At 35.1% G+C, this 72,089-nt stretch overlaps 1 protein-coding gene across 13 annotated transcripts; it reads left to right on the forward strand.

Annotated features, from left to right (window-relative positions):
- The first annotated feature begins 977 nt into the window (after positions 1 to 977).
- LOC106665711 (homeobox protein cut) lies at positions 978 to 29,686 on the forward strand. 13 transcript variants are annotated; one of them, XM_014392354.2, is made up of 14 exons: positions 978 to 1,833; positions 1,909 to 2,097; positions 17,364 to 17,525; positions 22,482 to 22,663; positions 22,742 to 22,854; positions 22,921 to 23,073; positions 23,186 to 23,597; positions 23,690 to 23,961; positions 25,061 to 25,227; positions 25,346 to 25,500; positions 25,577 to 25,866; positions 25,984 to 26,219; positions 26,299 to 26,943; positions 27,053 to 29,686. In XM_014392354.2, the coding sequence occupies exons 2-14, from the start codon at positions 2,050 to 2,052 to the stop codon at positions 28,070 to 28,072; spliced, it is 3,855 nt and encodes a 1,284-aa protein (XP_014247840.1). In that variant the 5' UTR covers positions 978 to 1,833; positions 1,909 to 2,049; the 3' UTR covers positions 28,073 to 29,686. The 13 variants fall into 13 exon arrangements, with proteins under 13 accessions (XP_014247840.1, XP_014247841.1, XP_014247845.1 ...); XM_014392355.2 differs by having other exon boundaries at positions 978 to 1,428; XM_014392359.2 differs by lacking the exon at positions 1,909 to 2,097 and having other exon boundaries at positions 978 to 1,247; positions 26,299 to 26,557; positions 26,618 to 26,943.
- Positions 29,687 to 72,089: the final 42,403 nt, after the last annotated feature.

Raw genomic sequence — 72,089 nt, forward strand, 5'->3', positions numbered from 1 at the left:
TCTACTACTGTATTACTAATCTCAAATTGGATTAGTGGTTATTATGAAGAATTGAAATTAGGGCTTTATTATATAATAAGTAATATATAAATCTGATCTGGTTTGTAAAGTGTTAAAGTGTTAGATTGTCTTCTTGTGCTTTCTGGGTGAAGAACCTGTGGTTTGGTCGTTAACGATCATTTTGGTCACTCAGACGCCATCCTACAATATTATAAAGAATCATTATTTCTTGATCGTTATATTATTGTTTTTTTTTCTCCTCGTCCTTGCTCGTCTTTTAATATAAAATTACGATTTAAAAAGGCTGACTATTGTATATCGGGGAGTTAGCATTGATCAAAATTTGTTTTATAAATGTTTGAAGTATACAGACTACTTACTACAAACTGATTTATAGGACTTTCGTGATTTTGTCTTTAATCAAGGAAGGATGAAGATTGAAAGGGGATTGTTGCCTCTTGTTTCGACCGTTTGCAGTGTATGAATTGACGTTCACCCTTCATCTAGATGTCGCTCAGAATTGGATTGACCATTGGTTTGAGTTGATTTCTTTTCTAAGGTATATCATGCTAATAGGGACGTAATCGTTTCCCTGTCAGGTCCGGCGTACTTCTTCGGTCGTTCAAAGGAAACGACAAAATAAAAAGCCAGGGGTTTGAAAGTCGCGATGTGTGTTTGCGTGCATATGCGTGTGTGTGTGTGTGTGTGTGTGTGTACGTATGTGTGTGTGAGGGAGAGAAAAAAGTGGGCGGGTGATTGAAGGGTATCGAAGAAGAGTGACCAGGGAGAGCTGCGCGAACAGGCAGGCGGACCAGAGACCAGAAGAAGAAAGAAGGGGAGAAGAAAGGGTAAAAAAGATGTGGGGGGAAGGGTTGGGCGGTCGCAGTGCGCGTGGAGTAAGCGCGTGGGATTAGTTGGGTGAGCGGCCGTGCGAGTGCGCCAACGACCGACAGGACTCATCCCCCTACCGGAAAGGCTGGATTCCCTTCAGTCGGTAGCCAGCCTCGGTCTGTCGAGGATGTGACAGAATCCTCTCCGAATTGGGCCGCAGAACACGTTCGTCCGTTGGTAGACGTTGACCGTTTGAGACTTGTCGAACGCGACTGACGACCGACATGGCATAAGTATCGCCTGGGATAAAGGGGGGTTTCGCGCCGGGTACAGTTATGGATATTCATGGTATGCACTCAATGGACTGGCTTTTCAAGAAAGAAAGAATCTATCTTTTGGCTCAGTTCTGGCAGCAGGTGAGTTCATCCCCATACACGTAGTTGTAAACGTAACGTGGGGGGTCGTCGGCTATTAAGGAATGTCGACCAGTGGACACCGATACCGGAAGTGTGAACAGTGATGTGATGACACTCGAGAGTTTCTGCCCTCCAGTGCATGTGATTTTTTCATTTTATCAACGAGTTCGTATTTTCCGAGGTACTGTCTTTTATTTACTTTTTGTTTTATTTTTTCGCGAGCTTTAAACTTGGTTCTGCCTCACTTCCTTTGACTCTCAAGTGATTTTTGAGTGATGTTACTGCTAAACGACTTATGACAACCGCACAAACGCCTAGCACCAATCTTTCTGCAGCTGGTTCTCGTTTGGCGCGTTCCACCTGCCGGGATTGGTTTATCGATACGTGTGTACAGTAAAATTTTTCATTTCGACCCTATAAATATTTCGGATTTGGGCTGAAATCGCGATCCGCAATCTTTTATCACATCGTCGTTTTACAATTTGAAAAACAAAAAACAAAATAAAAACAAGAACGAACGCGGCAATTCAAAGAAAAAACGCGTTAGAAGAGAGACTGTGTTTGAATTTTATCTTCTAAACTTAGTGTCTGTTTCTTATTGTAGCGTGTTCCAAAACACAAAAAATCGACTAACGCCAAATCGATGTTGTCACGTTTCTAGTTGGGAAGCCGAGACAACACCGCAGATTCGCTGAGACTCAGTTAACGACGAAAGTGCCTTAAAAATTAGTGAACGCCCAAACGATACGAGGATTAACTCAAAGAAAAAGAAGCCTCAAGAAATACCAAGAAGCTGAACAAAATGAAGATGAGCGGCTACCCGGCTTACATCTGTTTGTTCGGGCGTGATGTTTGTATACTTTGTGTTTTCACTTAAAATTAATTTAGTTTTTAGATATTTTAAGAACAATAGACGTTTATAATTTCTGCTAGGGTTGTTCATATTTGTACGAGATTGCTTACGCTTTTTGCCCGTACAAAATGGTTATTGTAACTAACATGTGTGCGTTTGCGATTGTCCCCTGAAGTGCGATTAATATAAATATTTTGCCCGCACTTCTTAACTTACAAACAAACAAATACACTTTCAATGGTAAATTTTAATGCCACATTAGTATCGTTTAGCGATGACATTTCGCGAGTCGGCGTTGACATTTTCCGCACTTTATCGAACAAAACCAACCAAACTTAAAATTTATGAAGAAAAAAAGTTTTAAAATAAATTGACAGTTTCCGATCCGAACTGAATATGGAAAAATGCAGTTAATCAAAGTTTGACGTTGTCAGTAATCCGGTGCGATTAGTACAAAAATAGAAATTCGTAATATTATTGGACAGTTTTCTTTTGATGTGGCTTGATTTCGCGAGATCTTGTTTGGACGAGTAACGTTCTTTCACCCGGCAAAAAATTGATTTTAAGTCCCGTTTTCTGCATTCCTCGCAAGCTTAACTAACGCTTATTGCATGATAGAATAGTTGGAGACTAACTTCACATTGCAATCTCCTCTTTAGAAAACAAATCCTACTTTTTTCGATTTTCGCATAAATTGTTCAAAGCCTTCGCGCGACCGGCCGGCATATTGCGTTAATAAACAAGAAAAGTTGGAAGAAAGCCATTGATGTTTTTCTAAAACGTATACACTTGCAATTCTGTTTTTTTTTTTTTTTTTACTTTTTTTTGTTGTTTTAAAGTTGAACTTTTCCTGAAATGATTCCCTACTGGGCACGATTTAATGTTGAAGGTTATGAGGAATATTAACACTGCAAGTGTTTATTAAGGGCATGCTCTTTGTGCAGCGTGTAACCCATTCATAGTTGTTTGGATCCACTGACTGGCACATTACCCTCCGCGACGTACTATTACTACATCAACAATATTCCCTTTGTTGATACCTCAGCCCTATTTAACTCATGCCAAATGTTTTTATGTCGTGCGCCACATTGTCTTTTTTATTTTTGTTTCATTTTATTTTTCCTCGCATCGATAATCATTAGATAAATTAGAGAAAATGCAGATAGTTTAAGTATTGAAAAACTAAAAACTGCTGCGATAGAAGAACATTTTTAACCGGTAAACACATTGGGAATACTCGATTTGATTTATGATAAAGTCTTAAATCCACGACACTCCTTGTCACTTGGCAAGAGCAATTGTATGTTAATCAGAAATAGTTTTATACCTCGTCAAGTGTACTCTGGCTCGGTGTCCGAGAGTGGAACGGCTGTAGGTTATTCCCAATCGCAAATAACTCGTGACTCAAATCCAACATTCGGATATATTTAATAACAATTGTTTTCACAATATACCACGAGTATCTCTCGAGTCGAGAAGTTTTTAGACTGATGTTCCGCTATTTCCCTAAGCGACGGTCGGTAGAAAGGGGACCACAGCTGTTATATATTTCAAATGTGTTTTAGTTGGCAAAGACCCTTCGGCAGATACCTCGCTCATTCTAATTAACAACGCAGAACCGATAGCTCAATTGGCGAGAAGGCGAGGCAAAGGCCTCAACCCCTATACCCGGGTGTTTTTACAAATATTGGCACTTGGCGAGTGTTTGTCTCTCTCAAACACACACAAACACTCGCACACAGGTGATCATCTGCCCCTTTCAAAAAACTGTGTAAAGTATCGCCTGCTAATTGAGCTCTTGAAACCTCTTTCATTACAACCACCTGCCGAGAAAAACCGTTCCGATTAATTTATTTCTACCCACTCTGTCTCTACCGAATTCAAATTTTCCACTGGAAAGTATTTTTAATTGTATTCCCTTTTACTTACTTTTCTCGTCTCTTTGAAGGAAAAAACAACAGAAATATCATATTTCGATACGAATATTTTGAAAACTTTTGTTTTTAAAGTAAAACAAAAAAAATCATTTCGCACTGAGTAACAGTCAAAAATCTTTTTAATAAGCGACACAATTTTATCCGTTAATATATGCATTAATCTGCACTATTTTTGTTTTAACGCGCCAATAAACATATATTTATTTACGGCAAATAGAAAAGTGGCATTAAAATGACAACTGCAATATATCTGCTAAATTATGACTCTAATGTTGAGCCGTTGCAATCGTGCCACTCAGGGCACTAAAGACATACAAATTTATAACATTTGCAAGCAACACTCATTTCTTTCGGGGACACCAAGAGAAAATGTCATTCTAGCGATTCATAAGCGGGTTTTGAGGTAGATCATTAAAAATAAATGGACCAAAGCCAAATAAGTGACATTGTGTAATTTTAGAAACCTAATAATAGTAACAATTGTATGCCGTATTTACATTATACCATATACATATTTTTTCGCCTAATCTTTGAGAAAATCGAAAATAAACAGTAAAAAAACAACATAGAATCTAGTTCGATTTTTGTGAGGACAAATACGATTATATCAATCAATATATTGTGGCAAAAATTTGTGGCCAATACTGAAATAGTAAGGCCAAAAAAAAAAAAAAATCAAAATGAAAGTTTATTCGTTCAGTGTACATTTACTTTATACAGTAATACTTCAAAAAGTGTTCCTCAATTTAGGTGACTTTTTATGTTAATTTGTAGTTCTTTCTCCTTTTACATTTCAATGAAAGTAAAATTAGTAACTTTGACAATTTCCTTAAACGTTATAAAGCCAAAAACGTTCAAGTTTCGACATATTTGCCATCCAAAACATCAATAGTCGATAATTTTGTAAGTTACGTTTAAATATAAAAAAGTTCGGTTGAGATTAAAATTTGAAAGAATGGCATTTGTTGTGAATCTGACCTTAACAATATGATCGGGGTTCTTGTCGGGTCATCAAAATCACATTAATAGCCCAAGGGGACCAAGGTTCTTAAAGGTTCCCTTCCTCCTTCCCTAATTTTACTCTTACAAAATTACTAAAATTACTTATCAATTAAGGAATCGAGGCCGCTTACCGATTTTTTTTTCGTTTTGACTCAAGGAGGCGGAGGAAAGTTATTCATATGAATATCCCCATTGACTTTGTGTCCTGATTAGTATCAAAGCTTCTGATGATTTTTTAAAAGGGAAAATCCGAGAAAGATAGTGAATTCCCTCCAGATTTGATGAATTGTCGATGTGTTAGAACGCCGACCCCCTCTCGCCCTCAGTCCGACCCTCTAAAATATGAAGTCTCGGTGTGTGTGGCTAGAGGGTATGTGTGTGCGAAGGGTTGAATGGGGGAGGAGAAGACCCCTTAGAAAATAAGGCTTGATGAGAAATATCAGGCTGAATACAAGGGGGAAAGAGGGACAGACAGTGAGAATAAGGTAATCAATATGCGAACTATAGAAATAAGACCGGTGTTTGTAATATATATACATACAATGTGGCAGTTTTTGTGGGTTTTTCAGTGACATCTTGGGTGAACATGGCTTATCGATTCGTAATGTAGAGATTAATTAAGACAAGGAGTAAGCGTTATGTGTTAAGCAATCCGAGTAATCCGACCGAGTCGGTTAGTTAGGTAAGAGACATTGTTTCATTTCGTAATGGGTAAGGATGAAAAGGAATCGCGGATCGCCGGCGATCGAGGAAGATCGCGTAGCTCGCTCGTTTTCGATTGAAAAGCCTGGATTTCGGCTGACAAATTATTAACGGCAGATGGACACGTGCGCCGAGCACAGATCAGTCATTACGAACCTTCCACCCACAAGTAAAAATAGTTCCCTTTCCTTCACCTCTGTTTTTATAATAATAATTCCCAGAGACTCGGTTGTATGGGCGGTCGCTCGGATCGAAAATACATCGTTAGTGGTGTAAGGTTGTGGGAAGGCATGACGTTAATTTACTAAAGTGTCAACCGTGTGTCTTGAAATAGCATCCAACGGCTCGGTCGCCGATAATGCCGATCTTTTAGTTTTCGGCCGCTATCGGCACCGTCTTGCGTACCGAGAGCCTGAGGCAGTGACTTGCACACTAACACCCACACACATGCGTGTACGGTCTCGCTTTTTGTCGCCCGATCCCCTTAATGTCTCCCAGCTAATGACAAGCATATGTCTCTTCTATATTCTTTACCCAGCTGTTCCGAATCATAAGACGACAAAAAAAAGCCTCGCTTCTCGTCCTTAATTACCCTCATACAAACGCACAGTTTTTTCCGTTTGTCTTATCTTGTCGACGCGTGAAAATAAAAATCGCTTTTAATTAAATTCGTCCCGTTGTCGATCTTTGCCGATTGATAGGAGCGCGGGGCAATTTGTTCGGGCTTATCCAGAAAGGGAGCTGGTTGACGGGAAGAGATATCGGAGTGCAGCTGATATCCAATTGATAACCGGTCCAAATCTAAGGTGAGGTAGTGAGACTGGTTCTCCCCACTTGGTAACATTTTAATATCGCGTAAAGGGGAGGCGGAGCATCTTTCTCCCACTAGCCTACCTCCACAGCCAATAATCTACCGGGCTTCCAACATTTTTATACATCCGATAAAAAGCACTCCCATTCTTACAGATATCTTTTCTTTGGTCTCCCTCGGCCAACTTTTATCGTCCGTTTTCATCCCTTCCACTCTTTCTGGCCATTCGCATTCGGCAGAAACCGGTTGTGATTACTTCAAAGGAGATGTTTTATTGGGGGAGGTGGACAATGCTCTGAGCCCGCGGTAGCTTCCGCACACCTTTGTCCCGTCGACCGCATGCAAATGGATTTTTAATACAACATCTGGTCTGACAGACCCGCGGTAACTTGAAACCCCTACGACTTCTTGACAAAAACCTCTATTATCGGTTGACGAGACGGCCCGCTTCCCTTCTTGGCCCACTCACTCCCCCGATTCTCTCACTCCTCCGAACCATAATGTATATCAATCAATCTATTTTATTGTTTATAATCCATTGTTCTGTCTTTTTTTTTCATTTTTTACATTCTATAATAGACGCAAATTTTCAAAACATGTGCCTGGAGGTAGAGATTTTTCATAATCACTTTATCACAACTATTATTACAAACATAATGTCTCAAACTTCGAGCCCTTTTGTTATATTTTATAACTATTTAATTTAGTTACAAATCACTAGAGTAAGAGGCATAAAACCGTCTACTAATTCACAGAGAGAAAAAACTATTTACACGTAGGAAATATTTGCAAAAATTTATTATTATAACGTGCTATCTCTTACGAAAACATTATACACTACACCGCATATCAAGCATGTTAATTTTTCTTCTTAATTTTTATCCATTAACAATTGGTGAGTACATATAAATGTTTTGATCGTATAATTATAAACAATTAAAAAATAAATCCAACTTGTAACATTAAAAGACTGAAATTGGTCTGGGAGAGCAATAGCTATAGAATCAAGTACAAAATGCACCATTGTTGCCAAATTTAAATAATCTCTACGAAAATTTCAAAAGTGTCTGATAAATTCTAGAATAACTTGGGCTAATGTTTATGTCATCGCGGTTCAACAGGTATGCCTTGTTTGATACTTTACTCCCTGAGGATGCCGGGGTGGTCCCGCAGAAACGGCGAGCCCGATTTTACCCTTTTAAACTTTAATTAATTTAATGACATTTCAGGAAAAAGTTTGATTCCTTTCAGTACACGTTCGTGGATAAAAGGACCAAAAGTAAAATAACGTCGCCTCTTCTTAATTAATTAATAGATGCGAGTTTTGTAATTTCGATTCACGTTGCTTCGTTCCCGATCGAGATTTCCCTTAACTCTCTTTCATTACCAAATTAAATCTCCCTCGATTTTTATCCATGGTAGAGATTTTTTTTGTTTAAACAAATTTAATTGGCCTGCAAGTAAACCATGGAAACAATTCACCAGGGGTTTTTAGATTCTGCAACTCCCCCTTTTTCGTTACCATAGCGGTTTCGAAAAATAAAAAAACAGGCGGAAAAAAAATTACGAAAAATAGAAAACAGGCGGGAAAAAATCACTCTTAAAACTGAAATGTGGATTGAAATGCCCAAACAAATAGCCAATTTTGGGAAAATTTGAACAGGATATGGCTAAAAATTTGGCAAATCTTCCATACCCGATAAAATTGTATACTTACGTTTAATACAGTCGCGTAAATAGAAACTTAATAATATTTATTTTTATTATAGGTGGTTTTTAATAACGGAAATTTTTTAAAAACCTTTTTTTAATTTTTTGGTTTTTGTTAAAAAAAATTATATGTGGTTCAAAAAAATTCATTACTTGGTTAAACATTTATTTGGACATTTCAGGAATTTACACCCATCATCAGCATCTTTAAAAAAAATTTGATGATGGGTATAAATTCCCGAAATGTCCAAATAATTGTTTAAATAAGTAACGAATTTGCTTTTTTAAAAAAACACATGGAATTGTATTTTTTTTAAACAAAAACAAAAAAAAAATATTTTTAATAAACATCAGGTTATATTCCAAGAAATATATTTTTTATTTTCCTGGTCCTGTGGTCTATGCGACGATGAACCTATAATTTGCTCCTTACCGATCTCCTTGGTCTGCAGACACACTGATGTTGGCGAAATAACGAACGCGTTTGACATACCTAGCAATGATTGGCAGACTACGAGGTATTTTTGTGCCAATTTTTGACAATAAGTTCAATGCAGATTGGTGGACATATGTCAGTGCATCCCTGGTTGCACATCTTTTTTTAACAATAACCCCCCCCCACGCCGTGGAATTTTTATTTTTATTTTAAATAAACCGAGAGAGAATAAAAAACGTGTCCATAGATTAATTCTACCGTTCACCATTTTTTTGGCCTGTCAAATAGAAGAATAGGAATCAGCCGTAATTGCCTGAGGAGGATGTTAATCTAAGCGCCTAAGTCGCTTCTCAACTCTATAATTGATCCTGCGGGCGATCATAATCTCGATTAACCCAAACGGGCCATTCGGCATGAAATTTAAGCACGTTTAGTCGATCTCTCCTCGGTTTTGAAAAAAGAGAGTGTGTGTGTGTGTGTGTGTGTGTGAGAGAGGGAAAAATTGATTAACGTTCGAGGGCGCTTTGATTTTCCAATTCCCACGCAAGATGGACAATGCATGCATGTCTAAGACAAATTCTTTTGTGCTATCTTGACTCTTGTCAGCATATTTGTTTCATCTACGCTTAAGGACGACAAACCCGGCAACAGGCGTATTTGTGGAGAGCAGTGAGCTTTGTGACGTATTCTCTACCAAAATTTAGCTAATTTGCTAATGTGTTTAAAAAATAGTGAAAAAAGGGAAAAACGCGAGGAATGCTAAATTGTTGGTGCCGTTGTTGCGCCGGTGTGAAATTGGTGGGGGTTCGTGGTGGGGAGTTAGAAAGGGAGAGGGTGAATGGGAAACAGAAACAGTAAACTTGAAGGGAATTTGGTTTAGTGCGCGACTGACCGCATAGAATGCGCCACCTGTTAGACTCGTCTCTCCCGCTCGCGCCCTCGTCTCGAATTTGTGCCAAAATTGAATTTTGAATTTTTGAATTTGCATTTGGTCGTGTTCGCCTGGTGCGATGGTGAGGCGAATACGCCCGTTTGCCGAGGTTGTCACTCGCGGGCAGCTTGTCGCCCAGTCGTCGTGATTCACTCCGGTGCGTGTGGAACGCGGTATGGATTTTTGTCAAAAGAAAAAGGTAAAAATTTACAATTTGTAAATGTCAGTGTTGTGCTGTGATGACGGTGAAAAGTCAGTGCCTGTGCGAAAACGCGAGATGACACCCGGCCGGCGTGAGCGTCCTTGATCCAGGGCCTTTTTCTTCGATATGTCGTACCGAAGGCTGAGAAGTACAGGGTGAATTGCTTTACACGGTCTTGTCTGCCGTTTAGGAAATTTCAGAATGTTCGTGGCCGAGGAATGCGGTGAGGGAAACTGGCGGATGATTGTAAGTTTTCAGTGGAAATCTTTTCGTGTTAAAATAAGTCAACAGAGGATTACAGAGATTTATTTACGACAAGCTGGGGCTCCTTGAAATCTAGCGACGCCAACGACAATCCAGGCAAAACTATCTCCTTAAAAACATTTGAAGATCTTCTATCCCCGGCCAAAAATCGTCTTCAAAAATAAAAATAGAAAATTGATAATTTGTAACAGTTGTCTGTGAGCCTTAAAAGCCATTGGATGGGTTTGTGAAAATATGTTCTGTAGAAAGATTTAATGGAATACAAAAGGCGAGGAGGGTATATGGAAAGGGAGGAACGCAAATGAGTCTATGTCTAATTACTTATCAAAGGGTGGAAACCATAAGGGGGAATCAAAAGGGGAAAGGGTGATTTTTCTCGACCCTTTCCGCTGTTTTTCCAAATCGAGATGATGCCGCTGTGCAAAGCGGCGGAAGTGCGGAATTTATTTCTTGAATTTAATAAGGGCGAAGGACAACGTTTCGGGGATCACGAATAAGATGGGGAAGAGCTGATATATTATTTATACTTTAACGAACAGGTGCCGGCCTTATATATGTAGCTTGTTTGGAACAAAAGGGGCTCCTTTCCTCTCTAATAAATACCCACGACATTTCAGCGAGATTATAATATAGAAGTTTTTCGGGTCGGCCGTGTATATGTATATAAATAGGGCATCCTCGGCTAAACCTGCAATATCCCCCCGCCCCGTTATGGGGTAATATTTTTGCATCGCAAATTCTTCCCGGTACGGAACCTTTTCTCACTTTACCTTTACAGGCATTAATATCAGGGCCTACGCAAAAGTTTCCCTTATTTATTATTACGATCGAAAAAGCTTCATATATCAATTCGGCGTCTCCCCTTCTCCCGACTCTCTCACTGTATTTCCCAACTGGATTGCCAATTTCATCGCAGCCGTATTCCATTCATCAATGTGAAAATCTGCATAAAAGAACAAAGTCTCCACATTATCAACTCCAATAATCCGCCCCTTGCCACCCCTTTTGTTTTCCTTCCTCCTTCCTTCTTTTTTTTACTCTTGTCAAACACTTTCATTACTCCTTTTTTTCCACCGCACTCCCCTCGCTGCATCAACGGCTCGTTAACCTTGCGGGTGTACAATTTTATTTAAAATTTTCCCTCCGATTTCTGTCTTAATACACATGTATTCGTGTTTTTCGAGACAATCTTATCAGGAGAGACAGCCGTGATTTTATAATCGGGGATTAAAAATGAGATTGCTCAATGTTTATTGCGTTGAATATTGATAATCATGGTCATTAAGTGTTAAGCCCTCAGATATTTATACCATCCCGAAATTAAGAACGTTGGCAAATAAAAGCGGTTGGAGACAATTATCTCGGTCAATATTGGTTTGTATTATAATATTTGACATAAAATGCTAAAGCAATTCCCCTTTATGACTACCCCAACTGTGAAAATGAGATCATTTGTTAGAACCGTCAATTTTGTTTTTCATTTAAGTGCGTATTTCCACATTGAATAACACGTAATTAAATACAAACAACTCATAAAATAAGCCTGCAGTATAATGCTGTTTTTGTCGATTTGTTAACACAATATGTTGGTTAAATCGACGTCCGTAGCTGCGTACACCTGGTAATATTGATGAACTAAGACGTAAATTATATTGGTCTCATCTGAATAAAATATTGGCGCAAAACTCGCATGCTAAGTTTTGTTTGTGAATTTTTATTATTGCACAAAAAAAACACTACTAAACTAAATGCGTCAATATGTAGCGTCAAGACATATTTTGATGACATTAGCAAAATTAATTTTTCGTAATAAACGTAACGTAAAGGGAAAATGAGGGCAGGGGGAGAGAACTGCATGTTATCAAAAAATATTAGAATGAGATATGGGAGAATCTAATGGTGAGAGAGGCGAGGAGCGGCTCATATTTGTTGCACGTTAGGGATTAGGGCATTGTTTTTAAGATGACTAGGTTGTAATGGGCTCCGCTCCCTAGTTGGTTTTTATATGTATATTGTTCAAAGAGGGGAAGAGATCCATAACTCTACTCTGATTCGTTTTATCAAAATACTAAATAACTTACGCGACTGGGAAAAGAAAAGAGGTTCCTGCTTCTTCTAAGATATTAATTTCCCCTTTGCAAGCTTTACTTTTTCTCTTTAAAGATTTATCAACGATTTTTGAAAAAAGCCGGAGGAGAACCACATATATATAATTCATATTGGAAATTGTAATCGAACCAACACTAATAAACGATCACCTGTCGGATCGGTCCCCCTCTCTTCCACTACGGAGGGTAGGCAAGTATAGAGTTGCAATTTAAAAGATCTCGTAAAGGAGGGTCGATTACTATCTACCGAAGAGACTGGTCGCTGTTTCTCTCTCCATTTAAGTTCTACAATACTCTTGAGTACCGAAAATTCGTTATCCCTTACGCCTCTACGTCTATTATTCTAAGATAGAATAATTAACGACCGGCGCACTCTGCTTATTGGCCGGACTTCAGCCAGAAGAAGTTGGGCTTGTAGATCCTCCTGAGAGGAACCGCTGGGTGCTTCGAGACTACAACTCCTCCAGGAAGTAAGGAGCAAGCTGACACCTGGTAGCAGAGCGTGGTTTCCTCGACACTTGCCGCAAAGCGTGATAAGGGGACAAAAGCAAAACCTGAAAATTAAGTTGCTGCCCTGTTAGAAATCTGCAGGAATCAAACGTTCTTCATCAAGGATAACTATTTCGTCTCCATTTTAACTCCTCCTAACTGATAATTATTTCGTCTCCGTTTTAACTCCTCCTAACACATTACAATTGGGTACCAGTGATTCCTGGTAGCAGAGATTTTATAAAATAAAAAAATTTGCTTAACCAGATTGTGACTGGTAATATTTTCTTTCAGAGCCTCAACTAAACATCACAGACTCCGGTATTCTCAGTAGAGAACCTAGACTGCCCATAGATAAATTGTTCAATGAAAAGTATTATAAAAAAATGCCGCAATTAACTGTCTCCCGCCTAAACAATTAAAATCCGTAAATATATAGGGGAGTTGTTCGCCTCTGTCCCCACCTTGTCAACGGATAGCCCATGGGAGATTCTAAATTTTATCGAAAAAAGTATATTGATATAAACCGAACTGCCCCCCGAATGGTTCAGCGAATTATTGAGAAAAGTTGCCGACAAACAAAATAATCCAGTACTTTTACAATTCCTGAACGATATAGAAGCTCGTGATTTCACATTCTCCGAATTAAATGATATAATATTGCGTACTAAGAAATAAAAAGCAAGACTAGTCTTTGAGGGCGTATTCTTCGTCAATTATCAAGGCCGCAAACATCCTATCAGATTACATAGAAAGCGATGTACATAGTCGACAATGATTCAAGGAGTTAACACAGAGGGCACATTTCTTTTGTACAATTATGGTCTAGTTGTATCAAGTACTTTCGGAAGTAGAAAGATTTGAAATCTCGGCGAAGTCCGAAAATCTGGGCGAAAAATCATGTTTAAAGTGGGGCAATACAATTTTTCTAAGTGGCGAAATTAAGTATATCGCCAATAATTATTACGAGCTCGAGATTCGAATAAAAAATACAATGACGGTAATTATTATGGGACAATTTTTTTTTTAAAAAGGAAATAATTTTAATTGCAGGAATAATCCTGGAGATCAGAAACATTGCGAAAGTCCAAACAATCTAAGGCCGGATTTACAGGGACAAAAGGCAACGTGATTACCGCCCCACGACCAAAAACATTGTGGACGGCAGGATTACCTGGATAAATTACGGACAAAATAGGAATCAAGTCCTAGAACCAAGCGTGACAGACCAATTACCCTCAGTAGAAATTACAAACTAATAAAAATATACCCAAACTAAAGCCAACGGAGCGAGTCCCCTCCAAAAAATTGTCACGAAAAACCGCCACCATACAGTTCCCATTAAGGACAAAATCAGTGGCGAAATCGCACACGACTCCCTGCCAAAATAGCAAATTAAAAAACTAATCAAGAGGGTCTATAACAATAATTCCGCCACGCCTGAGCATTTAAAAGCCCACCAAATAAAGAAATTGGTAGGAACAATAAATTATGTCACTATATATTTTTTTTAATCGGTCATTTTCAGCCCTTACTGTCACCGGATCATCAATTTCTTGCATATGTTCCAGAATCCATAAAAACCTGTCCACAAATAGAATCGCTCAAACCGAAAGAAAGTTCAATAAATTCATCGTCGCAAACGCGTGAAATGAAGCGTTTTCGCGTAAAATTCATTACGGATTAGGATAAATTACGGACAAAATAGGAATCAAGTCCCCACCCGGCCCAGAATCAAGCGTGACCGACCAATTACCCTCAGTAGAAATTACAAACTAATAAAAATATACCCAAACGAAAGCCAACGGAGCGAGTCCCCTCCAAAAAATTGTCACGAAAAACTGCCACCATACAGTTCCCATTAAGGACAAAATCAGTCGCGAAATCCACACGACTCCCTGCCAAAATAGCAAATTAAAAAACTAATCAAGAGGGTCTATAACAATAAATCCGCCACGCCTGAGCATTTAAAAGCCCACCAAATAAAGAAATTGGTAGCAACAATAAATTATGTCACTATATATATTTTTTTTAATCGGTCATTTTCAGCCCTTATTGTCACCGGATCATCAATTTCTTGCATATGTTCCAGAATCCATAAAAACCTGTCCACAAATAGAATCGCTCAAACCGAAAGAAAATTCAATAAATTCATCGTCGCAAACGCGTAAAATGAAGCGTTTTCCCGCAAAATTCATTTGAACATCAAAATTAATAAGTTAACATGGCCACAACAATTTTGTGTCCTTAAAAATCTAACGTGGGACGTAATATTAGGCCTGGACTTTGTATCTAAATCACAAATGGTAATAGACCCCACAAGCAGCTCGATACATTTTAAATTTGATCTCGACAAGAGCATTACTCTCTCAACCCACGAGAACATTGTTCCTCAATTCGGTTGATGGGTTAAAATGTAGATTCAAAAACACCCTCATCGATAAACTCGGCTTAAGCAATTTGATGGCGTATAACCTTAAGTTAGCTGCCGTTACTAATGACGACGCGCGAACACTCCAGAGTATGTTACAGAATAGGTCCATTTAGTTATGCAATTCTTAAAAAATAGAAAAATTATTAAACGATAATGTCATTGAGAGGGTAGAGACGCACTTCATGTCCCCCTGTTTTCTAGTCCCGAGACACACGAATAATGGGGATCCCAAAGAATTCAATAGATTATCGAGAAATAAACAAAAAAAACTTATTTCTCCCATCATATCCAGGGGGCAAATTTTAACAAAAAAAATAGTCAAAAAGTGACAGCAAGTTTTCATGTTCCGTGGGGAACATATGCTTTTAAAACAATCCACTTTGGACTTGCCATAGGAGGGAAAGTTTTATCACATTTAATGGAGAAGATTTTGGACGATCTTCTATTTAAGTTCGTATTTTTCTATTTTAACGATATGGTAATTTACTCCCCAAATGTTGAGGACCACATAAAACATTTAAATGTCGTTTTTAACAGACTGTCCAAAGCAGGTTTGACCATTAACCCTGCAAAACTCCGACTAGCAACAACGCGGATAGAATTTTTGGGACAATTTCTCAGGGCAAAGTAAAGATCTCCCCGACGCTTATCCAACCGGTTCTCGATATCCCCCGGTGAAAAACACCCGTCAGGTAGCCCGTTTATAGGAACGATAAATTTCTTTAGTAAATTCATCCCTGATTTCGGCCGAATTTCCGACCCACTTAATGTGCTTAGGAAGAAACACCCTAAATTTAATTGGACGGAAGAACACGAAAAATCATGGTGTGCCCTTCGTCGCGCTATCATTTCCCCACCTATCCTGAAAACGCCCGACTTTACCACCATTGGCCATAACATTTGCATTCGAGAAGTACCGAATATACTTTGAAGCCGATGAACTTGATCTTTATACGGATAACATTGCCCTAAAAAATGTTATTAAAATACGGGATAAAAATTTCAGATATGCCCGATTTACAATTAAAATCGTTGGGTTTAAATTCAAAAGATTTCATATACTGAGGAAATGTAACACTATCATAGACTATTTATTTCATAATCCTCCCGAGACAATCGGCAACAGCAATAACATAACGCCTTTAAGGCGGTCATCAAGGGATATATATATAACTTTTCATAAAATCGCGTCGTTATTCTATAAATTAAACTTATCTAAAGGCGATGAAACAATCAGTTATAGAATGCTCAAATTGCCAAGGAACAAAAATATGTCATCAAAACCAAACGGCGAGATGTCGCGTTATATGGCACAAAAACCTCGCGAAACAGTTTACATTGATATAGCGGGACCCCTTCCACCGAATAACGGCCATAAGTGCATCTTAACTACTGTAGACAGAATGTCGCGTTACTCATTCATCTTTCCCATCCTCGAGTATACATAAATTATATTGGGAATATAATTTTTCGTTCGACCTAAAATGCGAATTTTAACGGGGATAAATATAAGACCTAGAGGATTTGAATTGAAACAGTTTATCGATTTGTAATTGCAAGAGAGCGATAATATTGTGAAGTGGGTGTCACGGGTAGTGCAAATGACCGCCCGGAGTTGTAACAGGTCTCCTGACAGTTTCAGGAATACGGGCCGAAATATTGACGCCGGTTATGGGAATGTTGAAAAACGGAATGGACGGAACCGTGTGTCCTGCGAGGACCAACGGACCTACTCCCATGGAAAGATCTCTCTTCAATTTTCCTAATTAAACGATATGATACAGCGATAAAGCCGTTGCTTCGGTGAACAAATAATATAAAATCACGGTTCGGGTAAAGAAATAAATCGGTAGAAGGTCTTAGTGCCGGTCCGATACACGCCAACCTTGGATTAACATCATTGCTATATTTCTGAATATAAAAGAAGCCAATAAACCCATGTGCCATGAGGTACCCCTTGCATTCGGACGGGCATCACTTTCGATCACCAATACCTCTCGTCAACCCTCCTGCCCTCCATCCCCTTATCTTTTCTAACAACCAGGTTGTGGGCTTTTAACAATCGGATGGGCATATTGTTCATAATTGTCCGTCATTCGCTTGTCACACACAATACTGTAAAAAATTAAACTGTTCGAGTTCTGGCCGGCGAAATATTGCATAACCAGGATATATAGAAATTTATCATATTTACATATTTCGGAATTTAATTGTAAGTTTTTTCAAATTTGTTTCAGAGGGCGACACTCGCTGAAAAAGAAGTTTCCGCTTTAAAAGAACAATTAGCTGTAGCGAATCAAAACCAAAGCGATACAAAGATGGCGACTGTCACCCAAGGAACCGAAGAAATAATGAGCCGTTCTAATATTGAGCTAGAACTCTCGGCTAAAGATAAAGAGGTAAGCCCAACTTATTACGTTGTCACGTTAATGGTTAAACCCTATGCACCCGGGGCTAATCCTGCGTTTTCCTCAACAACTCCCAAATAACACCTGAGGGAGAATTTCTTCTTACTAATACACATGGTTAATTTGTCAAAGTTCAGCGCTCTTTTGATTATATGAATCGATTATTATACCTAGAAAAATGTTATATTTATATTTGTATCGCCTTTTTAAAGACTGACAAGCCGGCTGTTCGATTTCTTTCTGGGATTCTTATCGGAGATGGTGTCTCTTTCTAGCGTGTTCCCAATTGCGTGATCTGCACATAACCTCACCTTAATTTATGCCCGGCCACTTCTTATATTTACATAATACTACTCCGTGACTCCCCTAATGTAGCCAATTGGTAACTTTATCGAATCTCAGTCGAATCACCGACGGGGTACTAACAATCGATATCCTACAAGCTTCGTCTGGTGGATTTTTCACACGAAAACGATTAGGGTTCAGGGGGAAAAACGAAAATCTCTTTTGGATAAGGCCCGGTTCTTTATTGGGGCGCGCACTTCCGACCAAAGGCGCCTTCCCGATAACGATCGTCACTTTTATGCTCCTAGATTTTTGTAGGAGCCGTATTACCGGTTTTTATGATAGACAAATATTTAACCAGCCTGTATTTTTTTAAAGGTTTTAAATTCGGTTCCACTATCTGACATCTTCTGCATTAGGTGCTACATTCTTTCTCTCTTTCTTTCAGTAGGAGAATAACAGTTAAGAAATCCGTCTGGCCCCGCGACCGAAGCTCGTGAAATCTCTTTGTAAGTATGAGGGTCAAGTTGTCGGGTTAGGATTTTTTTGGTCCGGAGTGAAATAAGATTCGATTCAATTTCATGTCAAGTGTAAGTGGTATCAAAGTCGATATGCCTGATCCCCCTCACACGTACGTTGCGTAATAAAGATTCTCGACTGAGATCAATATGGAAATTTTAATGGGGTTGGCTTTGTTTCATTGACCACCCCACCTCCTTGGCACACCCTCGCCCTTTTTAACCCTTCCCGAGCCTTATGAATATATCCTCACCACTCGTTCTTTCCCACTGTATAAATGTAAAATGCGTCTGGCTTTTTCTCCAGACGAAGGAGGACGACGTTTTTCCTTTTTTTTTTGGCACGATGCAATCCCATAGGAACAGTGCGAGGCGGTGGTGGGTCGGAGGTGGATGTCCTTTATTCGAACTGTATAATGAAGGGGACATTAAGTTGAAGGATACGCTTCAATGTCCGTCCGACTATGAGAAAGAATGGGAACAATTGAAGCTGGCAAGACATACGTGGCCGGCCGAGCGGACACTGTTCCAAACGTTGCTCTCCAGTTTTAGGCAAAGAATCGACATAATTTATACACATTACTCTCGCGGGAACAATTGAACGATGACACATAGCTAACAATTGAACCAAGAACACAACGAGTCGAAATTATTAGGCAATGGCCGAACGGAAGTCTATAGTTTAGGGCTCAATTAGTGTTTTTCCGAGTGGCGGACAATAGAAGAGCAAGTGAGATGTGACGCGACCGGTTCTTCTCTGAAATTCGATCTTGTCCTTTCCGACGTGTAATTATATTTCCAATATGCCAGACGGACATTTTACTTAGATTGTTTCCACCGCTTATTAACTCGTTTGCACCCGTTTCGAGGGTATAAATTATGCGCAATAAAACTGTAATTAGCTATAACGAATCGGTACCCGATTTTCTAACTGGATCTCGGATTAAATCCGGACCCCCCTTCACTCCGCTCACTCTCTCTCTCTCTCTCTCTCTCTCTCTCTCTCTCTCTCTCTCTCTCTCTCTCNCACACACACACACACACACACACACACACACACACACACACGCACACACACACGCACGCACGCACGCACGCATAGGCATGCAACACCACATTCTACACCATTTTCACAAAACAACGATATGACGGGGCAATCTCGGTGGCCTGATAAGACGTGTCGTATAATATAAGGATTAGATGCCATTCTAATGTCGATTTACGACAGGTTAAGAACATACAGGCGCCCCTTGTGTACCTAACAACTATACAATTGATAAGAACCATACGGATCACAATAAACTCAGTATCGTTATCAACAATTTAAATTTATTCGCCTCGATAAAACCTGTTTGCTTTACACAAAATAGGCGTCACTCCGTTCTCGATTCTTCCGGCGGTCCTCACGCATCTAACAATTTATTTCGATGGTAGGGGAAGTATTACATTTAACACGAAAATAGAACACAGAGGAGAGCAGATTTTAAAACTAAACACTCTTACAATTTCTTATGTGTCAACAGGGCAAAATCACATAGGAGTTTTAGTTGCATTTCATCTGATATTTAAACTAATTGTAAGAGTTAAATTATGATATACTTTATTAAAGGTGCCTATGGCCACTGTTCATCATGACTTGCAGAGGATCTCGATAATTACAAAAAAGAGATATTTGTAGAGAAAAATACAATAAGTTAGTGTGATATCTATCAAACAGTAACAACATCGATAACCCCATTCGAATTTGACCAGAAAAATTTACATTTCATAAATCAGTACACAAATAGATGGATAATAAACATATAAATAATTGTAAAATAACAATATTATTAAGTTAAAATATACATCTGTCTATGATTCCAGTTTGTGCAGGTGTTTCATGTTTTAATACAATCTGCGCAATTTGTTAAGATTTTTTTTATATTCTTCATGTGGTTAAAACAACCTCTGGCCAGTTTATTGTAGTTCATAGATTGTCTGAATTTTAAATATAGCGAGAAACGAATTTGCATCTAATATATATAATTTTATTAATTTCAAATCCTATTTCCAAGTTAAGAGTTCGATGCAAAAGGGGTTGTTAGTATTCCTCCGATGGCGAGCGAGCCCCTTCCTTGATGGGAAGCGAGGGAGACAACCATGACTAATGGAAAATGTATCTAATCAGTCCTATTGTCTATTTTACGTTTTACTTGAATGAAGGGGGGGGATATGCAAAACGTGGAAGCACAAATGCCACAAGGCGGCCCAAGTTCAAATCGATATCTCTTAATCCGCATCCTTCAATTATTTCCGTGTGCCCGGTCTAGACGGATGTCTTGGGCGTTTTATCCGATTAATTGAAGCCAATATGCGACTTCTTTTTTTTTTCACTTGACTCGACTACGAGTTACGTGCCAAGTAAGCGTGAGGAGGTGTCAGACGCCAAACACGAATATGTACATTTTCTCATCCACTATCTCTTAAACCATATAAGAAATCGATTATCAGACTATTGTGAAAAAGGTTTTACAGACAGGTTTTTGAAGAAAAAAACCTAATAAGGACAATATTTTTTGCCAATGTGGAAATGTATTTAAAAAAAAATATGCACTGCAAAATATTTTTCACATTTTGGTCATACTCTCTGCAAACATATGCTTCATAAGTTTTTATTAAAACGTGTTTTATATTTTCATAGTATTTAAATCGGCTCTGATTGATACTTTCATAATCGAATACTGTAATACAAAATTTATGTTTACAAACCCGTTTCACGAAACGAAGAGTTTCACAGCTCTTCACATATGATTGATGACGAACACGTTTCTCCGGGTGTTTTTCTAATTCTTCATACGCGGTTTGGCTTAACGCCATCTTCATTGACAGGCAACAATAACCGAGTCCGGGCAAGTTCGTCCAATCGCAGACTGCGAACAAAACTGGCTCAACTACTTTGAAAAATGAATTTCCTCTCGATTCTTGACGCTGTCCTTCTCTAATTGATGTTGCACCATGTAAAACAAAAACGCTTTTCAAACTTATTTCAACTTGGAATTTGTATTTAAAATATTCAGTTAGACGGTAGACACGAAAAGCTGTCTTAATCGCTACAATAAACAAGAAAGCGTGAAGTGAAACTTGCCTTATTGACGATGTGCACACGAGCAGGTTTTGTGGTTCGTCTTCCATACAAATAGTTCCTGTACATCGCACATAAGTAACAGACCATTTATACAAATAAAAAACGTAGACGAATTTGATATTTTGATTTTTATTCATTATTGTTAACATAATAATAAGTTTAATAACATTACGTAAGGTGGCCATAAACATTTGCTCCGTAGGATACATAAAATTAAATGTATATAGGTTAATAAATACAAGGAATATTCTAAGTTCAAGAAGTCGCAAGTACAAACTTTTTAAAAAAGTAGGGTTTTTTACGGTTGTCTTATTTGAGCTCTAATAATTTTTTCGAACTATTGAAATCCGCACATCAATCTGCAAGAATTTGACCTTTAAAAATTGATAATTGCAAATTCACAATTGTTACGTTTTGTTGATACTCTGGGAGTAATGGAATACGAGTAGAATTAACCGAGATCGGTCGGGTGTAATAACCGGAAGAAGGTGGGTTAACGGGGCTGCTGAACTTTACAAATGTTTTAATCGTTTTGCATCATGTTGAAAAATGTTTGTCGCTGAGGGATAAACACCGGAGGGCCGTGGTCCAACTCTGGGGAAATACAGAACAAATATGATTGCATGATTGATTCGGACTAAGCCGCTCCGGAGGGAGGAGAAGCGTAGGATGAAAAATCAGCGGCATTTCCGCCGGGTGAGGGAGGAAGGGGTTGACAGTGATCTGAGAAAAGGGGCTTATATCCATCATACACATTCTCCACTAACTAAGGGGAATATTTAATCGATAGATTGGAAAAGGGGACGGGGGAGTAGAATCAAGAGAGAGTGAGGGGATCTGTCTAATTGTCAGTGAGGGTACACGTCGCAAAGACTGCGTGGATCCTTAATCATCTCCCACCCTCTTCTCCCAATAATCAATAATAATTCTGAAATAAAGAGAACATAGAGCTTTGCTTTTGTTGTTATTTATACAAGCATTTGATACACACCGCTTGATTGAGCTTGAAATTAATTCCAGATCTCGCAGTTATTGGAAGATGTGCAGAGGCTGCAAAACAGCATAGGGAAATTGCAAGAAAATTCAGCCAATCAAATTGCGAGACTTGAAGAGGAGTTGGAGCATAAACGGCAGCATATATGCCGGCTAGAGGCGAGATTAGAGGCTCAGAAGGATTATAACGAACTGAAAAGGCAACTTAGGTAGACGAATATGTTTTTCTTTTAAATTTCAACAATTGTTCAGTAGAATTCTAACCGAGTGATGTGACCGATCTCTAGTGGTCTAAGGCCTCCTGAGGAGACTTCGGCCAAGGCGGAGGAGCCCGAGAAAGCTAAATCTACGACGGATAATTCTGTTCCTAAGCCTGCTAGTACGCCATCTGAATCTCAAGGTAAACTATATTAAATGTTTTCTTATAAACGAAAAGCATAAAAATAATTGATTTAAATACGATTAGGCGAAGTTCCTACCCTCCATAATGTAGAAACATTCGGCTCATTTTTGGGCGAAGAAATTGTAGCGAACTGGAGAAGGTCTTTGGAAAGAACTATGGTGTCTCAAGCCACGAGGCCGACACCGCCTCCAAATTCTTGGCCATCTCAATTCGATGGTATTATTATTAATCACAGCTTTCATCTTTCTTAACAAAGATTGCACTTTTCATTGCTTTGATTCCTTGTTAACGACATATAATCGTAATGAGTCCATTTTTTTTTTTATAGGTAAAGTGAAGACTGAAGAAAACAGGGAACGGGAAAACGACAAAGGAGTTTCCCCAGCAAGAGAATTACCACTGGTGAACGGTACTTCCAGTCCCGGTAATCACGAGCAAGAAGTTCCCCACAATAACAACAACAATAATAACAACAACAATAACAACAACAACAACAACAATAACAACAACAATCCAATGTTGCCGAACGGTCTGTGCGGTTTGAACATCGGATTAAACAATAATGTCCTGAGTGGTGGAACGCCCCTGAATTTGAACGATGTGATAAAAAGTCCTTTCCGTTTTGATGAGAGGTCGCCGTTCAGATTCAGCGAAGACCCAAGCTGCATGGTCGGCAGGTTCGGCGAATCCCTAATACCCAAAGGCGATCCGATGGAGGCCAGGCTTCAGGAAATGCTCAGGTCCGAAAATTATTTGACTCACTTAAAAAATAACAATAAAACGATACGGACACACAATTGGTTTACAATACAGTTTACGTTATTTTGAACAGGTACAACATGGATAAGTACGCTAACCAGAACCTGGATACACTTCACATCGCACGACGGGTTCGAGAACTACTCTCGATACATAACGTCGGCCAGCGTCTCTTTGCAAAGTACGTCTTAGGACTTTCTCAGGGGACGGTTTCCGAGCTTCTATCGAAGCCTAAGCCTTGGGACAAGTTGACGGAAAAAGGGCGAGACTCCTACCGGAAGATGCACGCTTGGGCGTGCGACGACAACGCCGTTCTCTTGCTCAAGTCGCTCATCCCGAAAAAAGGTGATTATCTTGAAAACAAATACTACTGAACGAACTCTTTTTATCTGTTTCAAAACTTTATACACGGGAGGCACAGAAATATAAAAAAATTTGTCTCGTCACCCCACGGTTCCTTCAACTTCCCCCAAGGAAAATCATGAATCCCCGTCAATGCGTTCATCGATTTCCTTAAAAACAAAATATAGATTGCGGAATGTCGGGGTTTGACGGGGGGCACTGTGTTATTAATGCTCTGAGGCCGAGTTCAAATAGCTCATTGGCACTTGTTGGCGCTAATGACTTCGTAAGTTTAGAATAACGAGATCCACTGCTTTGTCCCTCTCACACTCTCTCTCTCTCTTCCACTCCCGTCTACCACTCTTCATTTTCGTTAAAATTTCTTTTTAATTTGCCTATCTATTTCCCTTTCGATATTACCGTCGTTTTATTTTTCACCCCATTTAGTAATCTAATATCGGCCAAGTGTAGAAATTAACGTTTTACGTACAATAATTTATAATCTAACTATCCTCTTATGGTGTAGTATGATTAAAAACTTTTCTCAAAAGCAAAAACCAGGCAATAGTATTTTGTTGTTTATTTCAAACTGTACGTACTTTTATCGTTATAATAATTACAACATAGTTATTTTAATAAAAACCAAATTAAACGAGATCAGAAATTCACGGGTTTTAATAACAATAATTATTTGATTATGATGGTTTGAAAAACATCGGAAAATCATTTAGTGATAGATTAAAATTTAACTAACAATTTATTCTTTCACTAAATGATTGTCCAGTGTTTTGGTAAATTTGATTAAAAATAGTGAATTTCTGATCTCGTTTAATGTGGTTCATATTAATAAAATAAGCATGTTGTAATTAATATATCAATAAAATACAAACATATAGTTTGAAATGAACAACAAAATACGAGTGCCCCGTTTTTTTTTTGTTTTTGAGTGTATTTTAAGGGGTGTACTGCTCTCAAGGACATTATTAAAATTTAAATTTAGGCAAACAACAATAATGCTTGCTACAATTAAAAATTTGCGACAAAAAAGATTAATTTTAAGAATTTCTTGTTTATATGAACGTATAACTTATTTATTTCCTAGGTAAAGATGGTGGTGGTGGAATTGGTGTTTTGGCAAGAGGTTCTGAATCTGAGATGACAGAAGAAAGGATTGCACATATACTTAACGAAGCGAGTCATATGATGAAACCCCAAGCACCAGAGGATAGCCACAGCAATGACGATAGCAAATCACCCAACCACCCTCAGGTAATTCAATGCACAAATATCTTTATTGATTTCTGTTTAAATATTCTACGAACCTCAATTATAGATAAATTAAATTTAAAAAAGAAAATTAGTATTGAATATTAAACTTTTTTTGTAGAGTGCTGAATCGCCCCTTACGAGGGACAATTCGCAAAATCGGAGGTTGAAAAAGTATGAAAATGATGATATCTCTCATGAACAGGTGATGAGGATATACCAGGAAGAGCTAGCCAAACTGATGGGAAGAAGACTGGAAGACCAGCCATTTCCAGGGTAAATTTATAAAATGAATTTTCTGTTTTGTTATTTTGGAATTATTTTAATTTAATTTTGATCAATTTTTAAACAGAATGGTGTTCCCACATTTCTTAAGCGGTGGTAGTGGTGAAGATGTGAGAATCGCTATGGATGCTTACCACCGAGAACTTGCCAAACTAAGCAGCAATAGTGGTGGTCTCCAGCACCCCCTTGCCGCCCTCCATGCCCAGAGTTTGTCTGCAGCACATAACGGTATTGCTCAAGATTTGTCTTTGCCAAAACAAGTTAAACGAGAAAAAAGCAATAATGAGGACGACAAAAAGGAAGATGATAGGCATGGTGGAAGTGCATTTTCTCTAGTGAGACCTAAAGTGGAACCCGGTAAATATCACCTCTCTATCATGTTTCTCTTTCAGTTCCCATTGTTAATTGAGATCAGAATGACTTAAAATAAAATAAAGTTAAACTGTGAAAATGATACTAATTGTCTGTTAACAGGCTCGCCACTGGGGAACGTGATCCTACCTCCTGAAGATATGGGAGGAGGCTCTGGTACAGCAGCTGTGAGTCCACTGCAAAGGATGGCATCCATCACAAATGCGCTTATCTCACAACCACCATCACAACACCACCATTCCCCATCTCAAAGGCCCCTGAAGGCTGTTTTACCACCTATCACGCAACAACAGTTCGATCAATTCAATAATCTCAATACAGAAGAAATTGTGAGAAAGGTTTGTTGTTATTGATACAATAAGAAACTTCTTAGGATGTCTAATAGCATTTTTTAATTTTAATTTGCGACTTTTTTAGGTCAAAGAGCAACTAAGTCAATTTTCAATAAGCCAAAGGCTATTTGGTGAATCTGTTCTTGGTTTATCACAAGGGAGTGTTTCTGATTTACTAGCCAGGCCCAAACCATGGCACATGTTAACTCAGAAAGGAAGAGAGCCTTTTATCAGAATGAAAATGTTTCTCGAAGATGAAAATGCTGTCCATAAATTAGTTGCTTCACAATACAAAATTGCTCCGGAAAAATTGATGAGGACTGGAGGTTATGGTGTCAATGCCAGTAAGTTCATTTATTCTATTTCTCCATTGTGCAATTTCATAATCACAATGTTTATTCTAGCTGGTGGGCCACATTCAAAAGCTATTGCCGGAACATGTGGGAAATTTGGAACCAACGATGCATTTTTACACAATCCCACTATGCATATTCCTCATAGTGCACCAGCACCACCGCCAGTACCTGCGATCACACCTCCTGATATGAAGAAATGTACGATTCCTCCACAGCAGTGTCATACTCCAATGCAACAATACCCTGGCATCAAAAACCTCCATCATGTATCTCCTTCTGTATATGAAATGGCAGCACTAACACAGGACTTGGATACCCAGTCAATAACAACAAAAATCAAGGAAGCTTTGTTAGCCAATAACATAGGACAGAAGGTATGTATGATCATAACCAATAAACATATATGTAGACATTCATGTATACTTGATAAACCTCTAATTCCCTGAAAGTATTGCTTGTTTTAATTCGGTAAACATATTTCAGATATTTGGAGAAGCAGTATTAGGTTTGTCACAAGGTTCTGTTAGTGAACTCCTTTCCAAACCTAAACCCTGGCATATGCTGAGTATCAAAGGAAGGGAACCTTTCATCAGGATGCAGCTGTGGCTTTCTGACTCAAACAACATTGATAAACTTCAAGCTTTAAAGTCTGAGAGGAGGGAACTCAACAAGAGACGAAGAGGATCAGGTCAGCAAGACAATAGTAGTGACACTTCATCCAATGATACTTCTGAGTTCTACCACAGCAGTGCAGGAAGTCCACCATCGGCGAAAAAGCATAGAGTATTCTTTTCCGAAGAACAGAAGGAAGCGTTGAGGCTCGCTTTTGCTTTAGATCCATATCCCAGTTTAGCTACAATAGAATTTCTAGCGAATGAACTAAGCCTTGTGTCCCGCACAATTACCAATTGGTTTCATAACCATAGAATGAGACTGAAGCAGAGTCCTCAGGGAGAGACACTGAACAGAGAGGGGCAAGGCTCTGGTTTTGATCCTGTACAGTTTAGAATATTATTAAGCCAAAGGTTAGGACTTCCTTTGCCATTCGCTGGCCCATTTTTCCATTCAAACAGTGAAATGTCAAATATGATATCTAGGACTGATCTACCTTTGAGGGAACAAGGCTTAGATCTCTCGATTAAACATGAGTATGAAGGTGAAGACAACGAAAGCCATGTAGACTCTGAGGATTCGTTTTCTGGTGTTCCAGAAACAAGAGTTCCAGAACCAAGGATCTCAAGAAGAAAACCTGCAGCACCCCAATGGGTCAACCCAGACTGGCAACAAGAGCCGGAAGTGATTATTAATGGTGTGTGTGTGATGCAAACTGAAGACTATGATAGGGAAGGTCGTGAAGAAACAGTCAGAGTAGAACCTGTGCCAGTACCTGAAGAAAGGAGTGCTACGCCTGAAAGCACGCCTCAACCACCTCTGGAAGAGCCCAAATCTTCCCTTGCTGTGAAGCAAGAACTAAAGGAGGAAAAATGGGAAAATCAATACTAATATTAGATTGAGATTTAAACAAAAATGTTTAGAATTTTCTGATTCTGATGTTCATGATTCCTTTATCAAATAATAAATTTCTGTTAAGTTTGGGTCTTTATAAAATTCTTATGATTAAAGTAGTTATGTTGCAATGATGATTAGGTCTTAAGGAGGTTTTGTTTATATTGAAAAAGAAATCATGAACAAAATATTAAACGGGTAGTGTTTGTTTGATGAAATAAATGTTTATATATAAAAGTAAAACATTAATTACTTCAGTTTATAAGTTAATATCCTATTTGTTAGGAGTCATTAGGAACACACAGGAACATTTTTGTACATACTAATTGGTGTGTTATACCAGTGCTATGATCTCAGTGGTGTGTGTTGAACTATATTGGTGATGTGATAAATTAAAAAAATAAATAATCCAGTATTGGATCGAATCCCATCTTATGGTAGCAAATGGAAAATAAAACAAACTTATTGTGTGAACATGTGCAATCAACGAATTCTTAAATATTTAGTTCTATATCTGATTATGTAAGTATATAATGATAATTACTGTAGCTGTCTTTCTTGTAAGACAAGGGGCATTTTTGTTTTGTTTATATGTTTATGTAAATAAAGTAACGGTAGTTTATGTAATGTAAAGTGTACCAGTTAGGTTGTCAAATGAACAGCCAGGTTTACACAAATAGTATGGTTGTGAGATATTAAGTTGATGTTGTTGAAATAATCAAAGATGAAATAAGACTGGTTAAACTGTTAAATACACAGATCAAATAGTTTTGTGAACATGGTTAGAGATGAAGAAATAGTTAATTTAGTTATATATTTGTTTCTTTAATTTAATTTTATTTTGACTTTTCTGTTGTTTTTCTTTTTTAATTTTAATTTTTTTCCATTGAACCTGTCTTCATTGTGATACACATAATACTTAGTAATTATGTTTATTTGGGAATGTGTGATTTTGATTTTGAATCCGAGCTAACTGTAAATTATGAAAATATAATAATTTTGAGACTTAATGTCCAAATTTCAGACAAACTTAAAGTGTCTATAAATTAATGCACAATATTCTCCAAAACTAGCTTTTGCAAGTACTGTATGTAACGTTTGAATGTTTAAAAAAATTAGTTTTATCCCCATCATTTTACATACATATTTTATAAGTATGTGAGTGTTGTATGTTTTTCTACTTAAAAAGTTATCAGCTTTTGAAATATATTAGACCACTGATTGATCTATCGAATAATTTGAATTTCAAATGCGTTACCGAATTGAGAATGGCGCAAAACAACTTTTATTATTGTACACATGAAAATAATGTGGAATCATATCACACAATATACCTCAAAAATTGTAAAGTTGTTTGAATGTAGAAGTTTGAAAATTTGAAGATGTAATATATATATGATAATTATTTAACTACTTGTCATAAAAAACATTACATGGGCATTATTTGTTCCCAATAGATAAATTTGAGAAGCTATGTATCTATCATACCTAATTATGGTACAAGGACTCCCATTAGATAATAAACATCAATTGTAGAACATATTGATTTTGAAAAATATTGACATGTTTGTTATAAAAAGTAGCAGTTATTTTATTTGTTACATTGTAAAAAGCATTAAATTTATTAAACATAAATTATTATAACTTATGAACATTAAAGTTATTATTTAAAGAAGAACTGTGTTAAATTATTTAATTATCTATTTTAAAAAATCCCCCTTCTCTTACCATTTTAAACTTCTTTAATGTTTTGAAACATATTCAAGAGCAAACAAATTTAAAACCTAGAGTTGCTGAAGGTAAATGAGAGTCTTTGTACCTATGATCAGTCCCAATGATTTATTTTTTCTTTCCTTTTTCTTAATCTATTTTATTGGGTTCTAAAAGATTCATTTTGTTGTGTGTGAATGTTATATGCTTTAAAGCATACAATTTTGATTGAACACAAGGAGAGCACGAATTTTTTGTATGTGCCCAGAAAAGACATAGTGTGGCTGGCATAGGAAACAAAAATTAGATGTTAATTTTGACGCTATATTCTAACGAGTCATATTTGTATGTTATAATTTTAGAATGAACTTTTTTTGCTCTTATTAAGTTTATATAATATACTATGTAAATATTTTTATAAATACTGAAAATGTGTATACTATGAGTATATCCATTTTCATTGTATGCTGTACATTGTGATGCCGCTTATGTTAATAGGCTTTAGAAAATTACCACTTCTGTACATATAGGTGTACAATTGATGATATCAATTTATTTATATAAATAGGAAACGTATCATTTACATTCAGCAACAATTGTTAAGAAAATTTGTTTTCATAATAACAATTTATTTCTACTTCTAGTCTTCCCTTAATTATAGTCCTGAATAAAAAGTTTTGTATAATTGTAAGTTCGAAGACATTTATTAAGACTCGTTAATTAGTAATACCCCTCTTTGAGCAATTAGCTGGCCTATACTCGATCTTCCATTAAGTTAAAACAAGTGTACATTTTTTGTAATTTGTTGTATATTGTTATTAATAACTTACCTTTTTTATTTGATTATTTTTTAAATGTTGATCTTATTTATAAATTATTATTGTTTGGAAAAAAAATTGTTTATATCTAAAAAAAAGTTATTTTTCAGTCTCCAAATTGGAGAGACATATATCAAGACAAATGATAAACCGATATATGATTTAATATACTTTGAATACAAGATGAAATTATTATAAATAAATAACATCTAGAATATGCCTAGAAGAGAAATTAAATGTCTACTCTGTAAGTCAAACCACCTGCCAGACATATATTTTTTATAATTAGAATCACTAAGGCAGGTTTAAAAGAAATGTTTAATAAGTACTGTTCAATTTGCCAAAATCCAATACAAATTCCAAAGCTATTTATTATATTGTTGATTTTTTATTTTAATACTATTAAACACATAGTTATTATAACACAAGAAAACATTCACAATATAAACAAGTTATTATATTTATAAATCTCTAATTGTTCACTTATCACTATTCTTTGTATTCTATTTCTAAAAAAAAAATATTGTACAGGTTAAGTTTTAGTCACACATCATTCGTGTAGATGTAAATAAGTACATTAAAAAAATTTCATTATAGTATTGTATTTATTATCATTCATAAGCATCATCACCATATTTTTATTATCAACAACAAATCAAGATTATTGTATTCAGACATTGTCATAATTAATATTATTATATCATTATTAAGACATAGTTCTTATTTCTAAAGTATGTTTATGATGTTAAAATGAATTCATCTTGCCAATACCAATAAAATTATTTAATGAATGTCTATTTCCGTGATATTTAAAGTGTCAGTTAATAAAATATTTAAATACATAAATCATTTACCATTTAATTCTTTCAACCCAGAAGTTAGTACTAATATTTTATCCAAGTAAAACAACTTAGTTTTTGATTTAAATAATACATGCCTTAAGAGAAGGTGGGTAAATGATCACACATTATGTATTACATAGTCACATCAAAAAGTTTGAGTGTGTAAAAATGCATGCATTTAGGCTAAAGCAAATGCATTGCAGAGAACAAACATTGATTGTGTTGATAATACACAATTACTTAACTGTTATAAAGGAACCTTGATGTGTGCAAGGCATTTAACATTGAAATACTGATGAAACTAGTCAAAAATCACAATATACTATATATAACTTTCTGTATAGGAAGCTAGTTGAGGAAGATCTTATTTTTAGGAATTTAATCAGTTCATCATCTTATTTTTTGATGTCTTTAACTTTAGTTTCCCGCTTTCATCAGATCAGGATAGGCTGCCACGTGAAGCAAGTTAAAGTAAGTATATCTGTGGTGGCACACCTTCAGATATTTTGACTCCGAAGAAAATAAAGTTACATGCAAGGAGAAGTATCTACTCACAGGAAAAGAAATTATGAATCCATTAAATGTAACTGAGGAGCCATTATCAAGGCTATTAATGCTAATAGAAAAGCATAAAATGGGCTACAGATATATCTACTCTGAAGCTAGACAGTGAGCCCATACAAGGAGGAGCCCATTAGTCCTATTTTGATGGGCACAGTGCAATAAGCATTAAAGTCACCATACAAGCCTAAGACCCAAGAATATGAGCAAACATTTTGCTGTGGATGCCCGCTGAGGAGTATTTATTTTTAGGAATTAACCAGTTGAATCCTGTTTTTTCCTTTTTTTATGTCGTTAATGAGCATTGCTAATTTCATCAGATTAGGATTGGTATATGGAGCAAGATAAAGTAAGTATTACTTTGGCGGCTCTTCTTCATTTATTCTGTGAATTGCCTAGTGTGAAGACCTGTCAAAGAAGAAGTTTCTACACACAGGCAAAGAAAAGAAGAAAGGAGCTACTTTCAAAGCCATGGATGATATTGAAAAACATGAAACTAGATATTGAACTATTACTCATACGAGGAGGAGCACAGCAGTCCGACACCCATCCCTCAATTTGCACACAAAATATTGCCCTTGTCTGCTGTGGCGTTGTGCAGAAGTGAAAAGTGGGACTATTGGTGTTGAGAGGACGATGTTATTATACTGTTTAGATTATAATTTATATTTTTTAATTTTAACCCAGACATGTCTAACCAGCTCAGATAAAAGAAAAGAAGGTCGATGTAGTTGGACATGAAAATAAAAATTTTCAATTGACTTGAAGAAGGAGAAAACCCGACAGCGTTTGCTAAGATATATAGAATAAATGAATTCTCTGTCTGAACATTCAGGAAAAGTAAGGAAAATATTAGGAGTAGTGTGGCCTCAGGAACTTAATCAAGTTTACAGTGTTCACCACCGAACACAAGATACCCTAAAATAGAAAATATAGAGAAAGCGCTGGTGATTTGGATTGAAGACAACATACAAAAAAATTCCCTTGAATAGTTTAATGATAAGAGAAAAGGCTGTACTTATTTTTACCATGTTAAAATAATGAACTTCAACAATTGATAAAACATAATAGGTAATTTTTCTGCAAGTAAAGGGTAGTTCCAAAAGTCCAAAAAAGATCTTAAATTCAAAGGTGAAGTTGCTTCTAACAAATTTGCAGCTGAAGAATTTTCTCTAAAATTTACAAAAATATTTGAAGAAAACGGATATGATCCGGATCAGGTTTTTAATACCGATAAGACAGCACTTTTCTGGAAAATCCCCAACAGAACTCACAAAATGCAAGTAGTGTTAGTGGTTTTACTGTGAACAAAGATTGGGTAATATTGCTACTTTGCTGTAACACACCTGGGGCCCCTTGATGAAGCCACTGCTTATAAATTGAGTAATAAAATAGACAAACTTAAATTATCTTCCCATACATTCAGTGACAATTAAAAAGGCATGGATGACTGGTGCATTTTTTCATAATTGGTTTTACAGCTGTTTTGTTGCAGAAGCAGAAAATTACATGAAGGAAAAGTCTTTGTTTTAATATACTTCTAATATTAGAAAAATAAATTTCTTTCCACTGCAAAACGTTTGCTGAATTGTTAGGTCTTATTTCTGTGTGGTAGCTATAGAACTTTGTGGAACTGTGCTCATCAAAATATACCCGTCCCGCAATTTTCGCAAATATCCATTCCATGTGGGTTTGTACAGGAATAAAAATTGGGTAAATTGAGTTTGTCAGAAAAAGGAACAATATTGAGTATAAAAATTTTATAAATATGTACATGTGTATGTATTTATTTCACATAACTTAACAAAAATACAATTAAGACTTTTCAGAAATCAGAAGCATGTAAGTTTTATTTGATGTCACTATCACTACTGTAATTTTCTTTTTAACTGGCATAAACTCTTGGCATAACTGGAATTGGAATGTGTAGCAAGCTGAGGAGAGCACTTTGGTTGCTTTACTTTAGATATTTTGTCTTTGAGGAAAACACTAGTGTGAAGTCCTGACAAGGGAAAAGGTTCTACTGACAGGAAAAGAAATGCTGACTCCACTAAATTGAACTGAGGAGCCACTATGAAGGCATGAAGCCTTGGTACCATCCCTTATATCATTTATGCTGCTGACCTGCCTGTACACCCTAATACCACCATCACCTCCTTGCCTCTTAACCCCTCATTTTGATTGCCAGCATTGGCTGGTTTCTCATTGCATTGGGTGCAACGCTGGTGTTAGCGCTGTGGCCATGTGAAAAAATTGTTTTGTGGTCACATTTGTAATGATAATAAGTATATGGTACTTTAGAGACTGGCTCAGGGCCCGTGTTATTTTGAAGTGTAGAGACAATGGATATAGCCAAGACCATGTATGCTGTTGGTAGTGGTCCGTGACCAAGAGAACATTGGAGATAGCTGCAGAGTGGAGGGCGAGACCATTCCAGAACTTAGTGTGACACCTAGTGAGTACCGTGACAACTGCAGGTGGCCACCAGAGTACAAATGAAAAAAACGTTTGCAAAAGAGTGTCGAGTATTTGCACGTTTTTTTCTTATCTGCTGCTTCATTCATGGAAACAATGACCTACCTAGTTAATTGAAAGAATCTGTTGTCAGTTTTCACTCTCTACTTTCTGAGATATTGAGTTGAGGTTTGTGATACATTGGGTAAAATAACAAAATTACCCTTGTCTGAGGTTCCAGGGCACACAGGGCAGAGGGGCAACAAAGAGGCCGATAAATTGGCCAAAGAAAGTTCAATGAGGACATCTATTGGCCTTGAAGCCTTTCGTGGCTTACCAAACTGCCAAAAACGCGGATCCATTAGACAATGGATAAAAATAAGTCTTCCGTTCAATGAGAATGTAGCCTGGGACAGAGGCATGCAAAAAAGTTTATCAAAGGACCAACGATGAAACTAATGGCAGAACTACTAAATCTAAGACATGTTAGAACTAAAATAATAGTTGGACTGCTGAATGGACACTGCAGACTCCAGAGGCATATACTCGTAGTGGTTGAAACAAGCCTGTGCAGATATTGCCTAGAAGAAGAAGAAACAGTGGAACATGTCCTCTGTTCGTGCAAAGGCCTATGTAGGCTGACATTCTTAATCCTGGGAGAGGCAAAGGTCTGAGGGATATACACGGAAGCCCTTGAAACTTTGAAAATCCATTTAATATAAGGAATAAAGAGAAAGCACGATGGAAAGATAACAGAAGATGAAAAACTGGGAGCTCTTCTTTGTTATACTGATGGTACGAGGATGCGAAATGGTATCTCAATGGGCCTAAAATGGCCCTCGAGGAAGCTTTGGGGTCTGGTAAAGAGCCTTAAGCTTTTAGTGACTGATTGTTTTTGGTGTCCCTAAAAAGGGCTGGTGTTGTTTCGTAGCGTCGAGACAATGAATTGAGGCCGGGACCATGTATGTGCTGTTGGTAGTGGTCCGTGACGTCAGAAGAATTCTGTACCTTAGCTAAGAAACAAAAATCTTTCAGGAAAAGTTTTAGCAGAACTGGACACAATAGATGTAAGTAATCCAAATGGAGGAAAAAAACAACGCTTTGATTGGCCTGGTCTTCCAGGATTCAACCAAGGTAGGTTTTGTGCACTCTGAAGTTATAAATTAAATCAACATTATTTTGTTTTGTAAACATTGAACTTGTATAATGACATGTAATAATAGTTGAACAAAAATAGCAGCTTCTGAAGATGACAAAATGCCAAAGCACAACTAGCACAAATCCAATTAGAATAGTCATACCTAGATGGTCAGAGTTAATCAATCAACACATCATAAAACTAGCTGATTATGTATTCAACTTAATAATATGATTTTTCAGAAAATAGCAACTTGGAACCTTTGGAAAAAACAAAACATCAGAGACATGCCCAGAGGCCACCAAACCAGGCAAGCAATGCGAAACCAAAATACACCCCCTTCAAGGAAAAAGCCTTGAGGAGATCGAACAACTCTCGGCAGATGAGGTTTTAAGGCCCCCTCCAGAAACAGGTTAGCAACCCTATTGAAGGATGGAGTAGAATATGTGAAAGCGTGAAGGATGATAATCTTGGACAACTTCATAAAGGTGACACTGAAACCATCAAAGGAAAAGGAGGAGAAAAGTCAGCTCATGTGACAATAGAATCAATCCTCCAATACTGAAAAGAATAAGTCAAGGTTGGAAGAAGGCATTCCCCCCAAAAGTAAGTGCTGAAAAATCCAAGACCCACCAAAAATATATTTCCTACATGGGTGTCGACACAAGTCAAGATAGCTGTTGTAGAAAAACAGGGAGAAAGACAGCAGATAGAATTCTGGCCAGGGTAAAATCCTCCATCCTGAAGGTAAAATCCCACCGGCAGAAACCAAACAGGAGAGGGTACTACTGTATGGACGTGAACCTTCTCCTTGGACAATGACTCCTTCCATGAACTTCAAAAAGTAGACAAGCACTCCCACCTAGGAATGGGAAGAATTTTCTTCCATTGAAAAGGTAATGGTGAAGAAGTGAAAGTCAAAAGGCCCCAACCATATACGAGGAAGCAAACTCAGCAAGGGAGGCCGAGAATTATATGGTTCCACTCAAAAGGATACAACAAGGCCAACAGCAGGTAGTCCCAAATAGGGATACTCTATCCACTTCGGCCCAATGACAGAAGGACAGGGAGGAATAAGAGTACTTCAAACTCCCATGACATGCAAAGGTCGTATCAGACACACCATGCAGGAAGTATGACTGGGAGGACCTGGATGTCACCCTGTTCCAAGAACCTTGAGTTCACAACGGGTCTGTGAGATGAATAAAACCCCAACACACACTGGTATTATACCAAAGGACATCAGGAAGACACCGGGCTTGATTGTTTAATACTAGAATTAGCCGCACACGGAACTGTTCTGGTGACTTTCTTACAGCGATCCTAACAGCAAAGACTGCAGGCCAAGAAAGAAGATGGCTAATCTGCTTGGCCTACTTCCTGAGAAGAACCGCGCCCACCCAAGTTGCTGGATGACATCGTGAGGTACTCTATGGAACAGAAGATAAAACTAGTCATGGGATGTGATGCAAATGCTCACCATATTATATGGGAAAGTACAGACATAAATAACCGAGGTGAGTCCTTATCAGATTACCTAACTGGTGAAGGGTTAAATATTGCTAACCCACCTTTATCACAATGTAGGCAAGAAGTCTTAGACCTGATCGTTACTTCCAAAGGGGCTGATGAAAACATCCTAATCTGGAATGTTACTAGGAATCATCAAACTCTAATCATAGGCACATCAGATTCGATCTGCACACTCCCTCCTTCATAAAAAAATGTACATGAACCACAGCAACACATGGATAGGGTACAAAAAACACTCCAACAATCCTTACAGGGGGTGAACAAGTAATTTAGAGAGAGGAAGAGTCTAGGAATTTCTGTGCAGGAGGTAACCAACTAGACTCCCTCAAAGTGCACAGCTAAGTAAACATAAAACAGTCTGGTGGAACAAACACATGACAATCTGTGTGAAAAGATTGCATTATTTGATGAAATTAGCAAACCAACATTGCTCATAATCAGACTGAATTGCTTATTAACTTACTCATCTAGAGTAGAATGGTGCCTGTGCAGAAAGTTTGGAGAGTGATAGATGGTATCACCAAGTATCAGGTAAATTTATGAAGAAACAAAATTGCTGTAGTTTGGTCATTTGCAATCATTTCGGTCAGACTGTCCTTCGTGTTTTGAACTGTCCTTGTATTTGAGTGTAAATTGGTCATATTTATCAATTAGACCAAACAAGTTGAACCTTTCATTTAATAGTAAACAGAAATGAAATATATAGTTTGATCATTTCCATCATTTTAGTCTGACTATCTTACCTGTTTTGGACTGGCCTTCTTTCCTAGTATAAATTGGCCATATTTATCAACTTAACCAAATGATTTGCCCCTTTCCTGCATTAGTAAACAGAAATGAACTATGTAGTTTGGTCTGGCTGTCCTAGCTGTTTTGGACTGTCCTTCTTTCTGAGGTTATATTTATTCACCCTACCAAATGATTTACTCTTGGTAAGGACAGGCAGCCCAAAATGATAGGAAATAACCAAACTTCATAGCAAATATTACCTTTATCTAATTCTTATGCTTTTATCCACCGTTGGTGTTTTTTTTATTATGTTTGAAAAGATGTTGGGACTTGATTACATTCAATAATCAAGTCTTATTATATAGAATAATGTTTTTCTGAGACTGTTTTTCTCTCTACTTTCTTTTACAGAAATGCCTTCAGTCTGCATTTGCTGCATTTTTATTAACATTTCTTTCAAAGATAATGTGTATACAAGAAGGATCCTGTTCAAATTTAAAATGACCAAAAATGTTACTTACCTTTCATTGGATTTTTTGTTGGCAATTTATTTATTGAAATACTTTGCCAAGAGATAAACAAATTACATTATGATGAACAATGTTGTTGAAAATGTTTAATGTATGTATTCTTTAATAAGAATTATAGGATGTACAAATTATTTACATTTTTTATAAAAATTGTTGTTTTTATAGATAAATATATGCTGAATATTTATATGATTCTATGAACATTCATGGTTATATGATTGATATGGTTAGATTTCAGAGATGAAATATCTGTGCATATCATTTAGGATAGTTGTTGAAAAGATATGGTGGTACAAGGGAGGAAAATAACAATACAAAAAGGACAATCAAAATGTAGAAATAGTAAAGCTATCCTGCTATGGATTTGGTAAAGTTTAGTGCATGCCAAATAACCAGTAGCTAAAGAAAATTTATGAATCTAGATTAAAATGAGGCAGGGAGCAGCTGAAAAACTGCCTCAAGATTGGATCTTTGGAACCCTGCTTTACTAAAACTAGCTTGGCAGTAAATTTGTTAATCTGTACCTCACTTCGTTGTCCACTAGTCATTTAAGAAGTCTGTAGTATCTGTTGAGTTCTTGTTTTTTGAATCTTGTATGTGGGTTCTATGTAAGTAGTTCATCAATATATAACCCAAAGTAGCATTAGATGGTGGGAGAGGGAACTGGGAACCAAGGGAAACTATGCGATGGGAGGAGTGGTTATTCTTCGAAGGATGAAATTGACATGTTCACATTTGTGTTTGTTGTATTCCACTGCCCCATTTCTCAAAGGATGTGAAGTGGGTTTGCAGGTTTTTGGTTGAGATGATAGGATCTTTATGAGTGCAAAGGATGATGGTGTACACAGTGTAGAGGATGTGTCTTAAGATTTTCTGGGTGTATCCCTGTATCTGCACGATAACTGATAGAGAGGAACCTTGACTTGAAAGTATCTGTTAGTTAAGTCAGATTTTTGGTAAAAGGGATAATGACTACAACTAGCACTGTTGAATAATTGGAGAGAGTCTGAACCCAAATTGTAGATTATGGAAGGTTATGAGGCTTTTTATGGATGGGAAGTAGGTCGTTCTAAGGGCAATTGTAAATGTAGATAAGAAAAAATTACTTTTTTGTTTTTTTACATCAAAGGATTTTAAGAGTGATTAGGTTGAAACCACGAACTTTCGTTAGTGGTTGCAAGACATGTGATACTTCATTGTGTGTGAATAGCTTTTGGGAGGAGAGCGAGAGGTAGAGAAGTCAAATTTCATTTCAAACTATTTGACTTTAGAAGATCTTATTTTATATCAACTGGAACAGCTAGTGCTGCCAAACCAGTGTTGCATTAATTGAAAATATATTGCTCAATAAATCATGTAACATAATTATTTAAGTTTTCGATAATTATTATTGTTTGAGGTCATCAATTAAGATTTAAAAATCTATAAGTACTTACCTTTAATAAGGTTTTAGGATAATTATTTAACATGTTCATAACTTCTTTTTCTATCGAGATATCGCACTTTTTTTTATTCATGTGCTACTTTTAGGCTTAGACAATGAAAAATCTCTCCAAAGTGCAAATCAATGAAACAAAAATGAAATGTTCAATTCAAAGGGATTTCACATAGGTTTTATTACCAAATGAGGGATCAAGAGTAAAATTAACTCAGTTATGGCTCATACTGCGTTTCTATAGATTAATGGTTATTTATAATCTTAATTTATATTATAATCTATTTATAATATAATCAACCACAATCAAATGGATAGTCACAACCTACATTCCTTAAGGAAAAAATTCCTCGATCCAGTCAGAAAAAATCCTTCATAGCATACATGTACTCCTAAGTAAAAAAAGCAATATCAAAAAAGTAATATACTCTCTCTGAATTCAAAATTTTTGATATGAAAACGTTTTCCCCATAAAGGCTTAAACTATTTTCAAACACAAATTGATAGGAATTAAAATATAACACAATAATTTCCTCAGTTTTAGAGTTCACTTGATTGTTTGAACCCAGTTTAATTCCATTTAACTTGAATTCACATCACAGTAACCTGAAAAAAGTCAGTCTTAGAAACTGAAACATCTAATAAAGTTTAAACTACCTGATTTTATAATAACTTACTATTTTTTCCCTGAGGCTGTGGCATTTGTAAGTAGTATAGCACACTGAAATAACCTTGTTATTGTGTAAAATGTTGTTTTAGAATAAAGCAAAACTTAAATTCTTAAGAATTGGTTATGAAGGGGAAGTGCAATAAATAATTCAAATAAGTGAAAAAATCAGGTTATTATAAATGATTGCAACTTCAACTATTTTTTTAATCAAAAAATAAATTGCGATAAACATAATTTGAATTTACATAATTGAATTTACTATTTTACCATGAAAAGTTATTAAACGTTCATGGTTATTCGGTAAAAATGATTGCCAATTATTTTATCTGTTGCTGCTTGCTTCGAAATGAACCAAAACTACTATGCCCTGCTTTACAAAGTTAAAAAAAAAAAAAAAATCAAAGGCGAGAATATAACTTAAAACAACTGGGTCAAAAATTGATATGGCAGCATCAAGAGTAAAAAAAAAAAAAAAAAAAAAATTGCATAGATTCTATTTATTAATTGTAGCTTTAATCGAAATGAATGAGATGATCCCTTGAGAGGATGTCAAATGCTGATGTTCGTGCTAAGACATACAGCAAAGTGCAAGAGATATACATATATATTTTCATGTATTACAGGTAATGAACCGAAAAGCAGTCAATTGTTTTTTTTTTACACTGTTAACTGAGTTAAGAAATTAATTGTGATTTTAACCAGTGATATTTTCAGGAAGAGTTCATAGTTTACAGTTTGGATTTAATAAAGAGTTAAATAAATAAAATACTGTACAAAAAACTATAGCTGGTAATACACCAAAAGAGAATGTTATTCTATAAAAAGTTTAATATTATTAACATCATAAATAAAAAATATAAATTAGAGACAGATTTGTTTTATGAATATACAATTCTTACTAAAATTAATTATTAAAATATTTATTGCCATTTGTATTAAACAACATTTTTATAACACAATTGTTAGTAACTATTTTTGTGAGATGTTCATTACTTACACATGACGATCTAATTGACAGCTGTCAGTATGAATGAAATAAATAGGAATTCTCAAAAGGGCGACCTGGCGATTGAGAATTTTTGAATCGTGCAAATGCTATTGTGTTTTTAAACTTTATACAAAAAATATTTCTGTTAAAATGTTCATGTACCATACCATTGATCATTAGGTAATCTCTGTCTAGGTGTCTACTATTTTAACACTACTGACAAGAAGATTTATGCAATCATAGTCTACTACTTAAACCAATGATAAAAAGAAAAACATAATAAAATACAGTATATTAGTTAAAATATCTTTCAAGGAAGTTTACAGTTTCAAGTTGTATTTATATTATAATTTATTATGACTTTTAATATATATTTTAATTCTTCTTCTTCTTTCTTTTTTTCTATAGGAAATTGTTGTGTTTTTCTTATTGTATTCAAATTTCCTTAATACAAGTTACCTAAATTTAGGTAAAAAATTTTCTTCTACACAATAATTCTCTAAATGTTTAACCATTTTGTTGAATTTTTACAGTGTATATTTAATTTTTACAAATGTTTATACTGAGATAAGAATAAAAATATAACTTATATATATGTATTTATATATGATTACAATATTTTTCATAAGTTCCAATACAATTAGGAGGAGACAGAGTAATATATTTTATTTTATGAATGTATTAATTTCCACAAAAAATTACATTAACAGAGTCACTTCACTAGGTAAATAACAATTCTATGTACTATAGAAAATTATTGTCAATTGAATATAATATTATTTGCTAAATTTATATTTGTAATTAATTGTAAACATACAAGATATAGCTTGTATCTAAACAACCTTACAATGCTTCAAAATATCTTTAACATGAGCGTTAGGCAATTTTTATTGTCATAATTATACAATTATTATTGTCAGCTTACATGACACTACTTCAGGTAACAAGCAATCCCTGCTGATTTTCATGTGTATTTACTACAATTGAAACATTGAAAAAAATTGAAACAAATATTTAAACAATTTAAATTATCAATATAACATAGTTTTGCCCACAAACATAATTAAATATGTAAAACGTTTCATGTGGAATGTGTTAAAAAAATAAGATCCCAGGTCAAAACTGGATATCCATTTTCACTATTCTTCTCTAAAGATATGATATTCTTTTGTCAAATTATGTTATCAAGATATGTTTGTTGAAGATATTTTGCATAGTGCAATTTTTCACACAATTCCATCATACATCAATTGTGCACGTGTATACAAGCATGACACAATTACCAAAAAGAGGTCAAAACTATCAAGGTCATTTACAGTTAAGATATGTTATTTGAGGTGTGTAATGATATTGCATTTTAAAATTAGTATTAATAATTTAAAAAAACGTAATTAAGTACCAACATTTATCTGTTTTTTAGTTGGTCCATTAAATGGATAAAACCTTTCAAGTAGCTGATGCTGATTATAAATCATTTATTAGTAATACAACTTAATAAAAATGATAAAATCCTTTATTTTACAACACCTCAACCACAGAATAAAAAAATGCTAATTGATAATTCGGTTGTTTGTGAGATGATTAAAGCTGTCGAGGTTTATGGTCACTCAAATTATTATACCCTAGAACATATCTGTAGAGACTTTCCAGCCTACTTCCATCATTGATTGCTTATTAAAATAATGAACTTAGAATTTATTAAAATTTGATATACATATACATTCATTTTTAGAAGTGGAAGAAAAAAAAACGAAAAAAAACATACATGACAGGCAGAACAATGCACAAAAAGCGACAAAAATTTACATTATGTAAGGTGAAATGCATGAAGTGAAGACACATCCAACTTGTGTCAACAGGAAAATTTACTTTTATTAGCATCATAATATAGACAATAATCGCAAAGATTTATTGATAAACAACAATATACCACTTACAAATTAAAATTTACTGAAATAGTATAAAGAACAAAATATAAAATATAAAGCATATTAAATACAATAAACATGTATATTACTAACAAACAATTTTATTTATTTAATTTACAAGTACATGATGTGTATACAGATCACATAGTTTAATTTATTTTAAGCTCAGGTAAAAAAATCTCACCCCCACCATTTTTTAATAAATTAATTTTATTATTTTTAAACTGGTAGTTTTTGTTTTTCTTGTAAGTTTTAAACTCTCTACCTGTAATAATGCCATTTACAATTTAAATATTATATTATATTTAAAAACAAACCTATTTTAAAAGATGATTACATAATAAACATGTATTTATTTATAATATTCTTGTTTTAGATAAAAGGTAGATCATATAACATATTTATTACACTAATCCATCTTATTAAAAAAGGTAAAAATAATTGGCTAACAAAAATACTTTTTACATAAATACTTGAAAAAAATTATAATAGATTCTAATTATTGTCATTATTAAATCTCAATGTAACCTTAGTGGTCAGAATTTTTCTTAAAATGTTTTACATGATTGAATAAGAAATAATGATTTCTCCAAGAATGTTGTCAAACAATGTTAAATGAAAATGTTCAAATAATTCTTAAAATCTACATTATTGTCGACCGTTTTATTTCTCTCAAATTTTGATGAAAACTTTTGGATTCATTGAACAAATGCAATTAATAATTTTCCTTGACTTGGTCGATAATCAATTATAATTGTGTCATTCATTTCTACCTAAAATTATCAGGTATCTGACTCTTTTGTAAGAATTTTCATTTCATATCATGTGTACATATTTACTGATTTTTTGATTTTTTTTTTGTTTGCTTTTCAATCCACATTGGCAGTTTAGTTTGATGTTACTCAAAATTATTTTGCATCAGAACATAAAAATGAAAAAATCCACTGAAAAAGGTTTTACAAAATAATTAAATATTTTTCCAACCAATTTACAATTTTTTAAATTATTGGATATCTGTAGAAAAATTACAGCAAACATATAGTAAAAATAGATACATTTCAGCAGTTCGGAGAAGAGCAGAAAGAAATGGTTACAACATATGAATTTAAAAAAAAAATTAACAAGAGAACATAGATAACCAAAGAAGATAATTGTGTCAAGCACATTCAGCGATTCAGCGACAATAGTCTACACAATTTAATTAAATGGTTATGTATATTTAACGTTTTTTTAAAATAGATTCCTTGAGATGTTATTTTTCCTAACAGACACATATGTATATTTTTTGACACAAAAGAAAGCATCTTAACTATACAAAGGAATCGAATCTAAGAATCTAATTACAACAATTAGATTGACGGCAATAGTTACAATATGAATGATATAATAGTTGATTAAATACATCCGACATACATACTACAAGAAAATATTGCCATTACTATAACATTAAGCTGTAACTAAACACTGAGATGAGTATGTTAATACATTCTACTTTTATTTGGTTGCGATTTTTAAAATGTTAAGATGCAATAAACAGATATGATTTTTTCCAGTTAACCTGACAATAAGGTAACATTATTTATGGAATAAAATATCATATACCCTTCAGTATAATTGACAGAAAATACTAAGTATTTTTACCAGAAAATATAACTGAGTGTCACTGTTTAAAAAATTACGCCTTTTTTAGAAATTCTTTTTATAGGAAGTCACATATTTTTTTGTAGTCTGATCATTATAAACTAGACTATTATTTAGATATAATTTTTAATTTCTTAATACTTTAGTTTGTCTACATTTCTTAAATATGTTATTAAATAAAATATAAAAACAATAATACTGGCTGCATATTTTAAAACAGTGAACTTGTTAAATTTCCAAGAGTGTTAGAAATAACTTTGTCATTGTTTTCACTTGCACAATTTTTTTAAAATAATTTGGGTAAATGCTTTACCAAGATATTTAAACCATCTGTGAAATAATTAGATTTTAAATATATAATTTTTATAATATTTAGGTTCACGCCTCAATAATTTTTTGACTAGAGACTGGGAAAATGTCTACTGTTCAACTAGAATTGAAGCAAGTACCTAAACTTTGAGCTTTATCAGTGAACAATGAAAAGTTATATCGCAGCCTTGCTTTTCCATTCTTCCCTTTGTTGCGATTATTGTGGCAAAATGCACGTCACCACTGCCACTCATTCCCATTCACCTTTAACTGAAAAAAGAAAAAAACACTTTAAAATGGCATAAGCATTAATAGTAGTGTCACTAAGTAGGAATAAGAAAATAATTCTATATGGTAAGCTTTAATTCATTAAGAGATTGAGTTTATTTGAATTAGGATATGAATATAAGGAGAAAATGCATTTGGTTATGTTGTATAAATGTGAGTTTTCTTTGTGTGAGCTGTGTGGTGATGAACCTGTAATTTGGTCATTACAATTCATATTAGTCTGCCTATTCTCGCTGGGTTGGCGCAGACCAAAACTTTTGGGACGACCAAATTACAGGTTCATCACCATGCAGACCACATGAAGAAATCTCACAATTTTTTATAAATGTTATTTATATTCCCTTCCAATGTAATTAACTTAATTAGCTAATTGGTTTTCATTCTAACACCATAATAAAATAAGACAAGCTCTATTATTCACATCTAAACATACAATAAAACCAATAAATTATACTATATGTTGTGAATGTTGTAAATTACTTATTCAGAAATCGTGAGATGCGGTCTGGTGTGATGTAGGTTTCAGAAAAACATTTTCTTTATCGTGCCAACGTTTCGATCTTTATTGAGATCAACTTCAGGGCTCAAAGCGTTTGTCTTCTGTGTAATTGTGCCATTCTTGAGTGTCGTGTTGAGAGAGCCCCAACACGACACACAAGAATGGCACAATTACACAGAAGTCAAACACCTTGAGCCCTGAAGATGATCTCAATAAAGATCGAAACGTTGGCACGATACAGAAAATGTTTTTCTGAAACCTACATCACACCAGACCGTATTTCACGATTTCTGAATAATTATCAATTAACGGTCACTAATCACCACACGTTGTAAATTACTTAAAATAGAATTTTTAGACTTTCCATTTTCTTGAGATGGCTTTCTTTTCTTGATTGATAAACCTTCCCTCCTATTAAAAAAACCTTCAGTGACCTGTCGGTATGACAAAAGGGACTGCAGCTATCAGGATTTCATCCATATTACTCTCTGTAATTTGGTCGTTACCAATTATTTGTGCCTTCATATCCTCAATGGGTTAGTGGAGCAAAGATTATAACCAACATAATCTTTTGATCTGTCAGATGCATTTCAACTTCTGTCTATCTTCAGCTGTGTTTGTGTGCTCTGGACTGACGATAGCAAAATGAAGCACGTCTGACAGACAAACCCGGCGAGGATAGGCACCATAATGATCGCTGACGACCAAATTAACAATTATCCATATAGATGGGTATTCGTTTTCAGGTTCCCATTCATTTTTGTTTGTGGCCTGTACACTCCAATTTGAAAATCTGGTGACTGTGGTATAGTCTGGAAGCGTATCAGAAAAGAATTCTTCTCAAGCGTCCTAATTGGCTTCCATTTTCTTTCTGATCGCCGTTGAACTGTTATTGTTATGCCAAATAACTTTTTGATGAAAATGTAAGAAATTTATCGTTATCTTGACGATTTTACGTTCATTCATACAGCGTACTTGCCTATTGATTTGTCCAGCATTTTATATTTTTGGAGGTGAAGTTCCAAAGAAGAAGAAATGTATTGGCAAGAAATCAAATATTCTTGAAAGCAAACGTTAGTATAAGTAGTATAGGCGACCAAACTGAGCTCAAAAGTCGAAATGATTCACATAAATACGTCTTGGGCAAATAGTTCTACGTGAAAAGAACAAGTACCTAAATCGATCACTTTCATCCAATGTAGATTGGATGTTGGATATCAAAAGAATCGCAGCTATTTCATCACAATCACTAAAATGAGCCTGAGCAGCCTAAAGTAATTGGAGAGAAACTCTTGGCTGTGACGTAAAACTAACTATCCAAAAGTGAACTAAGACTAGAATACTGAAAAAAATAAAATATCCTCTAACGAAATAAAAGTGTTTAAACCATAAGGCCGAGTTCACACCGGGGCGTTAAGATATTTACCGCGGAAGCGATACACACAATTTTTATCTTAAGATAAGTTAAGTTCTTACTAATGCGTGGAATCATAAAATTGTCGTCGAGTTAGGATGAAGTTGTGAGCTACCAGTATTTGACAAGTCGAAAGAGCAGACGGCAGTGGGTGCATCTATATAAGGATACCAAGAAGGCTTGGGTAGAAGATAGTAGAAAATGACAGCCAATGACCTACTACTTCTTAAAAGGAAGTTCGATTCAAGTGAACTAACTGAGAAAGTGAAAATGTTATATGCCCAAAAACAGCAGTGCTTGGAAAATAATAACTCCTTTATGCTCCTGCTTCCTAGTATCCTCTCACCATCATCATAGTGTCATATTCTTGATTAAGGGGAAATATTTCTTGAAAGTTCGAACTGAGAGTTTCTTTGTTCTTGCCATGTACCAGTAAGACCCGGGAAGAGGAAAGAAGGCGATGACAGTCAATCATGTACTATTTCTTACAAGAAGGAACTAACAAGGCTGCAGTGCATGGGAAATACCAGCCACTGTTTCTTCTTATTTTTCTCAGCATCATCAAGGAAAACAATACTGAATTTCAAACCCTTTACATTAATTTGTTTATGTCATGTTGTTAACAAATATTGCTGACGTCTAGTAATGCGTCCAACAAAATGCAGAAAAGTGTAAATCGCCAAATGTACACTCTATGAAGTTACCGAGGCATCAAAATTCTGAATTCTGTATCTAAACTATGAAGAATTCCCTCGGTATTTTCATCAGCTTAACGTGCAATTTGTGAAATTTTCGATAACGGGTAAATATTCCGTCTTCGGAAAGGTAAACTGCGGCAAGGTGCGCATTTCCCGCAGTCATTTTCCTCTCGGTTGCCACTATTTAGAGAGCAATGCGACTCATACTTAAAAACTGGTGGTCCTTTTGATGCTGATTTTCATATCTGATAAAACCATCTCGCTCGTGAACGATATGTCTACTCCACTATTTTTTATAAGTCAAAAATAATGACGATCTAACCTTATGAATATATCTACTTATTAACAGAATCGGTAAAACTCAGAAATTTACCTGACGAATGTTTTTAATTGAAAGTTTGAATTGAAGAAATGTCCCTATTTCACTCTATAGTTCAAAAAGTATAAAATATTTGGCAATAGCTCACGAAATGTCATTTTTCTGTTTACATTTTTTAAACAGTTTTAATTACAATCAAAAATATTTTGTACACGTTTCTCTCACAACCATATAGACATTTTTATTCTATTGGTGACTAAGTTTATAATTAGTAGTAGCGCTGTTTATGGATTTAAAATGCAACTTAGCTCCACGAAGAAATTCCAAGACGTTATACATCTTTCGTTGAAGGACCATTAGAAGAAAAAAACCGTCTACAGTTGGTTAGAATAATGTTCGTCTCGGGATCAACCTTAGCGACAAAGAAGCCGGTAGGCCGAAGAAGAAGTTGTACAACGAAAAGTTAGAGGATTTCCTCGATTCTCACTTTTTTCGAACTACTTTGGAATTAGTAGCACAGCTTAGAACAAGTGCTAAGACAGGTTCCAGGCATGTTAAGGTACTTAAACAAAGAAACAAGTTGGGAACAAAAGCTGACGCATGAATTATCCAAAAGGCAAGTTGCTCCTCTCTCTTGTTGAACAACGTAAATAAGGTTTTTTTTGTTTTGTATCGTTTGATCACTGTGATGAAAAATGTAAGTGAAAAGTAAATCTGATCAGTGACAGAATAAGGGTGAGAAACCTCGTTATATAGTGTCCCGTGATCAAACGTCAATATTTCAGATTATTCCAAATGAGAAAATGAACTAAAAAGTCCCTATTAACAATCGTATCCAAGACATTTCAATTTTAAGGTTAATTCAAACTTTCACAACTTTATTCCATACACTCTTCCGTATCTCATGAAATGTTAATCCTATTGTAAATTAGATTTCACCAATGGAAATAGCATTGAAAACCCTATCAGATTAATTTGTGCTTTTGTTTTAACCTTAAACAAACAAAATAAAAAATCACTAGAAAATAAATATTGACGAGTTCTCCAAGTTTTCATTTAAAGTGTAATTAGGATTTTCTTGGGTCTATAAATACTGACACAAATACAGCGCTTACAAAATAGTTGCTTCTACTAATGAGCATTTAGCATATGAATTTAATTTTTCATTGGTCAGTTATCAACAATGTATAATTAACGATTAATTGCTACAAATCGATTTTTCGATTTAACCACGTGTCTTTTTTTACAATTAGTAGAGTCGCCGGTTTTGCCTGTGTTGTATAATAAATAAATAAATAAACTGTTAAATGACAAAAATTCTCTATTCTTCCTCTTGATTAAATTAGCAAAAAAACCTTGTAAAAGACGAGATGCTGAACGAAACTCACGAATCAAAAACCTTAACTAAACCCTTTCCAGAGTGTGCAATAACGAGTAACAGAATTTTATTGTTATTGAAAAACTTATTTCACAACCAATACTTAGGATTCGAATTTAGGACTGTTGAGATTCGAACCGGAGACCCTTTCATGAGTCGCCGTGTTAACCGCTTCAGCCAACGATGGTTTATATTTTAACTTTACTAATGGGAAAATGCGGCAAATTTTTAAATGTAATCAAATAATGCAATAGAACCACTTTCCCTGACGTCTTTCATTTTTACCCTTTGTTCCTTGTGACGCGCTGTCCCAAATAGCTCAGATCCCTGGCAGTGTTTGCAAATGGGCGACCTCGTGATAGAAAATAACTTTGTTTTAATCAAATCGGGTTTAGAAGAATGATGGACGCTTCTCACGGGCCCGGCATAAATAATGGGACTCCTCCGACCTGCACCTGAACCGATGTAGAACATTAATGTCACGATGACCTATCCACTCTTTAAGCACTGACTGAGGACGTTTTATTTCTTAAACATTTCATCCAGTTAATATTATTTATTATCTTTGGTGCGAGGGACAACTGTTTTCAGTTTCTAGGATGGGAATGAATTTCCAATTTCTGAGCTGTGGTAAGAAGAAGTCCACGAGCCGGGTGCCGTGCCCTGAGGTTATTATGAATGAAATTGATTTTGATGAAATTGAGCTTTCTTCTTACTGTCCTGGAGGAAATCAAATCATTTCGGACTTGTCTCATCAGATCTCATTTCCCGTAATGCAGCAGATGAATCTACCGTCTCTCTCGACTGTAGATCTAGGTCGACCCTGTCCTGGCCATCTAGTATGAAGCCCTGTATCTATGAAGCGCGAAGGAACGTTCCTATCCTATAATGATTTACACTCCTTCCCTGGCGACTCTGCGCTGGCTGTATCCTTCCTCTAATAATGTTATGACCCTGACAATGTTATACTCACTCAAATGCCTGACAAAAGTCATTTAAAAAGGTGTACTAATAATAATAGTATCAAATGAAATCAACGATGGAAAAAGATTAACTGAAAGTGATCTTTAAGCGTAGTAGAATGGAAGGGCCCAATGCTACTTTTTGTGCAAATGGGATTAATCAGTACAAATGTGAACAAGAAAGGAAACAAAGCGTTATTTACTGTTTATTTTGACTACGATAGCTCAAGATTACCTCTACTTATGAAGAAAGATATTGGATTTAATTTTAACCTAAATAAATCGAGAGGTTCGTTAAATTTGTCAATAAGGGTATTTTTATTGTTATATTAATTACAACATAATTATTTTCATGTAAACCAAATTAAACGAGATCAGAAATTCATGAGGTTTAATAAAAACTATTTGAATATGATGGTCTCAAAGAAAATTCACCAAAACACCGAAAAATCATTTAGTGATAGATTAAATTAACAATTTTTTACCTAGTATTTCTCTTAATGCGTTATTATAAACAAAACCAGGGAATAAATTGTTAGTTACATTTATTCTATAGCTAAATGATTTTTTCAGTGTTTTGGTGAATTTCCTTTTAACCTCATAATTAAATAATTTTTATTAAAACTCATGCATTTTTAATCTCGTTTAATTTGGTTTACATTAAAATAAGTATGTTGTAATTAATACAACGATAAAAATACATATAGTTTGATATAAACAACAAAAATTCGAGTGTCCAGTTTTTGTCTTTCAATATATATTTCTAAACACCTGACTTGAATGGAAGTCGGTGGTTCCTTCTTCTTGATGGACAGTGGATGGCAAGGCTAGTTTTTCAATGTAAATGTACACTTGATAATTTTTTACTCATTGAATCCTTGAAATGGGAATCGAACTCAGAATTCTACAGAAATTTGGAGATCGTGAGATGCTAGTGTAACGTCCAAATAATCATTAATTAACGGTTGCTAAACACCACACAATTCTAGAGAAAGAAGAGGGAAAAGGGGCAACACTTCAGCCTGACTTAGATACATTGTGTTTAGCCTAATCGTAGCGCCGTTTTTCTAATATCTAAAAGAGGCACACAGAAAATTTCCATGGCCGTATAAAATATGACGTTATTTTTTATTTTGACCCACTCTATTCCACAGACAGAAACAACGGAAAACACACTTTCTTAAAAAGTAGTCTTTATTTTTTTAAATAAGTATCTCGGGGTGCTGCTTGCTCTCTTTCTTCAGCTCTTATGACTTAAAAATACAAACAACCATCACATATGTTAAAAAAATAATAAATTTTTTTCTCCGTCTATGGAATATAGTGCGTCAAGATAAAACATAAATTTTAATAACATCCTATACAAGAAGAATAACAATATTATCAAAATAAGATAATATAGTTTTTATGACATGTTAATTGTATTATTAGCGCTGTAGGAGAATATCTGTGGAAATAAATTTTGAGTTGCTTATTTTTAATTTGATGAAGCGGTGAAGAATGTATAGAATCTTCAATTAATCGACTTTTATAAATTTATGTGTTTCTTAGTGACCTGTTGGTTCATAATTTGTTAAATCGTGAGGACTTAGGAAAAAATTCTAGAAATTGTTATCGTTTCCCTGAAAATAATTGGGCATAATGAATAATTTAATGCTCCGTGGATATCCAATTTTGGGAAGTAGGTCAAGTTAAATTAGTTAGTTTTATATTTCCTCTTAAGGATTTTTGAAAGTCCTGAATTCACTTTTGGACACATCACAATAACATTTTGTCCTGAATTCTCAAAAAAAAAAAAAATACAACCTTTTAATATATATCAATGTTTTACAATTGACAAAACGTTTTCAAATTACATTATTGTCTGATAGGTGAGACGTAGCAGTTTTGATGAAGGCGTGCATGGTGTTATGCGACTTTTAAACATTTTGGTTAATTTTACAGCGTTTGTTTTAATTAATGGTTCATTATTTTTTATTATTCCGTTCTATCATGTTGCGACAACAAAAAATAACTAATTGTAATGTAAAATATCATTGTATAATCCCCAGAAGATTGTAGATCCAGGAGACTCTGTTCTGCTGTAAGCAAGGATTATACAATTCGTACCCTTCCGAGAAGAATTTTTCAATTAACCTACAATCCAGCCTTATCTGCTCAGTTAAGCCAGTTACGTCACCTGATATTTGATAAGCTTTTAATTTAATACGGCAGGTCGATTTTGTCAAGGAATTTTCCCGAGGCAAACCTCAAGATGAACCTGACCTGGGGCATCTTGCGTCATTTTCCGCTTTTAATATAGATTTATTAAGAAAATAGTTACAAGCGCGTTTTCACCCTTTATCGAAAAGGTTTTCATAATAGTTTTTTTTTCAATTTATTTTGTTTTAGCTTCAATAAAAAATATTGTTCCGTAGAGATGGTATTTAATCAAAGTTTTATAATTTAAGAAACTGTGGCTTCATAAACATAGTTTGGGACTACGATAAAGGAAAGAATTAATACCTTTAAATGAGATAAAAGAAAAGAAGGAAAGGCAAATTTAACGAAAACCCCCTTGTCGCTCCATCTCGCTCAATATTTTCGATAATGTTGCTCCTGTTTTAATTACTGTACCAGCATTGAACTGATAAGATCCCTTTTGGAAAACGCCAGGGTTCCACTGCCAATGCGGGCCTCCAAATCGGCCAATGACGGCCCAATCCTTTCTATCGATTTCGCCCTTACTATTGTGTTCAATTTGCAAAGTGACATGATGAAAGTTACACACTTCCTCTAACTTTGCGGTGATGCAAAAGTCACTCACTTGCGTCGAATTTCATCTTGCATTTTTTAGCCAGTAAAAGTTTTTAATACTTTTTGAAATCTAGTACACATGTATGGAAAATAATAATATTTGGTTGAAATTGAGATTCAAATGAGCTATAACTTGCACTGTTTTATATGTATTGGGTTGAGTATACAAAATAATATATGGTAGGTCCTCCTGTTGAGGGTTAGAGAGAGACGGGCTCTCTCGCCATAAAAAAGTATATAGACGCACTATAGAAAAGGAAATTTTGAATTACAAAAAGACACACACAACCGTTTCTGCCTATTACAGTGATAATACATCATAATGGCATTGTTTAAAAGTATGAACAGAATTAGTTATTTTAATTTTCAAATAAACCTTAAAAGCAACCTGATAATTGTTGAGTTTGGTCGTTTCTGATCATCTCGGTCTGCTAATTATTGCTGATTTGGTGTGGCAGAGCGTTTCGGAATATACAAGCCTGATGTAATAGATTTAAACAGCCACATACATTGTGATCGTAACATGTCAAATCAAGAGTACGTTACACAATCTGGTGCTCGCGTGGCCACCTCAGCCTCAGCCCACTGTGAGGGTTCGAAGGAAGAGTTGACGGATTAATTAAGTTGGAATAAGAGGACAATTAGTAGTAAAATCTGTTGTAGCGGGGTTGAACCACTTTGGGGCGTTCGTATTTGTTGATCAGTGTGAATGATATGATCGGTGTCGTAGAATGGAGCAATGTTTTTGGAACGGAGGGATTTGTTCGGGTAATGTGCAGATTTTTGTTAAATAAGTTCAGTTTAGATCGTTTGTCAAGTCTTTTCATCGTTTTATGCCTGAGGTTACAGTCAGTCAACAACGCCGTGAACGATTGACTGGTAAGATGAGGGTTTAAAGACGAAGCAGAGGAAGCTTTTAAATTATTTTGAAGTCATGAAGAGGCAAAGTAAGAGTTTTTTGGTTTAAATATGCACTAGACTATTTAGAAAGGCCAGGAAAATAGGTCAGTGGCTATGTGTACCGTTTAAACAACTTAGATTATTTCATTCAACGATTATCATAATTGATAACATTTATAATAGTAACATTTTATTATTGTAAAAAAAGCATCATTCATTGTACGTTCACATCGACAACCAAGCTACACCATGTGAAACCGGGTTTGCCAAAGTCCGTCACGGCAAGCAGCTGACAGAAAGCCCTGTTTCATATAATCGTGGAACACCCATCAGCATTTAGATCGGCATCCCGTAAAAGGCGTGGTTCCAATTTATGATCGGTTGCGTGCACCTTGTTTGCAAGCGACTAGGCTAGCAGTACCTCTTTCAGAAAAATTCGCCAGAGTTAAAATCTCTAAAGCCTTTTGTGGATTCTCTGGGTATTCTCAGGGCGGGCGAAGCTAAGGTTAATGCACTGCAGAAACGAAGCATTCGATACTAATGCCCAACTAATCCTACATCTCCACGCTGCTAAATGACCATCTCCATAAGGCACACGCTCCCGCTGGGCCTCATGTATTACTCGCGTTAGTGAGGCAAAGATTCTGGGTTCCCAGCGCGCGACGGCTACTCTGATTTCGTATCCACCGCTGCACTCGCTGCCACCGGCAGAGAAGTCACCTCGCACGGGTTCTGGATCAATAACCATTAACTTTTGAGAAGGTGTGCATCGTGACTATCAAGATTGTAGCAATCCTAAATTCACGCCCTCTCTACGCGATTTCATCCTATCCCAATGATTATCCTGTGTTGACACATGCACATTTTTTAGTCGGCCTAGTATCATTGTCCCAATGTGAGTGGACGGATGGTGCTCCACATATGCTGGCTCGATGCCAATTCCTGCAAAAATGGGTGGAGTTATCTGGAAAAAATGGCGCCTGGAGTACCTGACCACTTTGCAGAACGTACGAAATGGCAACGGCAGACCGACAACATGGATTGTATTATGCGGGACGCACTACTACATCATTGAACAGAACCCGGGCAAGGATGGTATGGTATGGGTTGTGGGCATCACAACGCCCTCAGGGGAATACACAATTTGGTGGGCGGTATGCCTACGCCGGAGAGAACGTCATTTATTTAATTTTGTTTATTTTTCGTGTTTCCATTGTGACGGAAACAAAATATATAAAACACCTCACTTGACGTTTTAGCTGGCAGGAGTAAGTGAGTCTGGTCGAACTGGTGATTTTTTTTCTTTTTGATTTCGATTTGTAATCGAATAGTGACGAGTACACCGCTGGAATAAGAAGTTGTGTCTTTTTTTCTCTCTTTGCCAGCTCATCGTTGCGAATTCACGACGCCTGTATTCGCTTCGCCGCACATCATCTCGCCGGTTTCACAGGTCATACTTTTCCTTTCGGCCTGCTCACGTCATCCGATAAGACATTACTTTGAAGTTTTTCTCGTTAATCAGTTAATTCCAGTGACGAAATTTTATTTATAACAAAATTTTCTTAAGATTTAATTTCCTGTAACAATTCTGTCATTATTTTCTATCATCTATCGACCGTGGCCTGGTCACTTTATTGTTAAATATATTATACTTAAATTAACTTTATTGTTCAATATATGTATAGTAAATTCATTTTGCCTAGTTTAATTTAATTTATCTTTCTCCTATATCGCTTCATACATCTTTCAGGGAGTCAACTTGCAGATGCGGCTTCCGGCGAACAAAGCAAAGGTAAGGAGCGTTGCTGCCAATTAAGGACAGCCCCTTCTTCCAACACATTTTGGTATATTTGTGAGGACGTGCTGGATTATATTACTATTAACATGCCCAAGAGTTGAATCTTGCCTCTGTCACACAAATGGGAATTTCCTACCAGGCTAACTCTTGTGGAAAATACGCCATTAATTTCAATTTAAAAAATATTTCATTTTGCAACTTTGATTAATTGTTTTTATTATTGTATAAAAAATAAAGATATAAAAATTAAACAAACAAACTATTGCAATATTAATAATAATATAAAAGAAATATATAGGAGCTCAGTACCGAGAACTCTTCTTTTTAAATTATTTCCAAAGAATATGTATTTTATATATATCCTTGTTTTTTAAGCATTAAGAAATGACCTATTAATACTTTCATCCAGTAATAACATAACCAAAAAAGTTCAAAAAGAAAATCTTGTTTCAATTTCCTGAACTGCATAACCGACTGAAGAAAGGTAAAAGGTAAGAAAAACGGCACAGTTCGGATCAATTGGTCCCGCAAAGTCCTCCTTCTTATTCTTCAAGCTGGGCAGCAAAAAATATACCATTTAAATAAAAGATTAAAGATTAAAGAAAAGATTAAAAAGATATACAATTTATTTATGTAGAAGTCTTGATACTTTGGTTATTATGTAGATTAGATTAACAATAACGTTTCAACAATTGGAATCTCCTTAACATTGCATTCATACACTGTTGAATATGTTCATAGTACATACCACTATGGCCAGCCCAAATATCAGCCGGTTGTATATTAACTTGAAATATTTCGTTAGTGTGACACGACACACATCAGCAATACTTTAACTCCTCCATTCCATTCGACTTCCTGAGAAGCACCGGATATTATCAGAGTGGACGAGGGTTCGAAGGCGTGTGTGGATTCCTACATATTTTCAGGGATTTTATGTTCCAAAGATTCGCTATTGATGAATTTTTCTAGTCAACTACATACATATAAATTAGGAGGCCTATTAAAGAATTACTACCCCCTTGGTAAAAATCCAACACGGTCTGAGAGTAGAAGTTGCTTCTGTTAATTATTAGAGTTAGACGGATAGTAACGGGGTTGGGTTATCGGCATTAGCATGTTTAATTATTCGAGTGAGGTGGTAAGCACACCATAAAATTTTGGAGTAGCAACTGATCCGTAAGACAAGGTTCACCATTTTCTTTACCATTTGTCCAGCCGGACTTAAATCGCCCCATGAAATACTTATTGGCTCTTGAAAAATGGTCGTAGTTGCAGAACTAAAAACTGGAATAATTAAAAACCTCAGGGTCAGGAAATTGGGTAATCGTTATTTACGATACCTTACGTTAATCTACTATTGAACTGCATCCGGTCTGTTTTGTGAAATTCCCGAAAAGATCTGGTACTAAATATTTTCTTTCTTCGTGTAGTCTGCTTTCATCATACATGTGCTATTTGGCATTATTGTAGTATTGCAGCTTCTTTTTGTGCGACAACAGTCGGCTCGAGTTTCAGAGCAACATTGAAAATGAGGAGATCTAGAAACGCGTCTGATAAACCAACTCAGCAAGCGTAGGCATGACTGATAACGACCTAATTGCTCAATAGTTTTTTTTAAACTGAAACTCCCACTTGTATTAGCCTGAATTTATTGTTATTTCACACTACTCACTTCAATTAATTGATCAACCAGGTAGGCTCAGTTTTAAAGCAACTGCTCATTTTGTGACTACCACAGCCGTTGAAGTTAGTTTATTTAGTTTTTGGTGCTCCCATGGCACGATTTTCATTCACGCCATGGGTACGCTCAGTTCATGAAGGTGCACACGTTAGAGCAACAAAGAAAAATACGTATAGAAAAATAAATGTGGAGTAATCGCCAACACGGCGCTTTGTCATACTAAACCAGCACGACCTATCCGTCATGTAGGTTTTCAATCTATTCAAGCGCCTCGCTAAGAAATTTGTACTTTGGAATTTTCTTAATTTTTCGTACTAGCGTATTTTCTCCGTTCACGGAAAATATTGAGCCGAAGATATATTTTTGGACAACGAATTCGTAAAATATCAACATTCTATTATTTTGGCTTAGATTTTCACTCACGCCATGTGTACGCTCAGTTCATAAAGGTGCACACGTTAGAGCAACAAAGAAAAATACGTACAGAAAAATAAATGTGGAGTAATCGCCAATACGGCGCTTTGTCATACTAAACCAGCACGACCTATCCGTCATGTAGGATTTCAATCTATTCAAGTGCCTCGCTAAGCAATTTGTACTTTTGTAAAATTTAAATAATTCTACATTAATGATTATACGAAACACCGTACTTCAATATTTGTAGACTTTTTTAAGAGGGTTTTTTCTGAAAACACCCTTTCATAAAAGCGCCAAAAAAGAAAATATCAGAAAGTAAACCGAGGATTGACTGCTAAAAGAATAGAAATGAAAAAATACTCCTAGGTCTCCCCACATTCATCCACGTCACGACAGTGTTCAACTGCTATGTCATCTGCAAAAGCAATTATGGTACCCTTCAGGCAATGATGAGGCAGCTGGTCATTGACATGAAATTGCAGAAAATTTGTTTTTCTAATTTGCCAGCAAGTCAGAAATATCACCGCAGGAGAGTATCGTATTTGTGTCCTCGCATTTCAGAGTGTTTTGTACTTTTTACGTTTATTTTGGATGGTCTTAATTAATGAAGTTTTTACCAGCTAAACCCACTCTCTTTCTTTCTCTCCCAAAAAAAAACCCGTGTTTTACAAATTCAAAATGCAATGCAGTGCGGTTTAATAATGATCGTCTGTTCATAGAGCAAAATGTTAGACAAACGATTGTTAATTGTGTAAGGGATGTCACATTAACAAAATGCCATTGCATTGATAATTTCTCTTACAATAGCGACTGGAATGATCAGAGGTATCGTTTATCATAAAAAATACGAATTCGATGCATGCCAGGAAAACTGGTGGAAAATCGTTTATTGTGCGGACAATGATCATCGTTAATTATCTAATTTAACACATCCATTTTTAATGCAAAGCTTTATTAACATTGTTTTTGTCTCGTGAAATAATACAAAGATAATTCAATACGTCAGTTTCATAAACCGCACACACTTGTTTTTACATTAACCATTCACATATATGGTAAAACGGAAATTACTAGAATAATCCATGTAACGTTGGTGCAAAACATTTCCATAAACATATCTTTTAATAATACAGATGGGAAGATATTTGAAAGATTACTATATCAGAGTTTGAGGAAATGGGCTGAAGATATTGTGTTAAAAAAGTTTCAAGCGGGTTTTCTGTCCGGGTATAGTAGAATTGACAACATATTCAAGTTAATTAATCCTGTAAAACTGCGTTTATCTCAGAAACGACAGAAAATAGACGCATTCTTTACGGATTTTTCTGCGGCATTTGATTCGATTGATCGAACGATAAATTAATTGCAATAAGCGTTTCACATAAGATGCTTGGTCCAATCTGTGCTTTGTTGATTGACACTAAAGGAGCAGTTGGGGTAAAACGGGTATTACAGAAGAATTCAGTATTGAAGCTGTGGTTAAACAGGGAGTTATACTTAGTCCCCTGCTTTCTGCTTAATTTTCAAATGATTTTGAAACCGTCTTGATTGAGGGGGGCATCCTTGTCGGCGAAATAAAAATTAAAAGTAAGTACTTGCTTTCGTGGACGATATTATTGTGCTTGCTCAGAGTCCACAGGTTCACATTTCATGATTAATACTATTACCAAATATGAGCAACTGTGGAATTTAAAATTAAATTTAAATGAATAAAAAATTGGTAAAAAATAAAATAATTGGTCAAGCAAACCACTAAAACTTGTGAATTTAATAAAAAATTATGATTTTTAAAAACGGAGGAAAAAAATGAAGGTTGGAAAAATAGTTATATAAAAACCAACCTATTGATATTGTAAGAGAATTCAAGTGCTTTGGGATCACCATCTCAACTAAAGTTTCATTAAAAAGTCATTTTGTCAAAAAGAATTCTGCAGTAATGCAGGCACTGAATAGTGTATGGTTCAAGCTTATAAATAACAATTACATTTTTGCGTTTTCCAAAAGGAACTTGTTTAAATTTTTAAATACGTGCAGTTGTATGTCATGGTGCCCAAATACATTTTATACCAAAATATTCGACATGCGGGTTAGAAGATACCCTAAAATTGTCGCAATGCAATGTTTAAACCATAAAGTGGGATGGTATAGGGAGCTAATTGCGACCTCTGATGTTGCTTTTTATGTTCTTGATCTAAGATCTTGTCTGGAATCTATAGCGAACCAATTAGGGGAATTGCAAGTAGCGCTTAGGTATCACTATTTTATTAAATTTAATGAATTCATAAAAAATAATGAAAAATAACATTTGTGCAGACGCCTAACTTTAGAATTAATTGAAAACATACAGGGTGAGTCGTTTTTTGACGCACCATTGGAAAATCAACGTGGGTGCGTTTAAATCTGACTCAAGGCCTATTTCCTTTGATTAATAAGTTAATAAAAGAAAGTGAGTCAATTTTCGGTGCACCATAGGAAAATCAACGTTGGTGCGTCTAATTATGACTCGGCACATTTTATTTTGTCAGTCTCGTACCAAAATATAGGCGATTCACTTTTCGATGCACCATTCGTTACAAATTAGTTTTAGTAGGTTGTAAGGAAAATAAACAAAACCAATATTATTAAAACATTATTCAAACATAATGTAAAAATAAAAAAAAATTCTTCACAAATTAATTTGATTAAGGTTTAAGAGTATTTTTTTCTGGTAAAGTAAAAAAATTAAATAAATGTAACAATCTCCTTTTTTCTGGTAAAGTAAAAAAAATTAAATAAATGTAACAATCTCCTTGTTAGCAAACCAAAAATGTTCAAAATCATTATATAATTATTCGAACAGACCTCCATTTGCTGCAACACAGTAGCCTAGTCTATCGTAAAACGATGATCGGACGAAAAAAATACTCTATTCTAGTGAAGAAAATGTTTTTTAATTTTTACATTGTGTTTGATTAATGTTTTAATAATATTGGTTTTGTTTATTTTCCTTCCAACCTAATAAAACTAATTTGTAACGAATGGTGTGTCGAAAAGTGACTCGCCTATTTTTTGGTACGAGACTAACAAAATAAAATGTGCCGAGTCATAATAAACGCACAAACGTTGATTTTCCTATGGTGCACCGAAAATTGACTCACTTTCTTTTATTAACTTATTAATCAAAGGAAATAGCCCTTGAGTCAGATTTAAACGCTGATTTTCAAATGGTGCGTCAAAAAATGACTCACCCTATAAATGTAAGTAAGTTAGGAATATAAAAAATTAAAAATGGTTCAAAGCACAGTCTTTTAAAGTTGTACATTGTGCCCGTTGTGTTTACGCCATTGTGAAAAGAAAGGTCTCTTACATTTTTTTGCACAATGTAAAAAATTGTCTAATATAAGAAAATAAGTTTTTGGCAAATTTAAGTTGTTGGACCTGGAGGTATTAGCGACGTTAAATGAGAGAGACTGGCATACATTGTTTAATGTCTGTAAGAAAACATTCAAAATTAGAAATGTGTGGTGTTTAGTGACCGTTAGTTAATGATTATTGGGAGGTGCGGTCTGGTGTGACGTAGGTTTAGAAAAACATTTTCTTTATTGTGTCAACGTTTCGATCTTTATTGAGATCATCTTCAGGTCCTGGGATTTAAAAACATTGTTTAAATTATACAACTACGAATTATTACAATTATACAATTATAGCAATCAGCAAAAAAGAGTACAATGAAAAAAATTAATAAAATTATCAATGACACAAACACATACTGCAAAATAAAATCACATCCTATCCCTTCTCTCATCAAACAGACAAACAAAATTCTTCAAGAAACACTTAAACAAAAAGAAATTGACATATACACCTACAAATCACTTCAAAACAATTCTCCAACGCCCCCGAAGCTATATGGATCAATCAAAACACATAAACCTGAACACCATCGAAGACCAATAATTCCATTTGTAAATTCCCCTTCATATAACATGACAAAATACCTAACCAATATACTCAACATCACAGCTAACACATATAACGTAACAGATTCATTTCATTAACAAAATTAATAATATTCACATTCCCTCACACTACTCTCTCATATCCCTTGATGCTTCAGCGTTGTTCACCAACATTCCAATACACTCAACACTGAACATTATTAAAGATAAATGACCCAACATAACACCACACACAAGTCTATCAAAAATTATTTCATAAAAATGGTTCGACACTGCTTATTCACGGGTATTTTAAATATAACAATCATTTTTACAAACAACTGTCTGACATAGCCATGGGTAGCAACCTAGGTCCGATACTTGCAGATATAATTATGACACATCTATTAAACACAGTTATACCACAACTTCCTTTCACATTACCCTTCCTCACCAAATACGTAGATGATAAATGATTGACAGCAGTTCCCACAGATTAAATTCAAACTATATTAGATACCTTTAATAGCTTTTATCCACGCCTATAATTTACACATGAAATCGAAAACAACAAAACAATACCATTTTTAGATACACTCGTAACAAAACAACCAGATGGCACATTAATCACAGATTGGTATCGAAAACTAAGAAACACAGATCGCTATCTCAACTTTACATCACACCAAAAAAATAAACAAGGCCAAAGGGCTACTTCACACAATTATTACCTTAAGTCGTGAATCTTTTCACCACAAGAACATCAAGATATACAAACATATGCTACATAACAATCTCTACCCTACACACATAATCAACAACTACAAGTAACACCATCTGCTATTACTAATAATACCACATCAAATCTATCAAATACAGACAAACCAATATACATCTCCATGCCATTCATTCACGGTCTATCACACAAATTAAACACATTTCTCTCTTCTGATAACTTTAAAATAGCCTTCAAAAACTATAAAACTATTCACACACTTTTTTCCAAAATTAAAGATCCCACACCAGTAACAAATAAGTCTGATGTAATTTACAAAATCAATCGTTTAAATTGTCCGGCAACTTACATCGGAATTACATCTCAATATCTTGGTAAGAGGGTAAAGCAACATGTCTATGATTGCAAAAATATTATCCAATAATAGTACACACAGAACAAAACAAACATAAACGTAACTTTTTAGAAATGGTTTACATCAACAGAGATGAACATAGCATCAGTTACAGAACAGACACATGTAAACTCAGTCGCAGCTACGCTAATATCATTAATCAAATTCAATATCAATAACATGCATATATCATCATCACATCACACAAAACATATAACATAACATATAAAGCAATCATTACAATCCTCACATCAAACATTTCTACATAGTCTTATTCTTCAACAATTTTGCTTTCCTTTCCCTAATAATCTCCGTTATATAATCCTTGACGGATAATCAGGCCGAACCATTACCCATTATTTCCCATTTTCGGCTCCTTTCACCTTAAAGAAGCCAACTCCTCATATAAAAATGTTTTTCTATCCCTGCTTCCTTCTCCACCCCTTCAAAATCCAACGTATATAAACCTAAAACATCAAGATCTCACTGGCACTCTCAACACGACACAATAATGACACATCTACACAGAAAACAAACACTTTGATTGAGTCTAAATTTTCTAGCATTATATAAATTCATTTTTTCACATCCTACATGTACTTGTATAATTTAATCAATGTTTATAAATCCCAGACACTGAAGATGATCTCAATAAAGATCGAAACGTTGGCACAATAAAGAAAATGTTTTTCTAAACCTACGTCACACCAGGACGCATCTCATCTCCAAATAATCGTTCAAAATTAGGTGGAAAGAAGTTCGTACTTAATAATTTTGTAATATTGTTAAATTACAAATTACATTATAGCAAATAGTACATCAAGTCAATATTAAAAACTGATAATACTGTATAAAATACAAATTTACAAATATGTGATTAGTGAAAATTAATATACACATGTAGGTAAAGCACTAATTTCTGTATTATTTAATGAAAATGCGATTCTTATAAATAGTTTGATAACTTGACTCTCTTCGAACGATTATTATGGTATTGAGAGAAATGAATTTAGAAACTATAACGTATAAACTATATGTACGTATGTGCAAATTTTAAATAACTTGTTTAATAAAGACTTATGTAGAAATATGCTAGAATAGTCCATATGACGCTGGTGTAAAACATTTGCTTCAGGTAAATTTAATTGCTGCCGACGTTACAATTATGGTTCATCGACAAAAAAAATCATTTCATTACTGCTGCTATTTAAAAGGAGTACGATTTCCTGCTGTTACCATTACCCCACACAAATACATTTTAGTAATACCCAGACGTTTCCGTCCGTTCTTGTAATTGTATTTTATTTGAAATTCCAGTTTATAAAATGTTTGTTCTTTTTCTAAAACTTAAAGACCTAAAAGAGAAGAAATGCCCATAATAAAATTCAGCTACAATACGACTCTTCTTCCTTGAATCATGATAATTACAACCATTAGTAATAAAAAATTTAATAATGTTTTATTTTTAGAAGACATTTGTTGAATGTTAAAAAGCTTAAAATCAAAATCTTTGCTTTCGCCTATGTTGTCTTCTCCTAAACATTGGTAAACAGACATATTTTTTATAATACATCAAAATTATGAAAATACAAATCAACAATGAAGGTAAAAAATTGAAATTATACAAAATGATAACGGCGAATTTTGCGCTTTAGCATCAATTAACTAACCAATTACCCTGAAAACAAGGGGGGGAACAATTACTCAACAGGATTTTTCTACAAGCACCTTGCCTTAATATGAAAATAATGATTATGTATCCAATAGGCGGACGACCTCGCCTACCATATTTCCCTATCTTTCAAATGACCGTTTGTCCCATTTAATATAAAATAATATAGAACATAATAGAATAAAGCGTCAAAAGAATGGGAAACGATAAAAATTAAAAATTGCACAAGAAAAAAAGATTTATCCAGCTTAAAATAATCTATTTGTTATTTCCTAGTAAAACAGATATATAAGGGCTTTAATGAGTACACACAACGATTCCGAATTAGATTTTGTTTTGTATTTAACAACAAATTTGTTCCGCCTAGTTTACTAGGAGCGCCTTTTGGTTTTTGTTACTTGTATAGAATTATTTGTTAATTTCCTCCTTATGTTTCTCACTAACAATTACATAACAACAAACATTATTGAAATAAGCTGAAAATAGAAAAGTCAAACTTTCTAATGGTTTAATAACGTTACAATTGGATGAAATTTGTATCTGGCTATGGAATCTGGTTGGCATTATTTTTTTTTTTTTTTTTTAGTGAAACACCGGACATCGGAGAAAAAAATTGTCCCGGCAAATCCAGCCAAAAATTGTATTCTTTTTTATTCATATCAAAATGCGTATCTAAGGTTTTAAAATAATGGATAAAACGAATCGAATCAGATTTTTTAAAAACAACGTTTTTTTTGCCTTCTTTTCTGGAAGCGCCTTATTTCATTTAATACGATGCGATTATTTTCTTATCCAACATAAAGAAAACCCAGCCAATACCCAACACCGAACCATAATAACATTGAAATCGGTAAAGTTATCCAGTACCCCCCCCCAAAAAAATGATTGAAATCCGTGTATTCTACGTTATTAGCCTCCCCTTGTTAGATGATTATATTTTGTATGCACGTGAAAGGTGGAAAGGGCTGTATCGGTGTTATCTTTATGAACAGATAACACGAGTATTCGGTTTTTTCTACGGTCGATTATTGTGGTTGTCGGGTATGGAGTTACGTTGTGCGTGGGTGAGTATTGTTAATTTGTGTGTTCCTTCGTTTCCTCATATAGAATGTTTTGTGTTATATGGCTATGTTATTATGTTAATTTTTCGTTGTTTTTGTACGTCTTAGCGCAATTGTAAACTTTTCTTCAATACTTGAGCATTCATAGTACATTAACCAATTATTGTAGTTGATGATGATGTCCTCTACGATTTTATTTTTATTTTTTTTTAAATTTTTGTATTGATTCCTCACGGCCGATGAACGCCTATTTCATAACCATTTTTAACAGCTTTAACAATTTGGCTTTATTTTTTCCTAAATATCATTTTCTTTGTTTTATCAGAGCATACCGTTAAATTACATATCTTTGCTTCTATATGGAATTACTTTAAACAAAATTCATTTAAGCCACGGATTATGTAAAAATTTGCATTTGATGGCATCAAATATTAAAATTTACGGGTAGGATTGTCTAAACCACAACAATTGCATAAAAATACACTTTTTAAAGTTTTTAAAACTTTAGCGATACTTATGTTTACACTTAATTACCACAGCTAAAATAAATAAAATAATTAAACCGATGAATTCTTGATAAAATCGTTAAGCTTGAAGCTATAATCAACCGAGTGAAGATAATTCTAGAGTTAGATTTTCCGTTAATAACAGGGTATTAGTCTGGGTCTGTCGAAAGCATTGTTTTTCATTCATTCGATTGAAACCATCCTTTCTCGTTAGAACGGCCCATTACATAATCCTGCACACAAATGATATTATTTACATAAAGTACCTATCGTTATTTTCCCAAATAACTGGTCCATTGTTGAAAAAATTTTCCTCGGAAGAGAAATATTTCTCGTGTTCAATTTCAATAACATTTGTAGACCTCTGAACATTTGCCAAGATGTCACCAGTCGTCCTACTTAAAGGGATTTTATCACTTTCGGTTTATAACCGTCATTACACTACCCTCCGTGTAATCCCACAAGACACTTGCCAGATAGAAACTTTATGTCAGTTTACTGCAAAAAGATTGGAAACACTTAACACTACAGAATCGCCGTTATAGGACTAGGGCCTTTTCAAGAACAGAATTGAGGTAGGGCGGTTTTAAAATTAAATTATCGTATCATTTGTCATCAAATGTAATACGTCTTAACCTTGTAAGATATATTTTGTACTATATAGTTACTGATTTAGAGTTCATAAATATAATGAAACAATAAAAGATATCACACCCATGACTAGACTTATATATGTATAGTTTTAAAAACTAAAACAGGCATGTATAGACAATTAGATACATTTGTCCTTTTCAATCTTCTGACGATGCACTTTGAAGTTTTGTCGCTTGTACTTTTTCGTATAGGCTTACGCGCTGAGATCTCCCGCATTTGTTCAGTTCTTTCTGTCTGATTCTTATCTGTCAGTTAATTAGGGTGCGGTATTGTTAGATAATAAACAGCTTTGGTAACATCCCTCGAAGGTCAGTGAAACATGAAGGAAGATAAGGTTAAAAGGAGTCGGCCGCTTTACGATCCTACATACTGCAACCAATATTTGTCTCTTCTGCAATTTCCATTATAATCTACAGCTCTTCGTTAAGATCACAGAGCTTAGTTAAGGGCTCCTTTGTGTAATCTTTACGCCTTGGCTCTTCCTGTCCAGGAGAGAGGAAATATTCCAAAATTCCTACTTTACAGGATTATACTAGTCTTAGATTATACTACTACGGATTAGACAGCGTTCGATCAGCAGTCCCCCTATCATTCTAGTCCTAACAAGTCCTAGGTTTAGCAGTTCATCAATAATTTTCTACGATATTCTGCGGTGGCCCCAACGGTTTAGGCGTTGACAAGGCACTCATCACTGCATGGTAAAGGTTCCGGGTTCGAATCAGCGGCCCTGCATTCAAACCGGACAATCTTACAAACGGGCTTTTTTCAAAAACACAGGCACTCCGAGGGTTGAATGACCTCTGCTGTTGCGAACCATTGTAAAAAATGTTTCTGCGATGGCACTTTGGTGAACTTTTTCGCATGCCTCTGTCCTGGAATACATTGAATCGGTACTTATTCTTAATCCATTGTCTGATGTACCTACATTTTTGGTATAATTTGGTTCCGCAAAAGGGTTCAGGGCCCATAGATGTCTTCATTCTCTGTCCTCTATGTCCGGTAGCAAATCATGGATAGTTTTGTTGTTGTCCCATATGTCTGTCAGGACATGGATGCTATCCAAAACGAATAAAGTAGTTAGCCTATAATGTCGCCAGACTATTCGAGTAGATAAGGCATCAAGCAAGAGAACAGAATAAATTAATTTTTCCACGAGTAATTTTTTTATTTTTGTTAGTGTGGGATAATTTTCCCTTTTTTTCTACCATGAGTTTTATTCTTTCAAGTAAAATCTTTTCGAAAATGGTATTGTACGATTTGACCTCGTTCGGAGGTGTTCTCGGTTGTATGATGATCATGATAAGTGCAAATTTTCAGATACTGATATGCTGAACATATTGCAATCTTTTTCCAAACTTGGTCTACTTATTTTCACTATTTTTATTTATGCTGTATTCTTCTAATGCTCACTGCAGGCAAGGTAAGAAAATAAACTAAAACCTCGCCGGTTAAATGTCGAGAAGACTGTCTGACATAGAAAACCAGGGTTATCAAACACAATCAAACTACAGGTTCATTACTACAAGAAAATATTTGACAATTTATTTTTATAACGCGTTTAAAATTATTTAATAAAATTATGTATTTAATTAATAAATAAATGTACAATGAAAATGAACATTTTGAGAAAGGTTGAGTACAGAAACAATACGCTTCACAATCTTCCAATCAATTGCGTTAAGAGAAAGACAGGGTCTTAGAAATTACCATATATTTGTTTAATTCAGTGATTTTTGTTCCATAGAGGTGAATTGAAAATGATCAAGGCTTTTTTTTCAAGACAACATTCCGATTCTTCTTTATTTCCTGGCTGCTGTATATATAAATAAATTTATTGTTATGCTCCCTCAAAAGCGCTGAGAAGTCTCACTTGGCAAAATATCACTTGAATGAGGTTGTAAGAATGCGTTTTTTTCTGTTGAACTCTTCTATGAATGAGCTAATCCTTGTCAGAGCTCTACTATTGTATTTTTTTAATATAGTCTCTCCCAGAAAACAATTTGTACGCCACATCAATTATTTCCATAGAGGAATTATGCGAGTTTTATGCGATGGTGCTGGATGTAAGAGGATTTTAACGAGTGTTTATGCAGAGAAGATAACCTAAGAATTTCATAGTGGCTCTCATCGCCGATTCTATTTTGTACCATTATATTAATTTACTGAGACGTTTTCTCTGCACGCTAAATGAGTCTATTTGCGTAGCTTTCATGGAAATCATGCTACGAAAAAGTTCCCATTCATGCATTTATTTTATAAAAAATGTTGATGTTAATAATTATTTCATATTATTTAGTAATAGGAAATGTAGGACGTGACTAGCGCAATTACCGCCTAGACCAAATACATGACAAAACCGAAATTAACTTTTAATAATTCAAAGACTTCAAAGACAACGGCGGAACAAAGACTAGAGAACCTTTTGAACTGACTATTACTACAAAGGACGCCAACCAAACAGGGACCTAATATCGACTTCCACTCCCTCTTTTCTGACTGTCTCCTGAACTTGCAAAAGAGACGTGAAAGGAGACGCTAAAGATGGCAAAATGGTAAAACGCTCTTGACCGAAACACAGAGAATAGATAATCAAACTGTGGATTGATGGATCAAAAGATAACAAAATAAAGGATGTTCAGTTAACTAATTACAATCACATAAGATCAGGGATGAGGCTATTTGAAAAGAAATATAAACACACTCAGTTCCTTCGTCAAGTTTTGGAGGAATAAATCTTCTTCATGAATACTTCGAAACTATTTGTACTTATTTAATCGGCTAACAAATATAATTATATAAATTTATATACTTAGAAAATCTTTACAATATGTAAAATTATGGCTTTATCTATCAAATGTAAAGTAGAATGAAAGAGTGATAGACCTCGTCCGCTCTACTAAGAAAAAGTCATAAATTTATTATCATTAAACCCATAATTTCAAATTTTGTAAGTAGATTTTTATATTTCTTTACCACTTAAATCGTTAGACATTGTCAAAGCCCTGATGAAGGCGATATATCCTTCGAAATCTTCATAAATTCACTAATGATATATAAAATGACCTAAAATAATAATAATCCGTTTCATATTATCTAAATATGATTATTCAGATAATTTAATTTGGGTTAGAAACTAACCCGAAATGATCGGGTAAGGACGAATTTACAGGTTCATCATTCCGCAGACGACGGGAGGAAATCTTACAATCTTAATTTAAGCTTAGTTTTAATTAAAAAGTGCTGAAACCCCTAATTGACGAAATCTAAAAATTGAAAGTTAAATTATCATAAACCACAAAAGATAAGTGCAAACGAATACATTAATTTTTGAAACAGGAGCTCTTGAAGGAGTTATTTTTTGTGTTTAGCACTTGCGAAACGTAAACGAAAAAATTGTAAAATTAATTTCCAGGGAAATCCTTTCTCCGTTGGTTTCCTTCTCAAAACGCTAAGCTGAAAAAGTAATGAGGTATTTGTGGAAATTCAACGCCTCAAAGAAAAATTAATGAACTAATTTACTTTATTATGTCTTTTCTTTTATAACGAGGTTTCGTAAAATAATGCAATTTTATCACGATAATAGTACCATTTTAATTAATAATTTATGGGATAAATGGAATGGACTTCAATAACAGGAAATATTCGTATCGCATGGAAGAGGAAATTCCAGCCGTCTTCGGTTTTATCGTTGCAAATAGGTTGGAAATCCTGGTTTTGATCTGAATTATTGTCGCGGCGAACGAAATCAATGAGAGGGTCATCTCTTTTCTTGATGATAAAAATAATTTATGAACTACTTTGATAATAATCAATGACCTTTTTTCGATTATTTTGCCCTCTTCACTTCTGCAACTGCGAACTAACTGATGGATTCTCTCCTTGTTTATTCAAGTGGAAATACACTGACATAACGATCGTACTTTTGTACTGCAGAGGAGAGAATCATCTCTCAAAAGCCTGAGAACTTCTGGGAGGAGAAGGAATCACAAAATTACATGGAAGATGGCAACAGGTAGTGAAATAAAATGGTTTATATATTTTTGATGAAATTTATTTACAAGTACCTGACATTTTTATGTAGAATCTGGAATGTTGGTTTGTTTTTTTAAATCTAAACACTGCATTTATTTTTATGCAAAATATTTTAATCACAAATGTATTTCGGGCCACGTCCCTGGTGGAACCCACTATTTAGCTAAATGGAACTCCAACCTGCTTTGGGCAGCAAGAAGTAAAAGAAACGTTACAGAACATGGGTTCTTTATTTTTTTAAATTTAATAAATATTGCTATATAAATGTTATGATTGTTTTGGTTCGCCCAACTATAACCCTGGACTCCCAAAATTTTATTCAGGGCGACACATTAAAAATTATATTTTTTAAAAATTTAAATGAAGGAAAGGGTTGAAGTGGAGTTTTAGTGTAAAATAAGGATTACAACATAACCACCATACTTTGGTTTAATTAGAAGGATAGCATATAAATATTGAAGAGAAATCTGGAAAAGTCTTTTAATCAAGAGCGATAAATCACTGTAGAATTACCTTTCATTGCCGAGGACCCTGACAACCATCACCGTTTTGACGCTACAGTAGTTCATCGATAATCAATTATTTTGTATCTGTTAAACTGAT

The sequence above is a fragment of the Cimex lectularius genome, unplaced genomic scaffold (assembly GCF_000648675.2).
Source record: "Cimex lectularius strain Harlan isolate CLEC.00 unplaced genomic scaffold, Clec_2.1 scaffold274, whole genome shotgun sequence".
NCBI lineage: Eukaryota > Metazoa > Arthropoda > Insecta > Hemiptera > Cimicidae > Cimex > Cimex lectularius.

Excerpts from the sequence above, each read along its gene's own strand:
- LOC106665711 (XM_014392350.2), top strand. The coding sequence starts at position 1,167 with ATGGATATTCATGGTATGCACTCAATGGACTGGCTTTTCAAGAAAGAA. Across the intron at positions 22,855-22,920 it reads TACGCCATCTGAATCTCAAG|GCGAAGTTCCTACCCTCCAT; the intron begins GTAAACTATATT and ends AAATACGATTAG. Across the intron at positions 23,598-23,689 it reads AGGCTTCAGGAAATGCTCAG|GTACAACATGGATAAGTACG; the intron begins GTCCGAAAATTA and ends TATTTTGAACAG.